Raw genomic sequence first — 72089 nt, 5'->3', positions numbered from 1 at the left:
GTCATTTTTGGAAAGTGGATAAGGTCTCCTACCGAGTATTCTCAGAGAATTACTCTCCATTAAAAGAGCTAGCATCGACAACGAGACGTGACAACATTACTGTGGAAAAATGGATAGCGATTCTTCAAAATCTCAAAGATGAAGATGTCGAGTGGAAGGCCCCTTGGATGGTGCCTGATGAGATATTATATCGATGTGGGGATTTCGACTGGGTCTCTTTACTCAGGATATGGGGAGCTGTTGGTTATGCACCGTTGTTAGTACTAAAACAGTATAGGTCGAGACAGTTCGTACCTGCAACCTAAGGATTATCCCAGAGTGAGTTTTCATATAAAGATGATGGTTACAAGAAAAAGATTCGAGAGGTGACCAATGCTTGGAAGCAAACCCACCGAATGAAAAGACTTACTGTCGGACCAATGGCGACCCCTGAATACAACGGGTGGTGGAGTAGGAGAGTCAAAGATAATATCCCCAGACTGAGAGAAGAAGATGTTCGGCCAATAGAAGAGCATTTGCAAGTGGTCCCCTCTGAGATGGAAATCATCAAACAAGATTTTGAAAAAAGGAGTTTGGAGTTAGAGAGGAAAATAGAGCAATTAGAAGAAGAAAAAATGCAACTAGGACTAGATGTTGATGTTCAAAAATTAGATGCTGACAAACTGAGAAAAGGAAAGAACAAGACAGAAGAAGATTTTGACAGCCTGAAGACAGATTACAAGAAGTTGCGTAGGTCAATGAGAACTGCCGGCTTGGGTAAAACGTCAGAGCAATGGCGACAGGAAATCCAGGAGGAAAGGACTAAAGTTGATCAATGGGAAAAGAAATTTCATGATACTCAGGCCCGAGAGATTACTTTGAAAGAGAGTCTACTAGTTTGCCAAAATGAGAAAGCGGCATTGAAAGTCCGAGTAGCTGAGCTAGAAAAGTCGCTTCACCAACACCGTAGTCGTAATTCTGCGATCGAATTAAAGGCAAGTTTAGGCAAAATTGAAGAATTGAAGGAACGGGTAGGAGAGCTCGAAGACGCGATACAAAACAGTGAACTCCGAATAGAACTTCTTGAAAGGGGTAATGAACAGTGGCAAGAGCAATTCCATCGATCGCAAAACCAGATTAGAGAAAGAGACTATATTATGGGTGAGGCGGTGGCATAAGTACGCGAAGTAGCCGAGCACCTACAGACCCTAGCAGTCCAAGCTGATGTGTTGAGTCTGAAGTATGAGTTAGAATCAGACAGAGGCTGAGAATTAGCTTGGCTTCTTAGGAAGGTCAAGGCTTTGTGTATAAGGGCAAAGCCGTATATGTAATCTATTTTATGTAAAGAAATTTCTTTTCTAGTAAAAGTTTTTCTAATGAAATTGAATTAGAGTCAATACCTCTTTTTGCATTCATTTCATTCATCCGCATCATATTATGCATTAAGTATAATAACAGGACCCTAATAAATTAAAATTATGACAGTTAACCTGGAGAATCGGCACTGTTATGGCACCCGTGCTAAGTCAAAAATTATGGATCAAAGGTTGGAAAAGCTAGAGCGACTGCAAAGTGAAATGCAAGACCAGTTGCAGGTGCAAATAAAAGAACATATGGAAAAGATCCAGCAAGACATGGTACAAAAGATGAAGGAGTCCCAAGATGACTTATTAACTAAGTTGACACAATTAGTAACCAAAGGTGATACAGCCACGCCTCAAGTCCAACCTAGCTCGAGCAAGGAGCCTTTGGAGCTGCCTCAAGGTCCAATCACCCGATCACGAGCTAAACAATTCAAGGAGGTGTTTTTGCCTTAGTAGATCAAGTTTGAAGCGAGACTTTGGTTGGACGCATTGATGAAGCTTGGACAAACTCGATGAGCCTTCCTTGCACTTTGTTACGAAATGAATTAAGCTCCATTTCAGCTCATTAAATTCGAACCACTCAAAATTAGCTCAAAATAACTTAGTCAATAATATAGTAGTGAAATAATTAATTGAGTTAGTTAAATTAGTTATTTACAAGCTTAATTAATTTTCGTTAGTAAATTGGTCTTAAATCTGGTCAAACTTAATTATGCATGATATTTTAGTTATTATGACATGTTATTAATTTTGTCTTAATTTATACTGACTTATAAATATGTTTTAAGCTTGTTTTTAATATGTTAACTTTATTACTTGTTTTAATTATGTCCTAAGGTTGCCGAATTTAATGTGCAGCATTTTAGTGTTAATTTAATGTGTCTAAACATGAATTTGAATTATTTGATGAATGTTGCTGCGGTACATCATCCATGAACGTTTTGGAGCATGAAAGGTATTAAAGAGGGTACATGAAGGGACGGCACATGCATGAATGGGAGAATGAAGTTGGTCATTGTTTGAAGTCTCCTAAGTGACCATTCAAATGATTTATTGCTTACACAATCGTTGAATACATCATGGCTGTTCGGATCAAGGTGTTCACATTCAAAGACTCTTCAAAACTTGGTTTTCACACTCAAAGTGACTACTCAACATCTTCTTAATTGCTGGTAATTTTTAGCAATAGTTGCCAATTAAATGAGCTCCTTTAAGCACATCAACCGAATGTAGTCTGCTGCCATTTACTCCCTCAAGCTCCAAGTTCAATTGTCCATCTAGAAGGTGACCATTGGAGCTCCAAGTTCAGCCGAATCTAGCTATCCCATTTAAGTAATTCATTTGCTTAATTTTTAAGGAATTTAAGTGACCATTCGGCTAGCCTAGTGGATTATTATAAATAGCTGAATTTTCACTTTGTAAGGGACTTTTTTTGACATTTTATTTAGCGAATTGCTGCCAAATTTGCGAGGCATTTTCTCTCAAATTTCGTTCGAGACCCGTAAGACTTATCTAAGCTTTTAGTGGCGTCTTTCCGAGTCTTTTTCGAACTTATCACTCCTTAAACCCGAGTGTGGCGTTCACCTTTGATACCTTTGGTTCATACTTTCCTAAGTATCGGGTCAAGGTCCTTTTCAACCATTTCCAAATCATTTAGGTCCTATAAGTTTCGGGTCAACACTCTTCTTCAGTGTTGGTTCACTCTTGACCTTTTTGAACCATTAACATTTCGTACCAAATCGTATTACCATTTCGAACCAAATCACCTTACCAATTCGTACCAAATCGTATTACCATTTTGAACCAAATCACATTACCATTTCGTAACAAACCCAAAACTGAACTCGACCAAATTCAAACCAATTCTTTCTCATCTAAACCAAAAAACCATACCAACTTTTTTCATCCGACTTGCTTTCTTTGAACCCAATTTCTCTTTACTTTCTTTTGAATCGATTTATTCAAACATACTTCTTCGTTTACGATCAGAAACTAAACGACTCGGATTCAACTACTAAACCGAGATCGTATCAAAAGGAGTAGATAAAGGGAAAGGTCCTGTGATTTGCGATGAAGAAGAAAACAATGAATCACTTTTTCCTCCAGGTTTTACGCCTCCGCATGCGCAAGTTCAGACTGAACCACATCCACGGAGACCTTCTATTTCGATTAGGCCTCAGTATTTTCAAGGTGATGTTTCAATGCCGAAGAACCTTCAGGTCGGATCTAGCTCTAATCCTGGTGATAATCCGATTAATTTTGCTGTCCCGGATTTCGATGAAGCAGCTGAGAAGGACAAGGTGAAGGAAGAGTTTCCAAAGCAATTTGAGGAAAAATGGAAATGGATTGAAGAGAAGTTTAGGGCGATAGAAAGCATTGACAGCTATCATGGAATAGATGCAAAAGATCTGAGCTTGGTTCCGGATTTGGTGCTTCCTTACAAATTTAAGATGCCGGAATTCGAGAAATATAATGGGACCAGTTGCCCAAAAGCCCATATCACTATGTTCTGTAGGAGAATGACGGGGTATATTAATAATGATCAATTATTAATACACTGCTTTCAGGATAGTCTTACATGAGCAGCGTTAAAATGGTACAATCAGCTAAGTCGAACCAAAATTGTTACTTGGAGGGACTTGGCGCAGGCATTTATGAAACAGTACAATCATGTCTCAGAAATGATGCCTGACAGGATAACTCTGCAGAATTTGGAGAAGAAATCAAACAAAAGCTTCAGACAGTATGTGCAGAGGTGGAGAGAAGTGGCGGTTCAGGTGCAACCACCTCTTTTGGAAAAAGAAATGATGACGCTTTTTATTAATACATTGAAAGCCCCGTTCATTACCCATATGTTGGGAAGCACTTCAAGGAGTTTTTCAGACATAGTGATGACTAGTGAAATGATCGAGAATGCGGTGAGAAGTGGTAAAATAGATGCAGGAGAAAACTCTAGAAGACCGACCTCAAGGAAGAAAGAAGGTGAGATAAATAATGTGAACACATACAATAAGGGATATTCAAAGTCAATCACTGTTGACTCGCCAAAGACGATAGCTACCAGTCATCAGGGTTCTCAGAGGCAGGAGACCAATTTAAGAACAGAAAAACTCCAGTTTACGCCTATCCCAATAACTTATAAAGAGTTGTACTAAAATTTATTTGATGCACGTGTGGTAGCTCCCTTTTATCTGAAACCCATGCAACCACCATTCCCTAAGTGGTATGACACGAACGCTCAATGCGAATATCATGCAGGGGTAGCGGGGCATTCAATTGAGAATTGTATTGCGTTCAAGAAAGTTGTTGAAAGACTCATTAAAATGGGTATTGTAAAGTTAGATGATCCCTCTGGACCAAATGTAGCAAGGAATCCGTTACCCGATCACACGGATAAAGGGGTAAATGCGATAGTTGAGGGTGGAAGTAAGAGAATTAAGATAGACGTGATGGAGGTAAGAACCCCAATGAAATGTGTTTGGGATCAGATGGTACATAGGGGTCTAATCACGCAAGATTCAGATGGAAGACCTAAGAGGGCAGGAGCATACTGTGAGTTCCATACCAAGGAGGGTCATAATATTCAGGAATGTATAGAGTTCAGGACCATGGTACAAAATCTGATGGACAATAAGGAGATAGAGTTTTATGAAGAAGTCAAGGAATTTGAAGAAAGAGAGGTCTGTGCCTCAGAGGAAGGACCCGTAGAAGGATATCAGAAGGTCAATCACCCAGTGGTGATTATTTCACGGTCGAGGAGCAGCGAAGCGGGGATACATGAACCATCGAAAGTCATAATCCAAAAGCCTACACCCTTCTCCTATAAGGATAGTAAAAAGGTTCTATGGAATTATGATTGTAACGTGACAATTTCGGAAGAAGGAAACCCGATAAACGCTTCAAAGGAGAGTAATGATGATGGCTTCTACACATGCAGTGGAAGGGAGTATGTCCCGGCAACGTCAAAAATAGAGCTTGTGAAAGGAAAAACCTCAGCGGTCGAACAGAAGAAAGAAGGAGCGGTTCGATCCGAATCACCTGTCAACAAGCCAGTAACGGAGAATGAAGCTAGAGAGTTTTTAAAATTTTTGAAACACAGCGAATACAGTGTTGTAGAGCAGTTGCATAAACAGCTGGCTCGTATTTCGGTACTAGCATTACTTCTAAGCTCGGAAGCGCATCGTAGCGCGCTGATGAAAGTATTAAATGAAACTTACGTTGCTGATGACATTTCTGTGAACAAGTTAGACCGTTTGGTTGGTAATATAGGCACTGATAATTTCATTTCCTTTAGCGACGATGAAATACCACCGGGGGGCATGGGATCGACCAAAGCCCTACATATTACAATCCACTGTAAGGGGTATATGTTGCCGGGGGTATTAATTGACAATGGATCAGCCCTAAACGTCTTACCCTTATCCACCTTAAATAGGCTGCCCGTAGACAGCTCGCGTATGAAAACGTGCCAGAATATGGTAAGGGCTTTCGATGGTATTGAGAGAAGAGTAATGGGAAGGATTGAAATTTCTTTTTTGATCGGCCCAAGCACGTACGAGGTGGATTTCCTGGTAATGGACATCAAGCCTTCTTACAATTGTCTGTTAGGAAGACCTTGGATTCATTCGGGAGGAGCAGTACCGTCATCGCTTCACCAAAAGCTGAAACTGGTAATAGACGGCCGGCTAGTGACAATCAATACAGAGGAGGATATCATTGCGGTTGTAACTAGTGATACACCGTACATAGAGCCAGAAGAAGAAGCAATTGAATGTTCATTCCAATCTTTGGAATTCGTAAATGCAACCTTTGTCGCTGAAGGGAACAAGTTCCCTACACCCAGAATATCTAAAACAACGAGGATGTGCTTACAAATGATGGCTGGAAAAGGGGCTATACCTGGAAAAGGACTTGGAAAATACCTCCAGGGGAGGGTAGATGTACCTAGATTAATGGACAAACAAGATCATTTTGGCTTAGGGTATGAGCCAGATGCGAAACAAAAGAGGAAAGAATTGGAGAAGAAGCGAGAAAGGAGAAAAACGCGTTTGGATGGAAAAGAGGTTAAATGGGAGCCCATGATAATCCCTCACATATCCATAACCTTCGTATCGAGGGGAACTATTCACTCTAAATGGATGACATCGAGAAAAGGAACCATAGAAGAAATATTGGAGAATCTGAACATCAATGCAATATGTGAGGAAGAGGTGACAGAAGGGAATTCATCAGGCATTCGCCCTTATGAGCCGGGAAGTGTTTTAAATAATTGGACTGTTGAGGAGCTCCCTGTAACTTTTAAAGTCAATTCAGAGTAATGTTTATAACACACTTGTTGCTCTAAGCTTGGGAGCAATAAGAATCTTTTGTAAAAGGCATATGTCTAAGAACTTTTCAATGAAATATATCATTCAGTCTCGTTTTGAGCAAATATTCTTTATTCTTTCCATTCCATTCATAAACATATTATGCATATAATTATTCTTAGATTCTTTTATTTGAATCCCTCTTCACCTCGATAATAGGTCCCCAGATATTAATGATATAAGCAACACTGCTACTAATCCAGAGTTCCCTTTTGAGCAAGACATGGGTATAGAAGATTCTCAGGATTTTGAAGACGATCAAGGTTGTAACTTATCTCCTGATTTGTTAAGGATGGTAGACCAAGAAGAAAAATAGATCCTACCTTATAAAGAGGCGATAGAAGTTGTGAGCTTAGGGGAAGGAAAAGAAGTGAAAATTGGAGCTTATATTAACATGAAGACGAAGCGAGACCTCATTGAGTTGCTCCAAGAATTCAAAGATGTCTTTGCATGGTCTTATCAAGATATGCCAGGGTTAAACACTGATATAGTAGCGCATCGACTCCCCATAAAGAAAGAATGTAAGCCAGTTCAACAAAAGCTCCGAAGGATGAGACCTGATGTCTTGTTACAAATAAAAGAAGAAGTTAAGAAGCAGTTTGATGCTGGGTTTCTACAAGTGGCCAAGTATTCAGAATGGGTAGCCAACATAGTCCTTATTCCTAAGAAAGATGGGAAAGTGCGAATGTGTGGGGACTACAGAGATCTGAACAAAGCCAGTCCCAAAGATAATTTCCCGTTGCCCCATATTGATACCTTAGTGGACAACACGGTGGTTACTCACTCTTTTCCTTCATGGATGGTTTCTCCGGGTATAACCAAATTAAGATGCATCCTAAGGACATGGAAAAGACTACCTTCATAACGATGTGGGGGACTTTCTGTTACAAAGTGATGCCGTTTGGACTAAAAAATACAGGTGCGACATATCGAGGGCTATGTCACCTTGTTCCATGACATGATGCATAAAGAGATAGAAGTCTATGTCGATGATATGATCGCCAAATCTAGAACAGAAGGAGAACATGTGCAAGTCCTCAGAAAATTATTCATAAGGTTAAGAGAGTTTCAACTAAAGCTAAATCCAGCGAAATGCACCTTCGGAGCCAGATCAGGAAAATTACTGGGATTTGTGGTCAGTGAGAGAGGAATTGAGATTGATCCAGACAAAGTAAAGGCTATACAAGAACTGCCTCCACCCCGTACTCAAAAAGAAGGTCGAGGTTTTTTAGGAAGACTAAACTATATCGCTCGGTTCATTTCACAGTTAACCGAGAAATGTGACTCCATATTTCGTCTCCTCAAGAAACACAATCCAGGTGTATGGGATGAGGAGTGTCAAAGAGTCAAACATTACTTGTCTAACGTCCCAGTGCTAATGCCACCTTGCCCCGACAAGCCACTGATACTGTATTTGGCAGTATTTGAAAATTCTATGGGATTTGTGCTCGGCCAACATGATGAGTCAGGACGAAAAGAAAGAGCTATCTACTATCTCAGTAAAAAGTTCACTGAATGCGAGATGAGATACTCGCCAATCGAGAAGTTATGTTGTACTTTGATTTGGACAACTCGGAGATTGAGACAATACATGTTGTACCATACAACCTGGTTAATCTCTAAACTGGACCCTCTGAAGTATCTAATGGAGTCGACTGCTCTGAATGGAAGAATGGCCCGATGGTAAATTCTACTGTCTGAATTTGATATAGTCTATGTAAACCAAAAGGCAGTAAAAGGGAGCGCAATAGCAGATTTTCTGGCAAGTAGAGCTCTAGAGGATTACAAGCCGCTAAACTTTGATTTTCCAAATGAAGATTTGATGTATGTTGCAATCGTAGATAAAGATTCTCGAGGAGACGGTCTTTGGAAGCTGAATTTTGACGGAGCCTCGAATGCCGTAGGCAATGGAATCGGGGCAATCTTGGTATCTCCCGACGGTGATCACTACCCATTTACTAGCAAATTAGATTTTGATTGCACCAATAACATGGCGGAGTATGAAGCGTGCATCATGGGAATTCGTGCAGCTACTCGAACGCAAGATTAAAGTGCTAGAAGTATATGGGGATTCTGCATTAGTAATTTATCAACTCAAGGGCGAATGGGAAACAAGAGACTCCAAATAGATTAGTTATCGAAAACTGGTCTTGGAATTAATCGAGGAGTTTGATGAAATTACCTTCTGTTATCTCCCTCGGGAGGAGAATTAGATGGCCGACGCATTGGCTACGTTAGCCTCTATGATCAAAGTAAATAAACAAGAGGATGTGAAGCCTATTCAAATGAGTGTTTATGAGGTTCCAGCCCATTGTTGCAACATCGACGATGAAGAGGAAAAGGATGATCACCCCTGGTATCATGACATATTGCAATATGTAAAAAGTCGTGAGTATCCTGACCAGGCAACTGAGAATGAAAAGAGGACATTGAGGAGGATGGCCAATGACTATGTTTTGGATGGAGAAATCTTATACGGAAGAGGGAAAGATCAGGTGCTGCTAAGGTTTGTGGACGCGGTAGAGGCCAAACAGATCTTGGAAGAGGTGCATGAAGGAGTTTGTGGAACACATGCCAATGGCTTCACAATGGCCAAACAAATCATGAGATTTGGATATTATTGGTCCACTATGGAAGGAGACTGCATCAAATACTCCAAGAAATGCCATAAGTGCCAGATTTATGGAGACAAGATTCATGTGCCCCCTGCACCTCTCCATGTCATGACTTCTCCATGGCCTTTCTCCATGTGGGGCATGGATGTCATAGGGCCGATCTCACCAAAAGCTTCAAATGGGCATCGGTTCATATTTGTGGTTATTGACTACTTTACTAAGTGGGTGGAAGCCACTTCCTATGCCAATGTTACAAAATCAGCAGTCAGCAGATTCTTAAAAAAGGAGATCATATGTCGGTACGGGGTGCCGGAAAGGATTATATCCGACAATGCATTAAATTTGAACAATAGTACGATAGCGGAGGTCTGTAATCAATTCAAAATCAAACACCACAACTCATCGCCATATCGTCCAAAAATGAATGGCGCGGTAGAAGCAGCCAATAAAAATATCAAGAAGATCGTGGGGAAAATGACTGAGACTTATAAGGATTGGCACGAGAAGCTACCATTTGCCCTTTTTTCTTATCGAACATCTGTCAGAACTTCTACCGGGGCAACGCCTTTCTCATTGGTTTATGGAATGGAGGCGATTTTGCCCATTGAAATAGAGATTCCTTCCCTCCGAGTTTTGTCAGAACTGAAGTTAGATGAGGCGGAATGGATTCAATCTCGATATGATTAACTGAATCTGATCGAAGAAAAGAGGCTTCGAGCTATACGTCATGGCCAAATGTACCAAAAGAGAATGATGCGAGCTTACAACAAAAGGGTTCGTCCCAGAGAATTCCATGAAGGAGACTTGGTACTGAAGAAAATCCTCCCCATACAAAAAGATTTTAGAGGAAAATGGATGCCAAATTGGGAAGGGCCTTATGTAGTAAAGAAAGCCTTTTCTGGAGGAGCGTTGATTTTGACCGAGATGGATGGTAAGAACTTACCTAATCCTGTGAATTCGGATTCAGTCAAGAAATATTTCATCTAAAAAGGAGAGGGGAGGCCAGGGTGAAAACCCTCGAAGGACGCTTTGAGTTTTAAAAAAAAATGGAGAGGCCAAGGTGAAAACCCGCAAAGGGCACCTTGAGACCAAAGGGGATTTGAGTTGAAAACCTAAAAAGGGCGGCTCAGATTTTGGGATCGGATTGGGGTATGTGGTGATCTTACTATACCTAAATTAACAAGAAAGGGTAAGCGAGATTTTGAGGCGTCGACAGAATACTGTAGATCTCCTAAACACATGTCCGACTCAAAATAGTCTACAGAAAGGTTGTACAGAGAAGCTCATACTACGATATCTGGGACACCTATTTCTATTTTTGTATTTTGATGAAATTCCCCATCTTGTTTAGTCTACCCTCCTTTTGTATTCTAGCAAATTTTGCTGTCTTGATTAATTCATTCATTTCAAACTTTGCTCTCTACAAAGTTTCATCTTACCCATTTCGATAATCTTATTTCAAGCATTTTTCATCGAAATATGATTAATGGACTGACAATATTCAAACAAAAGGAGTTCTGCATATTACTCTGAAAGCTTCTAAATAGTACAGGAACCTGAAACAGGACTATTATTTAGAACTAACCAAGCTTAGGGGTTGAACGCATTTGAGAAAAATAGTCTAAGTTGCGACTATTTTTGTCAAAGATACCGACTAAACAAGAAGGCATTAGTGATAAAACCTTGATGAACCATGAGGAATGACAACCCAAACATTAAAAATGGATCATTCTCATGACATTCTGCATTCATGCAAATATCATTCACACACACTCAATTAGGAGCATTTGATTCATTTTGACCATGTCATCCTAAACGCTAGGCATAATTAGGTCCATAAGATTGATTATGCAGGTCATGTTCCCTAGAGAACAGATCAGCGAGGTCATAAACCTTGTCTCTCTGAAGTTGTAGTAGAGCAGGTTGAAGTTACAAGTCTTATTTCCCTGAAGATGCAGTGGAGTAGACTAAAAACAACAAGTCATGTCTTCCTAAAGTTGTAGTGGAGCAAACAGTAGATAGCGGTTCTTACCATGTCGAATCTTATTTCCCTGAAGTTGCAGCGGATTAGGTTGAAGCATGGAGCAGATCGGCTACGAATCCTATTTCCCTGAAGTTGCAGTGTAGTAGGTCGAAGATACAAGTGTTATTTCCCTGAAGATGCAGTGGAGTAGACTAAAAACAACAAGTCATGTCTCCCTAAAGTTGTAGTGGAGCAAACAGTAGATAGCGGTTCTTATCATGTCGAATCTTATTTCCCTGAAGTTACAGCGGATTAGGTTGAAGCATGGAGCAGATCGGCTACGAATCATATTTATTTCCCTGAAGTTGTAGCGGAATAGGTTGAAGCATGGAGCGGATTAAAGTCACTAACCTTATCCCCTTGAAGTTGCAGTGGAACAGGTTCAATATACAAGTCTTACTTTCTTGAAGTTGCAATGGGACGAATTGAAGATATGAACGTCAAGTCTCATATCCCTGAAGTTGCAGAGGAGTAGACCAAAACCAGAAGCTTCATCCCTCTAAAGTCACTGCAAAGAAGATTGGGGTAACAAGTCAGATCTCTCCGAAGTGCAGTGGATTGGGTTGAAGCGATGAGACGCAGTTGACTAGCACGAAGTTATTTGAAAAAGATAAGCACCAGAAGAAATCAAGACTCGGCGAGACCGGGTAAAATTGGTCCTTTTGAAGTCTTTGCTCCGTTTTCGTTACACGACAACGAGCAAAGAGGGGCAGCTGTAGAGGCCCAATTTTACCCGGGCTTCAAAAACAAGGCATAAACAAATTAAAACTTCCTAAGCCCGATTCTGAAGCCCGGCCCAAGAGTTCAATCACCTAGGGTTTCAGTTTCAAACCCTAGGCGCCGCCTCTTGCACCTTTGGTCTCTCAAGCCTTGACATGCTTTGGACCTTGGTCCTCTACGCCACCGCCTCATCCCATCCGCTGGTGCCCATCGAATGCCTGCAAAAAGAAAGAAAATAGAAAAACAATAGGAAATAGATAGAAGCAAATCGGCTATAAAAGGGCCGAACCACATTCTGTACTTCTTCTTCTCTTTTTACAACATTTTGCATACAAAATAAGCAGATTAAAAGAACAAAAAGGTGGATACCGCTTTTATTTTGTTCTTGCATTTATCTTATTTCATTTTATTTTTACGTTTGTTTATTTATTTTATAACCCCATTTAATGTAAACGAAACAAATGAGGAAGAGAATACTGTCATAACGTAAATCGATTGTCGAGCCGTATTCGCCGTCACCGGAGCCGAACGGGAGTATCTCCTTTTTTTTTCCTCGGTTCCATGGTGAGAGGACTAGCCCTCGGGGACGTCATGGGAGAGGGCTTGAAAGGCTGCTTTACGCTACTCCTACCCACCGCCAAGAAAACGCCTGATGAAGGCCAAGAGCCAAGGGCCGGATACCTCTGAGGAGAAAGGAGGAAAATTTTTTAGGGTTTTAAAATTTTTGTACAAATGACAGTTTTAAATTTTTTGGGTTAAATATTATTTTCCGAAGGTGCCGTTTAAGCCCCGATCCGCCATGCGATCGACCCGCTCAAAGGGATCCGTGTTTTCATGAATTGGGTTATTTATGCAATAGGTCCCCGCCTTTGAAGTTTGTTTCAATGTGGTCTTTTGTTTTTTATTTCGCCTGTGGATTTTGCTTCATCCCGATTTGGTCCTTAGACCAAGTCTTGCCTGGTTGAAACGCAGCGTTTGAGATCGGGAAATATTTCCCATAAGTCCCTCACGCTTTAAGCGCGTTTCACTTTGGTCCTGCATTATTCCTTTTGTTTATTTACCTATTTAAACCCAAGTTCGTTTAAAGTTTTAATTTAGTCCTCTTGTATTTTGTTTAATTTCTTATTAAGTAATAAACTTGATGTTATACTATTATTAATTATTATTGATGTTATTGCTTATTTATACCTTTAAAATTATAAATTTTATCATATATATGTATATGTATATATTTATCTTTATGTTTTCATATTTTATAATTTGAATCTATATATCTACATGCATCTTTTTATAAATATATACAAGTACCCATATGCTTTACATTTTCATATAGTTTTTATAAACATACATACTCTTTTATATACACGTGTTCTTATAGTATGTGTACACACATAATTTTTAAAATTTATATACATGTACATAAATACCTACCTTTATATTTTATATATCTTATAACTTTATACGTATATATATATGTATACATATATACTCATTTTTTATAATTTATATATACATATATTTATATCTATATACATATTTGCTAAATTTTGTAAATATATATATATATGTACGTACTTTTATTTATTTATTTATTTTATACTTTCTAATTTGTATATATTTACACCCATATTTTTAATTTAATTTAAACATATATAAATTATAATCATTTACTTGTTTATATATCTTTAAAACTTTGATGCATACTTATGTATATTTTTATATTGTATAATTTTATATATATATATATATATATTTTTATTTTCATGAATACATGCACATATATATGTTTTTCATATTTTTATTATTTTATACATATTTATGTTTATATATCTTTTATATTTGTATCATTTCGTTAATTTTGTTCATTTATTTACATGTTCATTATTGTTTGTTTTCTTACTTTAGTTTCTAATTATTTGTTATTTTGCCCGTATGACTGTTTTTATTATTTATTGTTTTGCTTGTATCATTTTATTTACATTGTCATCATTATTATCATTTTACATTCATTTACTCGAATTTATTCAAAAAAACAGAAAATTTCAAGATAAAAAAATAACACTCGATATTTGAGATTTTCGAGAGAATCGAGCCCTAACGTATTGGGTTTCGATTTCTTTTGTTGAATCAAAAATAATGGAGATTATTCTTTTATAAAAAAGGACATAAATGAAAAAACTCATTATCGAGAATCTAATACGTCGTGTCCTAATGCATTGGACGTGATACGTTGGTGTCTCGAGACGAGGATTTTTTTAAATAAAATGCAATATTCAATGTTTAACATTTGAAGAAATTGTACCCTAACGTATTGGGTTGCAATTTTTTTCTCATATGACTTAAGCAATTAAACACTCTTTTAAACTTTTCTATGCGAGTTTAGACTTGCTCATTTCTGAAGAGGTAAGATATCGTACCCTAACGCATTGGGTGTGACATTTTCTCTTTCGGAAATGAAAAAGTCTTAATGAGCAGCTCGATTTTTATAAATTTTCTTTCAAAATAAGGATCGTGTTTTAAAATTCTTCAAAGTTCTCAATTTTCGACATCAAGACATTAGTTAATTAACTAGGTACCAACTTTTGGGCGTTACGAGGGTGTTAATCCTTCCTCGTACGTAACCGACTCTGGAACCCGTTTTCTAAATTTCGTGGACCAAACTCGTTGTTATAATAAAATTAAATCATTTATTAAAAACAACCACTTTTCAAGGTGATCCGATCACACCTTATCAGGAAAGGATTGGTGGCGACTCCCGTTTTCGTTTTCATTTTTCAAAACCCAAGTTGACCCCGTTTTCATCGAAAAATGGTGTCAACAATCATGTTTACAAACTTTAGAAAAATATTTACATAAACATAAAAGAACACTAAAGTCATTTTTTTAAATTTAGCTCGAACAAATATATTTGATTCAAATTCTATCTTACTGGATTCGATTAAAGAAATTTTCAAATTAAGTTAAGATGATAAAATATGATTCGTCAACTTGATTAACTCAATTTTTTATTTAATTCGATCGAACGCTCACCGTAAACTTTTAAACCTAGATAAAAGAAATTCAAATTCAACCGTTTAACTTATTCAAAACAATTTGGATATCAAATTACAAATTTGCACTTCATTTATATTTTTATATTTTATATATTTAAATTAAATTGTATAAATGATTTCTATTAATTATTTAAATTGGAACATATTATTAACAATGAGATACTATAAATTATTTTATTATACTAATATTATCGTCGAAACCCATTTTTGGAAATCGACTTATTATTTAAAACGAAAATGGAGTCGCCACCAATCTTTTTTAATTAGGTGTGATTAGTTCACCTCAAAGATTAGTCATTATAATAAAATGTTAGGTTTATTAAAACGGTGATTTTCGATCTACAAAATCCAAGAAATGGGTTTGAGAGTCTGTTACGTATGAGGAAGGATTAGCACCCTCATAAAGCCCAAAATTGGTACCTAGTTGATTACTTAATGTCTTGGCGTCGAATATTGAGAATTCGACGAGAATTTAAAATGTCAACCCTTTTTACATGATGCCATTTAATTAAAATATCACTAACTGAATTAAAACTTATGTAAAAGGCTTTCTTATCTCGAGGTAACCAAAACGAAAAGGTTATGTCCCGTAAGTTAGGGCACGATATCTCGAATCATCGAAAATAAGATTGCTCATTATTTAATTATTACTTAAATCTTATGTGTTTTTATTTTAAAAGGATATTCAATTATCTCGGTTCAAGGAGAAAGTCGTACCCCATAAGTTAGGGCATGATTTCTCGAATTCCCTAATTAAAGAACATCGTCTTGATTCTAATTATTTCCTATGCGTCGGGTAAAAATGAATATAATATTTAATGAGATGCGCAATTAATTTATTTGGACATTGTATGATTATGTGCAAGTGTAATAGAATACTTAGCAAAAATGGAATTTCAACATAAGTACAAATACAATAATATTATAAATAAATAATAAAGGAATAAAATAATAGTAGCAAAGGTAATGGTAATGATAGTACAATATTAATAATATAACTATAATGATAATAATAATAACATTGATCAATGGTAATAATAATAACAATAATAATCATAATACCATATTTAATAATAAAATAAACATGATAATTCAAAATAAAAATAAAAGATGCATAATTGAAAGGGATAAATGTGAATGACATAAAAGTGCCGGAAATAATAAAATAAATAATAAAATAATGATAATAAAAAATAAAATAAGTAGGCAAAGGACTACATTGAAACCTAATTGAAATTCAAAGTATAAATTAAAAAAACAAAAAAAGGTTAAATCAAAACATGCGAAAGTTGCCGGGGCCGAATGGGTAATTATCCCAGCCCCATGTCATTCCCTTAAGTCAACAGTGGGTCAAAGGATCAAAATGTAAAAAAATAAAATAAAAGGGTAAAAATGAAATAAGTAAAAAAGAGTATAGGATGAAATTAAAAAAAGAAAAAAAGCGGAAGGGTCTAGGAAGAAATTTTCCCAACCCTTCAAAAAACACGCGAATCCTTGGCCTATTTGGGTCAGATCTTCAGGTCAGTGTCAAAACGATGTCGTTTTGGGGCTTCTGAAGCCAGGCCAAAACGACGAGTTTCATTAAACCTATATAAGCCAAACCTTTTGGTTTCTCTTGTACGATGTGGTCGTCGATGAACCCTAAGGGGTTTGGAGACCTTTCAGAGCAGAGGAGGGCCTCCTAGTGCCAATGAACAGGTAAGATTTAAAATCTTACTTTATTTTGCTCTATTGCAACTTTAGAGAGATAAGATTCGCTTTGGTAGATTCTATTTGACCCACTACAACTTTAGAGGTATAGGATTTGTAACTTCAATCTGCTCCACCGCAACTTTAGGGAGATAACATTTGCTATGGTAGATTCAATCCAACCCACTGCAACTTCAGGGGTATAGGATTTGTAGCTTCAATCTTACTCCACTGTAACTTTAGGGAGATAAGACTCGCTATGGTAGATTCAATCCGACGCACTACAACTACAAAGGTATAGGATTTGTAGTTTCACCCATTTATTACACTGTTCTTTAGGGAACAGGACCTGTAGAATCCATTTCATAGACCTATATTTTATGCCAAGTGATCAGGATGTTATGATCAGAATGAATCAAATCCTTCTAACTAGATGTATATGAATAAAATTTGTATGAATGCAGAATGTAATTTTCAAGAATGTCCCCCTTTTATTACTTAGGTTGACATTGTTCGTTGTTCGTCAAGGTTCTATCAGTGATGTGTTACCATGCCTTCTTGTTCAGATCTGGTATTTTTAACAGGAAACCCAAAGAGGTAATCACAATTTGGACTATTCGTTCCAAGATATTTCCAACCCTTAAATTTGGTTAGTTCTAACTAGTGGTCCTATTTAATGTCCCTATACTATTTAGAAATGTTTCAGAGCGATATGCAGAAATCCTTTTACTTTAATATTGTTAGTCCATCAATCGCTATTTCAATGCAAAAATGCTTGAACAATGTTGTAACAATGGACAAGACTGAAATTTATTGGGGGAAAAGCTTTTAATGAAAAGATTAATTAAAGTGGCAAACATTGCTACAACATAAAGTGGGTAGAAATAAAGCCAAGTGCCCCAAATATCGCAATATGAGCTTCTCCGAGCAAACTTGCTAAGGATCAATCTGAGCTTAATATGTGTTTGGGAGACCTAGAGTACTCTGTCGATACCCCAAGATGTAAAGTGTCTCCTCTTTGTTGCCTTTGAGGGGAAACGACTATTACATGCCCATTCTTTGGTCAAAATTTGAGTTTCCTTTTTGGGTTTTCAACTCGAAACTTATTTGGTCTCAAGATGCCCTTTGCGGGTTTTCGTCTTAGCCTATCCTTTTTTTAGAGGAAATACCTATTTACTGAATCTAAATTCATAGGGTTGGGCAAATCTCTGCCATCCATCTTGGTCAAAATCAATACTCCTCCAGAAAAGACCTTTTTTACCACATAAGTTCCTTCCCAATTTGGCATCCATTTTTCTCTAACGTCCTTTTGTATGGAAAGGATCTTTTTCTACACCAGGTTCGCCCCATGTCCCCCTTATGGAATTCTTTGGGGCGAACCTTTGCATTATTCATTTTTGGTACATCTGACCATGACGGATAGCTTTTAGCCTCATCTAACTTCAACTCTGATAAAACTCAGAGAGAAGGACTCTCGACTTCAATGGGAAAAATTGTCTCCATTCCGTAAACCAATGAAAAAGGAGTTGCCTCAGTAAAGGTTCTGACAGAAGTTCGATAAACATAAAGGGCAAATGGTAATTTCTCATGCCAATATTTATAAGTCTTTGTCATTTTCCCCATGATCTTCTTAATGTTCTTATTTGTTGCCTCTACTGCACTATTCATTTTTGGGCGATATGGTGACGATTTATGATGTTTGATCTTGAATTGACTACAAACCTCCGCTATCGTGCCATTGTTTAAATTTAATGCATTATTAGATATCATCATTTCTGGCATTCCATATCGACATATGATCTATTTCTTTGAGAATTTGCTAACTGCCAACTTTGTGACATTGGCATAAGAAGCGGCTTTTATCCATTTGGTGAAGTAATCAATGACCATAAAGATGAATCGATGGCCATCGGAAGCTTTTGGCGAGATCGGCCTAATGACATCAATGCCCCCACGTAGAGAAAGGTCATGGAGAAGTCATAACATGAAGAGGTGAATGAGGCACATGAATTTTGTCTACATAAATTTGGCATTTATTACATCTCTTGGCATAATTGGTACAATCCCCTTTTATGGTGGACCAATAATATCTGAATCTCATGATTTGCCTGGCATTGTAAAACCATTAGCATATGCTCTACAAACACCATCACAAACTTCTTATAGGACTTTCTTGGCCTCAACAACATCTACACACCTTAGCAACATTTGGTCCTTTCTTCTTCCGTATAGGATCCCCCTATCTAGGGTGTACTCATTTGCCAGCCTTCTTATAGTCCTTTTATCATTCTCGGTTGTCTACTCAGGGTATTCATAGTCTTTACATATCACAATATGTCATGGTACAAAGGGCGATCATCTATTTCTTCTTCCTCGATGTTGTAGCAATGGGTCAGGGCCTCATAAATGCTCATCTGGATAGGTTTTACATCCTCTTGTTTATTCACTTTGACCATTGAAGCTAAGGTAGTCAAGGAAACGACCATCTAATTTTCATCTCGTAGGAGGTAGCAGAAGATGATGTCATCAAACTCTTTAATTAATGTGAGAAATACCTTTCGATAATCAATCAACTTGGGATCTCTTGTCTCCCATTCACCTTTGAGTTGATTGATTACTAGTGCAGAGTCCCTATATACCTCCAATACCTTGATCCTACGTTCTATAGCTCCATGGATACCTATGATGCATGCCTCGTATTCTACCATGTTATTTGTGCAATCAAAATCAAGTTTACTAGTGAAAGGATAATGATCTCTGTCTGGGGATACCCTTAATTCCGTTACCCATAACGTTTGAGGCACCGCCAAAATTTAATATTCAGGGATATTCTCTTGAAGTACCTTCTTCAGTGATTGCAACATACATCAGATCTTCATTTGGGAAATTGAAATTTAAAGGCTCGTAATCCTCTAGAGCTTTGCTAACTAGGAAATTCGTTATTGCACTCCCATTTACTGTATTCTAGTTTCAATAGATTATATCAAATTTGAAAAGTAGAATTTACTATCGAGCCATTCTTCCATTCAACGCGGTTGACTCTATTATGTACTTTGATGGATCCATCTTCTAGATGAGCCAAGTTGTATGGTACAACATGTATTGTCTCAACCTCTAGGTAGTCCAAATTAAGGCGCAGCACAGCTTCTCAATTGGCGAATATCTTGTCTCGCATTCAGTAAACTTATTGCTGAGATGATAGATTGCTCTTTCTTTCCTCCCTGACTCATCATGTTGGCCAAGTTCACATCCCATGGAATTTTTAAATACTACCAAGTACAGTATAAGTGGTTTATCTGGCCTAGGTGTCATTAGCACTAGGGCATTGGACAAGTAATGTTTGACCTTATTGAAGGTCTTTGGCATTCCTCATCCCATACACCTAGGTCATGTTTCTTAAGGAGACAGAATATGGGGTCACACTTCTCAGTTAGTTGTGAAATGAACCGGGCAATGTAATTTAATCTTCCTAAGAAACCCCGAACCTCCTTTTGGGTACGCGACGGTGGTAACTCCTATATAGCCTTGACTTTATCCAGGTCAATCTCGATCCCTTTCTTGTTGATTACAGATCCCAGCAATTTACCCAACGTAGCCCCGAAAGTGCATTTTGCTAGATTCAGATTTAACTGAAGTTTTCTTAACCTCAAAAATAATTTCCTCAAGACTTACACATTCTCTTTTTCTGTTTGGGATTTTGCGATCATATCATCGACATAAACTTCAATTTCTTTGTGCATCGTATCATGAAACAAAGTTATCATGACTCTTTGATATGTTGTTCCTACATTTTTTAGTCCAAATGGCATCACTTTATAACAAAATGTTCCCCACATTGTTACAAATGTGGTCTTCTCCATATCTTTAGGATGCATCTTTATCTGGTTGTATCCGAAGAAATCATCCATGAAAGAAAATAGTGAATAACCTGTCGTGTTGTCCACTAGGGTATCAATGTGAGGCAACGGGAAATTATCATTCAGGCTAGCCTAGTTTAAATCTTTGTAGTCTATGCACATTCGCACTTTCCTATCTTAGAGACAAAGACTATATTTGGCTACCCACTATGAATATTTAACCACTTGTAGGAAACCAGCGTCAAATTGTTTCTTGGCCTCTTCTTTTATTTTCAACAGTACATCTCGCCTCATCCTTTTTCTGCTAAACTGGCTTGTATTCTTCCTTAATGGGAAGATTGTGTACCACGATACTAGTACTTAGATCGGGCATGTCCTGATATGACCATGCAAAGACTTCTTTGAATTCTTGGAGCAACACAACGAGGTCTCACCTTGTCTTTGCAATGATGCAAGTTTCGATTTTCACCTCTTTCTTTTCCATTTCATCCCCCAAGCTCACAATTTCCACTGACTCTTTGTAAGGTAGGATCTTTTTCTCATCTTGTTCTACCATCCTTATCAAATCAGAAGACAAATTACAATATCAATCATCTTCAAAGTCCTAAGATTCCTTCAGACATATATCCTGCTTGAAAGGAGACTCTGAGTTAACAGCAGCGTCGCTCACATTATTGATATCTGGAGACCTATTATAAGAATAAAAAGAAACCCAAGGAACAAATGAATTTAAGAATGATTAAATGTATGGTATGAGTATGAGAAAAAAAGTATAATATTTTCCAAGTTGAACATAAAGATGCATTGTTTTCATTAAAATAAAAATAGTGGACATGTGCCTTTTCACAAAAAGATCTCTATTTCTCCAAGGCTTAGAGCAACAGGTGTGTTCTGAACATTACTCTAAAATAGTCCTAAATACTACAGGGATCTCCCCTACAGTTCAATTGTTCAGAAGACTTTTGGGGATATAGGAACAGATTTTTTATAGGTTCATTTCCTCAGTTCCCTCTTCGGAGCCACAAACATCTTCCCCTTCCAAATCTTCAAAGTTTTCAAAGAATTCTGTACTAGAGTTCTGAACTTGACGCACTTTCGAATTTCATGAAATTTATGGCATGTAATGAAATGTAGTGTTAATGAATGGAAAAGATGCAAGCAAAAAGGTGTTGATTCTAGTTCAATTCTATTAGAAAAACTTTAGTAGAAAACAAGTTTCTTTACATAAAGCGGATACATATACGACCTCACTTTAACACTCCAAACCATAACTTTCCAAGAAGCCAAGCTAATTCCCGGCCTCGATCTAACTCTGATTCATATTTCAAGATTTGAACAGCTGGGGTCTACAAGTGGTTAGCCACTTCTTGTACTCGAGCCAAAGCTTCGCTCATAATGTGGTCTATATCTCTGACATGCCCCTCTTACAGGCTGTCACCTTTCTCTTATTGCCTTTTCTTAGACCATATTGGCACGACCACATTGTCTTCCACTTTATCAAAAAAACCCCTTTTCCATGACAAGCTCTCTATTTAGCAACTGAACATGAATTAACAACCTTTTTCTAAGATGAAAATGCAATGTAATCACAACCAAAACAAAAAGAAACAAGTCAGTACATTTTATATAAAGATAGAATACAAAGCAAAGAATAATGAATAAAGAATATATTTGAGTGACTGCTAAAGGTTTGACATTGTCCTTCTTGGGGCTGGCTCTCAAGGTTTATTACATGCGGTTTGGTTCTAAAGTAAAGTACCTAAACCAACATATTCCTCGATCCTCACCCATTATAGGTTCATATGGATAGAGTTCAGTTTAGGGATACATTTCCCTATGTATGTGTGGAGGTGAAGACCTCACGAAGATATAGGTACAGATGTATCCCGAAAGCGGCCCACTATCCTATGCGGAGGTGAAGACCTCACGAAGAAATAACTTCTCACTCCCACCTAAGAAGATAAAATGGAATGATTATGCCATGCAATATGTGAAAATAGAAAGAGAAACTCTCGAACCAATAAAACAGATGTATTAGATCGCTATATAACCCGAGATAACAGACATTATTTACCACTAACATGAAGGATAAAATGCAAGGAAAGGATCGTCAATTTAAACTAAATTCTCAATTTTTGATAAAAAGACCAAAAAGTAATCAACTTGTAGCTTGACTCTATTATTAGTCCCCAGTGGAGTCGCCAAGCTATCAAAACCCCATTTTGGAAATCGACTTTTTATTTTAAAATAATAAAGGAGTTGCCACTAATCCTTTTTAATTAGGTGTGATTAGATCACCTCAAAACTTATTCATCTTAATAAAATCTTAGGTTTATTAAAAATTGATTTTCGTTCTAAAAAATCTAAGAAATGGGCCTGCGTGTAATACCCCAAACCCGGCCTAGAAGTTAGGCCCAAATTTGGCGTGCCACATTGGAGTGTCTTTCGAAAACCATGTTTTCATTGAAAACCCTTCTTAATTAAAAAATTGAGTAAAATCCCAGTTGCGTTGTTTTATTCCCAAAATTTCTTTACAGTGTCGGAAGCTAAGCTTAAAAGTAACCGATTTACGAAAACGTGATGTTTCAAGATTAAGTTGTGAAAGTGTAGTGTTTTGAAAACAGTTATTAACTTGGAAAACCATGATCTACTTTTAAGACAGATAGAAAACGTAATAAATCGACGATCCCAATTTAAAATCCAGAAATTAACAAAGGCCTTATTACAACCCAAATCAAAATATAAGCACTTATAAGTAGATAACTTAAAAGAAAATCGGAATCAATAGCAGTTGTGTGGCCATCTCCGAGTCCCTCACAGCACCGATCCTTCCAATACTGGGGATTACCTGCACAGTTAATAAACGGGATGAGTTTATGAAAACTCAATGTGTAATCGCCCTTACTAAAGTAACAGTCAATATACAGAAATAGAAAAAAAACGGAAACAGTCATGGCCAGGGCCCTTTTACAGTAGCGGTACAGTCTAATTCAGAGCATACGAGGGCCAAAACCCACTACAATATCATTTGGGTCACAACCCATAACAAAATCAATTGGGCCTAGCCCATTCTTAATATTAGTAATAGTTGGGCCTAGCTCAAATCAGTAACAGAACAGAACAATTTAGGCTTTAGCCCAATATAGAAAGAAGGTTGGCCTTAGCCCAATACAGAAACAATATGTAGTATGGTGCAAGTATGCAAACCCATCCCAATCTAGCCAGCACACCACCTGTACCAACCCAATACACTATATGGGGACAAAGTCGACCCACCCAGCCCACACACCAATATTGCAGCATAGCTGCCAGAAATAATAATAACACAGCAGAGTTCCCAGTAAAGTATATGTGGTAAAGCCACCAGTAACAGTAATTGTGCCAGAGCTACCCTTAACAGTACTTCCTCCATAACAGAATCCCAACCCCATGCAATATGTTGTGTATGTCATGCTCAATCATCACACGTGTATGCAAAATGGCTATGCACAATAACAGTCATTTACACACATTAAAAGCATACCAATCATACGACCACAGTCAAGTCAGTCAAATTCAAAGACCAAGCCAGTTATCTACCCACAAGGGTAAAACGATCATTTTACCCTATATGGGTATGTCGGTAATTCTACAAATTAAGGGTATTTTGATAATTTCACAAATTAAGGGTATTTCGATAATTTTTACATATTGGGGGTATTTTGGTAATTTTGAAAATTAAAGGTATTTCAATAATTTTTGTAAATCGAGGGTATTTTGATAATTTTTCAAATTGAGGGTATTTCAGTAATTTTACAAACCAGGGGTTTTTAGTAATTTTTGTAAATTGGGGGTATTTCAGTAATTTTTGTAAATTGAGGGACTTGGCGACCCAACAGAAGGTCCACCGTTGCCTCAAGCGACTTAAGTAACCTAAATAGTCACAACGGTGTAAATGGGCCTAAGGCCCATAATTCGACCTAAGTGGGCCCACACGCTTGTGTGGCCCAATTAGCCTAGAAATAGCCACAGCTATGCGAGTGTTATAATCCGAACAACACTTACCACATCACACACATTTTATCCGTGTGGGCCTTCAAGCCCATTGGGCCCATTTCGGCCCAACGAGGCCCAAAATAGCCCAAAACCACGAGAGCGCTCGTGATTTTCTCTACAGACTAACGCCATGTTCGTGGGCTCAGTTCCCCACACGTACGATTACACGCTCGTATGGTATCATTCGCCACATTTCTGGCTTTTCGGCATTTTGCCGATCTATAGTCATAGTAGTGTAAACAACTCATACTTTTCGGCTTTTCAGCCGATTAACAAACATAGCATACAATTACACACCTGTTTGCGAAACTAGCTAAGATCCATGCTCTCCGAATCCTATAATCAACCAAAATATCGTATCAGATTTACAACCAATAAGGTTAATAACTGTCCAAGCCCAAATCGACAATCCATACTTACCTTAATTGATCACTAATCAATTTATTTCCCTTAGACCACAGGCTAGAGTTGATCACACTCCTCTTTGACGATTAATTGCATTACAAATACAACCTATCAACTACGATGGTCTAAAACCATGGTTTAGCACACATTAGTCTAGAAGAATTACACGCAACCCTTTCCCTCAAAAAGGGGAAAGTAACATTCAGCCAACCACTTGAGAAATTACAAGCCTTCTACTTTACCTTTAATGCGAGATGGGCGAACGGTTGCACTCCTCGTGGAACTCTATGAACCGAAGGCACTACCAATCATAAGGGGGAAGAGAATCGACCAACAGAGAACATAAAAGAAAAGAAAGAAGTTTGAACATATCAAAGGAATTGAGAAAAAAAAAAGAAGAAATCTAGTAACTCACCATTTGCTAAAGCCACTCCCAAACTGGAACTGATCAAAGAAGAAGATAGAAATCGGTAACAGAATCAAGACACTGGATGAGAGGAGAGATCAAAAACAACCGATCAAGAAAATCATTAACTAAAAGCCGACAGACAAAATGGAGAGATGAGAGAAACAGAAAAGGTTCGACAAGAAGGGAAAAAGAAGATCAACATACCAAAACCGCAAAAGAAGAGGGGAAAAGAGAATGATATATTTGACAGTAAAGGACAATTCCCCAAATGGTCAATTACCCCAACCCCAAAATAGTGCACTCAAACTCCCAATCCCGAAATTCTGAGTAGTCCCCACTCAAATTCGGCACAATACACCCATTACACACCAAATTCCTTCTTTTTCTCCCCAAAATCCCCAACCAACAACCCCCTTATCCAAATCCCCCAAAACCCTCCTAAAAACACTCCATAAATCCCTCAAAGACCAATTCAAACTCCCCAACAACTTCATCCAAGACCATGTCAACCATCACCCCAGGAGAGTTTTAATCCAACTCTACCTCTCTCTCACCTCATGGAAATAAAATAAAATCCCTTTGCATCCCATATGATTCGAACTTAAGATCCCCTTGCCACCATAATGATGCCACTACCATTGGATCATCAACCCTTCTTGTGTCATAATTTCCACAACAATATTCTTAAAGCCTACTTACTTACATCCAGGGTTTTATCCACTTAAAACCAAAATTTTTGCTAAAGCCCAGGTTTGAACCCAGGACTTTTCCAACTCCTCTCAGGACCCTTAACCACTAAAATAGACATCCTTTTGTGTCATTTCCTAGCACACATAAACTTTTATGCATAGTTTCCTAATCGTTCCCTTGCTCAAGGCCCAATATTTCTAGGCCTAAATTTTGGGGAGTTACATCGCTAGTCGATTACGTATGAGTAAGGATTAGCACCCTCATAATGCCAAAAATTGGTACCTAGTTGATTACTTAATGTCTTGGCGTCAAATATTGAGAATCCGAAGAGAATTTAAAATGTGATACCTTTTCACATGATGTTGTTTAATTAAAATATCACTAATTGAATTAAAACTTATGTAAAATGCCTTCTTATCTTGAGGCAACCAAAATGAAAAGGTCATGTCCCGTAAGTTAGGGCACGACATCTCGAATCCTCGAAAATAAGATTGCTCATTATTTAATTATTACTTAAATCTTATTTGTTTTTATTTTAAAAGGATGTTCAATTGTCTTAGTTCAAAGAGAAAGTTGTACCCTGTAAGTTAGGGCACGATTTGTCGAATTCCCTAATTAAAGAGCATTGTATTGGTTCTAATTATTTTCTATGCGTCGGGTAAAAATGAATATAATATTTAATGTGATGTGCAATTAATTTATTTGGATATTGTATGATTATGTGCAAGCGTAATAGAATACCTAACAAAAATGGAATTGCTACATAAGTACAAATAAAATAATATTATAAATAAATCATCAATGAATAAAATAATAATAGCAAAGGTAATGATAATGATAGTACAATATTAATAATATAACTATAATGATAATAATAATATTGATCAATGGTAATAATAATAACAATAATCATAATATCATATTCAATAATAAAATAAACATGATAAATAAAAATAAAAATAAAAAATGCATAATTGAAAGGGATAAATGTGAATGACATAAAAGTGCCAGAAATAATAAAATAAATAAAAAAATAATGATAATAAAAATAAAAAAAATAAGTAGGCAAAGGACTAAATTGAAACCTAAATGAAATTCAAAGTATAAATTTTAAAAAATAAAGGGTTAAATCAAAACATGCGAAAGATGTAAGGGCCAAATGGGTAATTATCCCAACTCCATGTCATTCCCTTAAGTCAACAGTTGGTCAAAGGACCAAAGTGTAAGAAAATAAAATAAAAGGGTAAAAATGAAATAAGTAAAAATGAGTATAAGATTAAATTAAAAAACTAAAAAATGCGGAAGGGTCTAGGAAGAAATTTTCCCAACCCTTCAAAAAATACGCAAATCCTTGGGCTATTTGGGTCAAATCTTCAGGTCAGTGTCAAAATGACATCGTTTTTGGGCGCCTGAAGGCAGACCAAAAGGATGTAGTTTCATTAAACCTATATAAGTTAAAAAAATTTTAAAAATCATTTTAAAACCTATTTCAGAAAAAAAATTTCTTCGTTTCTTTTTCTTTTTTTTTCGCTCAAGACCACTCCTCTCCGGTCACAGGACCGACGATTCTCCACCATGGCCACTGGTCATCAACGACGGCGACTGTCACCTCCAATGGTCAAAAAATCAAAAAAGTTCCCCCCGAACCCCTCTTCTTGTGTAGATCTTAGATCTGGTGATAAATCCACTGAAAACCTAGTCAAAGTTCGATTGGAAGCCGAAAGAACTTTCAGTTTCTCTTCTCCGATGTGGCCGTCGGTGAACCCTAAGGGGTTAGGAGACCTTTCAAAGCGGAGAAGGGCCTCCTAGTGGCGATGAACTGGTAAGATTTAAAATCTTATTTTATTTACTTATATTTTTTGAAATAAAAAGCATAAAAAAAAGAGATGAACAACTTAGTTTTCTTTGCTAACTTTGTTTTTTTTTTTTTACTTTTTGTATTCAATTTTTTCCTCTTTTCCAATCTCCCTTACAAATTTTTTTTCTTTCGACTTTTATAACCGAAATATACTACATTATATTACTAGTTATTTCGTTTTTTATTTTTCTATTCTACTATTCTCTGCTTCTATGTCTCTATTTTTTTCTCTCTCTTTTTTTTGCAGGTATGTGTCGCGATCAACGACGATTGGAAGCCACGCTTTGCCATTTCGGTGAAATGGTGGCAGAACAGGCGTGCTTGCTGACGCGGCAGAGGCGGCGGCTGAAAGGGCTAAGGGGAAATTAGGGTTTCTGATGTGTTTAGGATAGTGGGCTTTGGGCTGAGGTTTTTTTTTTGGATTTTAGGGTTTTCAGATTGATTTGGTAATTGGGCTTGTAATTTGGACTGTTAATGGACTTTTATTAGTTTTTGTTTTTTTTTTTTGGTTTTTGTTTTATTTGTTTTGGGGGGAGCAAAATTGGGCTTTTACAATTATAATCTACCTTGAATATTTGTTATTATCAAAATAATAATAATAATAATAATAATAATAATAATAATAATAATAATAATAATAATAATAATAATAATAATAATATGGTATCATTGTGTTGCATCTGAGCATGTAACATCAGTTGTGCAACAATCAGGTCGGTAATAATCAAGAACATACTATCGCTTTAGATGATATCTAATATATATAAATCAATTGCACATTCTAAAGAGAATGTGGCTCCAAAAGTGAGCGTGAGCATGAGCTTGAAGTGGCTCACTAAGCAAAATTTGATTTAATTCGAAAAAGTAAAAAAATAAAAAATTTTGAATTTTGAATTATTCGAATTGAATTAATTGAGTTAATCAAATCAACTCAATTACTTTGTTTGGATTTCAAGTATGAATCAAATTAAATTTTTGAATTTAAATAACTCGAATAATTCGAATAAACCAAATGCCAAACCCTTTTACTTCCCTCCTCCCCACCCCTTTCTCAAACCCTTTTACTTTCCCCAAAAAACTTTTACTTCCCCAAACCCCCAAAACAATTTTCCTTTTACGTTCTCCCAAATCCTAAAACCTTTTTTTTCTTTCTAAAATTATGTCTACTATTTATATTATTAAATTAAATTTCACATTTTGTACTATTTATATTATTTAATCCTATAAATATGATTCCTCATTGTTTACACACACACAAAAAAAAAAAAAAACCAGAGCCTCTATCACTCTTCTCGCTCCCTTATCTTTCTTTGTTATTCTTCTAAAAATTACATTAGAGTAAGTTATGTTTAGGAGTTTGGGTCTTAAGCGGGACTGTCTATGACCCCTCCAAACTTTCATGGGAATTGATCCTAGAGTGGTTTTTTCGGCCCAATTTCCTAACTTCCTTAAAAATTATTTTTTATCTTATTTCCCATAAACTTAAGAAGAGCAGTACCAATTGTGTTCTATCTTCCTCATTCGGGTGTACAAATTTTGAAGCATTGTGTTAACTTTGGGGGGCGACGTCCATTTTCAAATACATCGATCAGGGCGAAATTGCTTCTAAGGTAGTGGTTCTTCACAATGCAATATTTATTCATTTATTTATTTTTCCCTTATCATTTGTACTTCTCAGTGTTAGCGTATTTCATTTTACAGTAGTAATTTTCAAACAATTTAGAAGCGAATTTACCTACTATTGTAGAAACAATGTCTATCAATGTTAACAAGTACAACTCTGATCTGTTCAAACTCAAACCATTGTATAGAAAGAACTACCGGAATCTTCTAAATCATAAGAAATGAGACATGTTCTTTGAAGAACTAATCTACCACATGAAAATCGAGGAAGACAACTGTAACAGCTTGATTTTTAGTGGTGTTGGAAATAGAAGTTTCGAGATCATAATTCTGACATAAATATTTCATAAATATTATTCAATTAATATTTACTAGGAATATAAAGTCGTATTAAATTTTGTTTAGGAAATTTTATCGTTTGGATAGGTTAATGAGTAAACGGGACTAAATTGTAAAAGCTGCAAAGTTCAGTAATTAAATTAAAGGGGCTAAATGAATAGTTTAGCTAGTGGATTAGATGGTATTATGTATAGTAGATGGTTTAATGAAGCTTAAACTTGATTAATTAAAGTTAATTATGAAGGTTGTAAAAATTACAAAATTGCCATGGTATATATATTAAGTTAAAGTAAAATTAAGAGAAAAATTTTGAAATTCTCTCATCTTCTCCACGGGAAAACCAAGAAAAGTTAAGGTTTTTTTATTTTTATTCAAAGCTTTGATTGCTAAGTGATTCAGTGCCTGTTTTAAGTAATTATTACGTTTTTGAACTTGTATTAGCTTGATCTAGCTATTCCGAGAACTAATTTGCAAAACTGTTAAACATTATAAATGTTGCCAAAATAAGCTAAAAAAAATATGCAAGGGAAGGTGATTGAATTTGGGACTCAATAACAATTTCACTAACTCTTTACCACTAGGTCAATTACTCAATATTTGATATAAACATGCAAACATAAGCTTAAAAGTCAAGGAGTGACAACCCTCAGTTCACTAACCCAATTTTTGGGATGTGACACATCAAACATACACAAACCTTCCTTGTTACCAAAAGTCATTTTAGCTAAACCATCCACCACTTGATTATTTTCTCTAGGAGTATGCCTCAAAAACCACTGACCTTCTTAAGATAATATCTGTTGAATTCTCCTGATCAGTGAATAGTTTGAGCCGACTGACTTACTATCACAGATAGCTCTCATTGCCTCCAAATTATCAGATTGGATGAACACTTTATCATGACCTCGTTTCTTAATTATCAATGGTCCTTCAAGAATGCCCCTCAATTCGACATCAATACAAATGGACTCGGCTATTTTGAATAGTATGTTGGGTATCTATGTCGCTTCTTTAAGCTCAATACAAATGGACTTGGGTAAAATTAAAAAGATTAAAATAAAAAAAAACTTCTCAGCCTCATAAATATGTATATTTTCTTAACGTACTAATTTAAGTTTTTTTTTAATTTTAACTTTTCAATTCTTGTATTTAATGTAAAATAGTATTGTTGATTACAATTAAAATATGATAACTATTTCAGTAATTAAAATATTACAATTATTTTAATAATTAAATTATTTTTCTAATATTCAAAAAGTTGAGGGTAAATTACACAAATAATCACCCAACTATAAAAAATTTCATTTTAAGCATCCAAAATAAAAATTTTGCAATTTAAGCACCCATATTACATAGTTCAGTCATTTTGCTCACTCCCGTTAAAATCACAAACCACAAGCTGACGTGGCAGATAACAAATTTAGCCCTCAAATTTTACATATTATATCAATTTAGTCATAAATTTTTTAAAAATAACCCTTAAAATGTACAAAGGCTCTCAGTTTGATCCTAATTCTAAAATATTCATAATATACATAGAAATATATAAAAGTACATAAATATTTTCAAAAAATATATAATAATAAATTTAAATTTTATATTAATTTTAATATTTATAAAAATATTAAATAATTTTAATTATATTAATATTAAAAAAATCCCCCACCCACTTTACCCCATCCCTCTCCCTCTCTGTTGTTGCAAATTCATATTAGGTTTCACCATTGTTGCTTTTGAATCTTCATTTGTTACAAATAATTAAAATTTTACTTTAAATAGAAGAACATAAGCATAAACATAATCAAACATATACAAACTTGTACATAATAAAGAAACACCGGCCTGATGTAGGAACATCATAATCAATGATGAATTGATCAAAAACAAGAACAGAAACTGGGCTCGAATCTTTTGAGCTGCATTCAGGCACTACATTTTGAGTCAATAGATGTTGTAATTTCTTTTTTTTCTTCCTCAATTTCACGCCATCAAGTTTTGGTAGTTTCTTTTCCAAACATTTAGAGCTCTCTAGACCTTTTGAGGCAACAATTGGTTTCTCCAAGCACAAATCATTAACATCCCTATAATTGGCTAGTTCTTGATTAAGCTTCTCAACAAGTCTTCTATTCAGCTTTTTCTCATCCTAGGTGAACTTGTAGCAGCAATAGCAGAGAAAGAGAGGGAGGGAAATAGGGAAAGGGATGGTGTGGATCCTCCTTATTAGAGTCTGCTTAAGAGAATCATTAACTGCTTCATTTGCTGGAATCACCACTCTTTCAAACTCCACCTGCTTATGAGTATTATCTGACTACTCCTTTTGCACCTCTAAAAACATGGTAGATTCATCAAAGGTGACATCCCTGCTGAAGATAATTTTCTTTGTTTCTGGACATTCTAGAAGAAAACCTTTTATGCCAGAAGTGATCCTTACGAACACTAATTTCTTAGCTTTTGGATCCAACTTTGATACCTTAACAAGATAGTATACAGTGGAACCAAACACATGTAAGGAATCATAATTTATAGTAGACTTTCCACTTCATTTCTCCAATGGTGTTTTTCCTTCAATTGTTGTAGATAGTAGGCGATTAATGAAAAGACAAGTATATGTTATAGCCTTAGCCCAAAACTCTCTACCCAATCCAACATTAAATAGCACAATGCCTTAACTAGTCACTTGCCAACATTAACATTCAAAGAGGTTAGACATACTTGTACATCATGAGTAACATTACTTAAGACCAAAGTAATTTGATGTCACATAATAAGTTATAAACATATATCATTTCATATTCAATACATTTTCAAGCTCTTCCATTTCAATTATGATAAATATCACCTGATGGAACTATAGTAAAATAGACTCGGATACACGAGTGAACTATGTAGCGCACACAAGTTGAAATTGCATCAGGGTTGCTCATACAAGTTGAAATTAGATCAGGTTACCCTTTCGGGCTAAACCTATGTTACATATAACCCGAGAATTTGAAATAAATTCTAGATATCATTATATCATGTAAAATCTCTAATCAAGTGCACGTATAACTCTATTGGCATGTCAATCGTACTCTAAGCTTTTACTAAGTTCACACGGGCATCATTTACGCATATATATCATTACTAATCCCTATAATCTTCCATAATTCATATCATACCCTGTACATGGTCACATATTTACATGCCTTGTAATCAATCAACTTTCACATTTGTACTCTGTCTTATTACATAAGAGCCAACGACTACATAACATTTCAATTCAGTCGATTACTAGCCATACATGCTAATTTCACTAGTGTTTTAACTATATCCAAACAGATATAGGAAATCAAACACAAAATTACACATAAATTGTGGAAATCGAATTAGAGGATGAACAAAATAAGAAATTAAAGCTTATTGAGTCTAGTTTCTCATAGAAGAAATAGTGTAAGTAATGGAATTGTAAATCGTGAGGTATAATAAACTTTGTGTGACAAGGTCAGAATGAATTCGGGTTCCCCTGTTCTGACTTTGGAAAATTATCAAAAATTGGAGAAAAATAATTAGGGATTAAAATTTACATGTTTAAATTATTAATAAGTCTATTTTCAATAGCAACAAATGGAAACATCATCCAAATTTGTACTAAGAGATAATTAATTTTTAGCAAAGAAGGGTCGAAGCTGCCAGACAGCAGAACAGGGGTAAGTTTGAAGATTTTACTGTACTTATTGGCAGAACCAAAAATCCTGAAAATTTTATGGTAAAAAGGTATTTGAGTCTAGTTTGAAAGCCATGAAGCGGATCTTAATTTTGAATTCTCTAGCTTAAGATATAAATAATTTAGTAAACATGACTCAAGTAGACAGCTTTAAAGGAACATATAAGTAAATAACGGAAACATATATGAATAATTAATTAGCACAGATTACATTAAAAATGGATCACGAGGCCAAGGCCAATTCGGGCCGAGTGCCCACATGGGCGTGTGAGCCCATTTTTTTGAAAAGTTCTGTAAGGTTGCACGGGTCGTCCAAGTCGAATATGAACCTACTGTAGGGTCGGTAAGCTTTATTTAAACCCCTATATGTGTGATTTGTCTGTCTGATTTCTATATCGAGCATGACTTATGAAATCTAAATGTATGTACTATTAATTGCATAATGGCATGACATATTTGGTATGTTGCATTGCATCGGGTGGGTTAATGATATTTGGAAGAACTGTCTGAAAGGCTATTAAGTCTTTTATCTGGCAGCTTAGCTACAACCTTTTGATTATGTGTCGCATTTCGGTACAATATGGTGTGTAGGGATGGGTGGGTTGATTTAATCCCTACATGATGTGTAAGATTGGACGGGGATGGTGTGTAAAGGCTAGTGGGTAGGATTCTGATTTACTGTATCTGCATTCTGTATCTGATATGGGCCAAGGCCCTAATGCATTTATGAGACTGTATCTGAACGGGCTAAGGATGGGCACAGGCCCCAGACTGTATCTAACTAAATTCAGTTGATTATTGGTATGCATGTTTTCTGTGGGGATTACACACTGAGTTTGGAAAAACTCAACCTTTTTTTGTTTAATCTGTACAGGTAATCCCCAGACTTGACGGGTCGGTGTAGCGGAGGACTCGATGGCCACACGTAAATTTTAGACTGTTTTCCGTTAATACCTAGAATTTATTACTTGTTTGGGGTTTTTGATGTATCTTCTGGACTATGGAATGGTTGGCTATAATTTTAGGACTTTATACTATTTTTAAGGATTTTTTTAAAAACAGCAACTCCACAAAACACAATTTTTTTCTAAAAACTAAGGTTTTTCATAAATAGAAACGATTTTCCCTAAATTAATTTGTTACAAAAGTTTCTGCTAAGAGACAAGTTTTAAAGCAAATCAACTAGTTTTTTTTTTGAATTAAATAAAAGCTAACTTACTGTAACGGTTTTTAAACTCGATATGTTTAGGATAGTGGGCTTTGGGCTGAGTTTTTTTTTTTGGATTTTAGGGTTTTCAGATGGATTTGGTCATTGGGCTTGAAATTTAGATTGTTAATGGACTTTTTTTTTTTTGGTTTTTGTTTTATTTGGTTGGGGGCAAAATTGGGCTTTTACAATTATAATCTACTTTGAATATTTATTAATATAATAATAATAATAATAATAATAATAATAATAATAATAATATGGTATCATTGTGTTGCATCTGAGCATGTAACACCGGTTGTGCAGCAATCAGCTCGATATTAATCAAGAACATACTATCGCTTTAAATGATATCTAATATATATAAATCGATTGCACATTCTAAAGAGAATGTGGCTCCAAAAGTCAGCGTGAGCATGAGCTTAAAGTGGCTCACTAAGCAAAATTTGATTTAATTCGAAAAAATAAAAAAAATTTTGAATTATTCGAATCGAATTTATCGAGTTAATCGAATCAACTCAATTATTTTGTTTGAATTTCATGTATGAATCAAATTAAATTTTTGAATTCGAATAACCCGAATAATTCGAATAAACCAAATGCCAAACCCTTTTACTTCCCTCCTCCCCACCCCTTTCTCAAACCCTTTTACTTTCCCCAAAAAACTTTTACTTTCCCAAACCCTTAATTTTTTTCTTCTACTTTTCCTCCAAAACATTTACTTCTCTCAAACCCCCAAAACGTTTTTCCTTTTGCTTTCTCCTAAATCCTAAAAACTTTTTTTTCTGAATTTGTGTCTACTATTTATATTATTGAATTAAATTTCACATTTTGTACTATTTATATTATTTAATCCTATAAATATGATTCCTCATTTTTTACACACAAAAAAACCAGAGCCTCTATCACTCTTCTCGCTCCCTTATCTTTCTTTGTTATTCTACTAAAAATTACATTAGAGCAAGTTATGTTTAGAAGTTTGGGTTTTAAGCGGGACCATCTGTGACCCCTCCAAACTTTCATGGGAATTGATCTTAGAGTGGTTTTTTCGGTTAAATTTCCTAACTACCTTTAAAATTATTTTTTATCTTATTTCCCGTAAACTTAAGAAGAGCAGTACCAATTGTGTTCTATCTTCCTCATTCGGGTGTACAAATTTTGAAGCATTGTGTTAACTTTGGGGGGCGACGTCCATTTTCAAATACATCGATCAGGGCGAAATTGCTTCTAAGGTAGTGGTTCTTAACGATGCAATATTTATTTATTTATTTATTTTTTCCCTTATCATTTGTACTTCTCAGTGTTAGCGTATTTCATTTTGCAGTAGTAAGTTTGATAAGACGGTTAATGGACTTTTATTTGGTTTTTTTTGGTTTTTGTTTTATTTGGTTGGGGGTAAAATTGGGCTCTTACAATTATAATCTACCTTGAATATTTCTTAATATCAAAATAATAATAATAATAATAATAATAATATGGTATCATTGTGTTGCATCTGAGCATGTAACATCAGTTGTGCAACAATCAGCTCGGTAATAATCAAGAACATACTATCGCTTTAGATGATCAACTTACAATAGGAGTAATTTTGTAGGACCTAAAACCAGCTGCAGAAAACAGCTTAGCCCATTCTTCTTGCTGCCTCTCCTTTCCAGCCACCAACACCAACATCAACATGTCGAAAAAGAGCTGTGTTTTAGTTAAGGTTGAGGCTTCATCATTCACTTTCTCATTCTCCCTCACAACCATGTCAATTATGATCAACTTTCTTCCTACCTTGTCTTGGCTTGAAACGGCCTCTTTACATCGCTTCAAAATTTTCAAGCATCCTTCATCATCCCAATCGTGCAACGCTTTCTGTTCAATTATCATTCATAATTAGCTCAAAAACATAAATGGAATTTTTGTGCATTATTATAAGAGTAAAAATACCATAAAAAATAATGAGAATAAATTTAGGAAAACTTAACCTTTAATAAAATTGCGTCTCCAGTTGGAAATGCCTCAAACATGTTGCCTCCAACATATTTCAAGTTCTTACTGCCTTGCAGGCCAGCAACGATATTAGGAAGATCAAACACAGTGCTCACCATGTCCGGAAATGTATCAGCAATGGCCTTGGCCGTAGTTCCTGTGCCACCCCCAACATCTACAAGGGAGATCAATCCCTCAAACGCCTCTTTACACTTGTCGATAAAAACATTAGTAACCAATTGAGAATCACTAGCTAAGCCATCATTTATCAAATCTTGTAGCTGTGGATCATGGGCAAAATAGTCCCACAATGTCTCCTCATATGTGGTAGCAAATGGAGTGTGATCATCATTTTGGAACCAGGTGCTTAGAAAACTCCAAGGCTTTGTTATAACGGGATCCATCGTAGCGTTCAAAGTAGGTGTTATGCAAAAGGGATTATCCTTGAGCAAAATACGAGAAGAGTTGGTGAGAACATATCCTTCTTCTTGAGCATCATTGTATAGCTTTTGGCGTGCAAAGATGCCCGAGTGAACTAGAATGCGCATGATCCGATAGATGTCACATGCTTTAGTAGGGTTAAGCATCGGTAGCGCAACAACTAGCTCGGTAATAGTCATGGGCTTGCCATGATTTTGAATGATATCTAGAATACCTAAATCAAGTGCACATTTTAGAGACATGAAGCTTACAAAGTTGAAAGCATGTCTCCAAATGTGAGCTTGTCTTAATTGGCATTGCCCATATTCGTCTTAGCTGGCATCTTATTCTTTTCCTTTCCTGTTTTGAGGTTTCTTTTTTAGGAAATAATCTATGATACATTTTAAAAAATATATATATATATGCTGGTGTGAATTGGCATATCATTACATATGATAATTATAGGCTATAATACTCTTTTTTTTTCTTTTAAGAAATAGTCTATGATAATCATGTTTGATCGGACAATGGTCCCGTAAGCATATGGGAGCCGATCTCTTACTCAATTTATTTTGTTTGATGGGTAAGTCTTTTTTGGTGGCCTCAAAATGGCATGGGACATATGAAAAAGGATAATTTTGCTGATATATATATATATATATATATATATATATATATATATATATTATGTGAATCAAGTTTATGAGGTTTTAGAAAAGATTATTAACCGTATATGTATTCATTTTAAAAGAAGTTACTCTGCGATAGGGTAAGTAAATTTAATTGAAAATTTCGATAAAAATTTAAAATTTGAATTAAATAGTTCGAGTTATTTAAGTTAATCGAGTTATTCGGATAAACTCGAATAAAAAATCAAAATTTTCGGTTTAACTCGAATATGAATTATACAATTCAAGTTATCCAAAATCAAAACTACACCGTTTTGATAAATGTTTACCTTTTTAAAGGTAAAAGTCAAAACTATCAAGTTATCAGGCAAAACTACGTTATTTTGATAATTGTTTACCCATTAAGTTAAAAGACAAAAGCATTATATTATGTATGAAGTTAATTAATCGATCCATGTAAACGTAATATTGTGTATAAATAATAGTGTCGAAACCAATTTTTTTGAAAAAAATAGGTGTCGACTTTAATTTTGAAAACGAAAACGAAAATGGGAGTCGCCACCAATCTTTTATTATTTAGGTGTGATTAGATCACCTTATAATTTAAAAAGTTTTAAGTTCACTAAAACGATAATTTTTGGTCTACAAAATTCAGAAAAGGGGTTCGGGAGTCGATTACGCACGAGGAAGGGTTAGCACCCTCGATACGCTCAAAATTTGTACCTAGTTGATTACTTAGTGTCTTAACGTCGAAAGTTGAAATTTTGAACGAAAAATTAAAATACGAATCCTTTTTGTATTAATATTAATTTTACTTAAACTTTGCTTGAATAAATCGAAATAAACGTTAAAGACCCTCTTGTCTTGAGACCGTAAAATGTCACACCCCGTACGTTGGGACACGACACATTGAACCTTCGAGAATAAGCTTGCCTTTATTTTTATTGGAATTTCATAAATTTTGAAATTTAAAAGGATATCTGGATACTTAGGTTTAATGAGAAAATTGAAACCCTGTAAGTTAGGGTACAATTTCTCGAATTTCCAAAACGCGAAATATTGTCTTATTTTAAAACTCTTCTTTCTTTTGAATAATGGGTGAAAGTCAATGGAATATCTAAAAATAATACACGCGTAGTTTAATATTAGATTGTGTTTTAAAAGAAATCGTTTGAAAACTTTGAAAGGATCATACGCGACTAATAACGATATTGCAACATAAATTTGAAGTAACAATGAAATAATTTACATAATAAAATATAATGGACATGACATTAATATTAATGAATCGTAAAGTTAATACGCATGAACGATAACACTCATGATAATGCAAATGATAATATAACAATAAATAAATAAATAGTACATAAATAATAAATAAATAAATGATGAGAAATAAAAATTATAGGGAGGCAACATAAAATAGACGAGCCAATTCAAAAGAATGAATAATACCAAAATAATTTAAAATAAGAAAAATATAAAACATTATTCTTTTCTTTATTAAAATAATATATAAAAATTTTAAAAGATATTATATACAAGATATTTTAAAACAAATAATGTAAATAAAAATTTCAAGAAATATTAAGTAAAACATTTTAAAATAAATAATATGTTTAAAACTTAAAATAACTAATAATAATAATAATAAGAGAGCTTTTTTTTAAAAAAAGGGAAAAATAAAAATGGACTAAGGATTAGATTGAAATCGGATCCAAAATTCGGGGTTTAGATTGCAAACAAATAAAAAAAGGTCGCCAGGGACCAAAATGGGACGCGCTCAGAGAACGAGGTGCTAATTGGGAAAATATTCCCAGCCTTATGCGCCGCGTTTCAGCACGGGCTAAAATGAAACAAGCAGAAAATTATGTGGCTAAAATTAAAGAAACCCATGGGACCAGATTGCACTACGGCGCAAAAGCGGAGGGACCTCACGTGCAAATATCCCCTTCACCGCAAAAACATGCGGATCCTGAGGGCGGATGGGTCAGGTCGTGGGTCAAGGCCAAAACGATGTCATTTTGGCACCTGCACCCCCACCTGCAAAACGGCACCGTTTCTTAATGCTATAAAAGCCAATTTTTTTCTAAAATTCTTCATTTTCCCCCTTTCCTCCTAAAAACAACAGAATTCTCTCAAGCCCTTCCCCTCCCCAAAATCTGGCCTAGGTCTCCGGCCATGGGCCGCCGTAACGCCACCGTGGGCGGTGGTTGGAGCCACTCAAAAGTCGAGTTTTTTACCCCGTTTGAAAAGTCGTTTGAAGGCCGAGCCTTCTTGGCCCAAAGGTCAAAGGAAAAAGACCTCCCACGCCCTCTATTGGTCTGATTTCGGCCACCATAAAAGGATTTTTGGCGACAGGACTTGCGGGGGGATTCCAGGTATTTCCCCTCCTTTTCTTTACTCGAATATATAAAATAAATAAATAAATAAATATACAAAAATAGAGCTAAATAGGTATTTAAATCGAAAATAAAAGTACAAATTCACCTTAAGTGTTGTTTTTTTTTCTTTTTATTTTCTAAATGTTCGTAAAAAATTACAAATGGTGAAATCTAGGCTTTTATAGCCGATCTAAACAACTCTTAATGTCTATTTTTTTTCTTTTCCGATTTGTTTTTTGCTTGTTGTATTCTTCTTTTGCGTGTTGCAGGTGGTGTCAGAGAAACGTCAGACACGTGGAGAGGCAGTGGCGTGCGGTAGAGGCTAATAACTAAAGACGGTTAGGGAGGCAGTGGCTAAAGACTTAGAGGCTAGGGTTTTTTTGCTGAAATGTTTTAGGCTTAGTTGGGCTAGGGTTTGGTTAGATTTTGGGCTGTTGGGTTTGGATTTAGTTATGTTTGGGTTTTAATTTTTGTATTTGGTTTTGTTTGGGTTTTATTGGACCTCGGGCAAAATTTGGGTTTTACAGCTGCCCCTCTTTGCTCATTGTCGTGCAACGTGAATGGAGCAAAGATTTTAAAAAGGGCCAATTATGCCCGGTCTTGCCGAGTCTTGACTTTTTTTAATACTAATCTTCTTCAAGTAGCCTCGTTCTAATCTACTGCGTCTTGTTGCTTCAATCCACTCCACTGTAACTTCAGAGAGATACGACTTGTATCTTCAATCTGCTCCACTGCAATTTCAGGGAGATATGATTCGTAACTTTAACCTATTCCACTGCAACTTTAGGGAGATAAGGTTTGATGTGATCTGCTCTTCTGCAACTTCAAAGAGATAAGATTTACTATCTTCAGTCTGCCTCACTGCAACTTCAGGGAGATAAGACTAGTGGCTTCAATATGCTCCACTGCAACTTCAGAAAGATAAGATTCGCAATAATTTGTAGCTTTAATCTGTTCCACTGCAACGTCAGGGAAATAAGATTCGCTGTCTTCAGTCTACTCTGCTACAACTTTAGGGAGATAAGGCTGGTGGCTTCAATCTGCTCCACTGCAACTTCAGGAAGATAAGATCTGACATAATTTGTAGCTTTAATCTATTCCACTGCAACGCCAGGAAAATAAGATTCGCTGTCTTCAGTCTGCTCCACTACAACTTTAGGGAGATAAGGCTGGTGGCTTCAATCTGCTCCACTGCAACTTCAGGAAGATAAGATCCACCATAAATTGTAGCTTTAATCTGTTCCACTGCAACGCCAGAGAAATAAGATTCACTGTCTTCAGTCTGCTCAGCTGCAACTTCAGGGGGATAAGGCTGGTGGCTTCAATCTGCTCCACTGCAACTTCAGGGAGATAAGATCTGCCATAATTTGTAGCTTTAATCTATTCCACTACAACGCCGGGGAAATAAGATTCGTTGTTTTCAGTCTGCTCTGCTGCAACTTCAGAAAGATAAGGCTGGTGGCTTTAATCTGCTCCGCTGCAACTTCAGGAAGAGAAGATTCGCCATAATGACTTCAATCCATCCCACTACAATTTTAGGGATATAAGATTTATGGTTTTGCTGATTTGTTCTTTAGAGAACATGACCTGTAGAATCCATTTCATAGACCTATTTATGCCTAGTGATTAGGATGTCATGATCAGAATGAATCAAATGCTCCTAACCAGATGTGTATGAATGATATTTGCATACATGAAGATTATCATTTTTTTGAGAATGATCATTTATTTAATGCTTGGGTTGACATTGCTCGTTGTTCATCGAGGTTTTATCACTGACGCATTACCCTGCCTTCTTGTTCAGCTGGTATCTTTAACAGAAAATCCAAATAAATAGTCACAATTTAGACTATTCTTTCTCAAATGTTTCCAACCCTTAACTTTGGTGAGTTATAAATAATAGCTCTGTTTCAGGTTCTCGTACTATTTAGAAGCTTTCAGAGTAATATGTAGAACTTCTTTTGCTTGAATATTATCAGTCCATTAATCATTATTTCAATGAAAGATGCTCGAAAAAAATTATCATAATGGACAAGATGGAATTTTATTGAGAGCAAAGCTCGAAATGAATAAATTAATCAAGATAGCAAATTTTTATAAGATACGAAATGAATAAGATGAAAACAGGTGCCCCAGATATCGTAGCATGAGCTTCTCTGCACAAATTTCTTAAGGACCCTTTGAACTTGATATGTGTTTAGAAGTCTTAGAAGACTTTTTTGATGCCCCAAGATGTAGCATCCTTCCTTCTTGTTAATTCGGATAGGACAAGACTACCACATGCCCCACCTTTGATCAAAAAATTGAATTGCCCATTCTTAGGTTTTCAATTCAAAACCCATTTGGTTTCAAGGTGCCCTTTGCGGGTTTTCACCTTGGCCTCTCCTTCTTCTTTTTTTCCTTTACTTTTCTTTTTTATTTTTGTTTTTTTCATTTTTTTAAGTGAAGTATTTCTTGCTTGAATCAGAATTCACAAGATTAGACAGGTTCTTACCATCTATCTTGGTCAATATCGATGTTTTTCCAGATAAGGCCTTCCACATAAGGTCTTTCCTAGTTTGGCATCCTCTTTCTCCTGAAGTCCTTTTGTATGGGAATGATATTCTTTGATACCAGGTCCCTTTCATGGAATTCTCTAGGGCAAACCTTTTTTGGTGAGCTCGCATAATTTGTTTTTGGTACATTTGACCATGACGGATAACTTTGAACCTCTTTTCTTCAATCAAGTTCACTTGATCATATCAAGATTTGATCCATTTTGCTTCATCCATCTTCAGCTTAGCTGACACTCGGTGAGAAGGAATTTTGACTTTAATGGGCACAACCACCTCTATTCTGTAAATCACTAAGAAAGGCGTTGCCCTTGTGGGGGTCCTGACAGACGTTTGATAAGCATAGACGGTAATTTCTCATGCTAATCTTTATGAGTCTTAATTATTTTCTCCATGATCTTCTTCTTCTTTTTTGGTTGCCTCTACTACACCGTTCATCTTGGGGTGATATGGCGTTTAATCTTAACAGACTGTAAATTTCTGATATCATGCTATTATTCAAATTTAGTGCATTGTCAGATATGATCCTTTTTGGTATTCCATACTGACATATGATTTCTTTTTTTCAAGAATTTACTGACTTTTGGCTTTGTTACATTAGCATATGAAGCAGCTTCCACCCACTTAGTGAAGTAATCGATGGCCACAAAGATAAATTGATGACCGCCAGAAGCTTTTGGCGAGATCAGCCCAATGATATCCATGCCCCACATAGAGAAGAGCCATGGATTCCATTGATTCTTTGTAAGGTAGGATCTATTTCTCATCTTGTTCTACCATCCTTAACAAATTAGGAGATAAGTTACAGTCTCGGTCATCTTCAAAGTCCTGTGGTTCCTCTGGACACATATCTTGCTCAAAAGGAGGTTCTGAGTCAATAACAGTGTCACTCATATCATTGATATTTGGAGACCTATTATAGGGACGAAGGAAGATCCAAAGAACAAAAGAATCTAAGAATATTTATCTGTATAGTATGATTATGAATGAAATGGAAACAATAAAAGAATATTTGCTCGAAGTGAGAAACAAAGATGCATTTTATTAAAATAAAGATGTTGGACATAAGCCTATCTCACAAAATGATTCTTATTGGCCCTAGGCTTAGAGTAATAAGCGTGTTTTGGACATTACTCTAGATCAGCTCTAAAAAATATAGGGATCTCTTCCACAGTCCAATTATTCAAAACACTTCCAGGTGTGTAAGGACAGATGCCTCGTAAATTCTCTTCCCCGACTTTATCTTCGGATACCGCGTTAACGTTCAAATTCCCTAACATTCTTTCTGGGCCTTTGACCTCTTCAAGGAATTCCAACTCTTTATTATCCATTAGGCTCTGCACCAAAGTTTTGAATTCAGCGCACTCCCAGATTTCATGGCCTCCTTTAGCATGGAGCTCACAGTAGCTCCTCATTCCTTTTGGTCTCTCCTCCGAATTCTGAATAATTAATCCCATGTTTATCATTTGTTTCAAAACTCATTTCAATGGGGTTTTTTACTTCTACAACATTGGTTTTGGTTCTCTTTCCTCCATTCTCAATTATCGCGTTTATCCTTGGGTCTGGATGACTGGGTAACGGATTTCCTACCACATTAGGTCCTGATGGATCGTCAAATTTCACGATACCCATCTTGATGAACCTTTCGACTAACTTTTTAAATGTAGTGCAGTTTTCAATTGAGTGCCATGTTATTCCGACATGGTATTCGCATAATACCATTTTGGGAACAGAGGTTGCACGGGTTCTGAGTAGAACGGAGATACCATATGCGCATCAAACAGATTCTGATACAGCTCTCTATATGTCATCGAGATGGGTGTGAACTGGAGTCTTTCTGTGTTTGGCCTCGAGTTAGATTCTTGCCTTAAGGTGCCTTGATAGCTAGTGGTTATGGCTCTCAGCTGGTCTACAGTGACCGATTTAGAATACCCCTTATTATATATGCTCAGGTTATTCCCTTCAATTTCCTTATTCTTTGAGGTTGATCTTTTGATGCTTTCTCTCGCATCTATCTTCTCATTTCTTATCGCGTTTTCAATCATCTCGCCAGATATTACCATATCTGAGAAGCTAATGGTAGTATTTCCCAATATGTGGTTAATGAATGAGACTTTCAGAGTGTTGATGAAAAGGATCGTGGTTTCTTTCTCCAAAAGAGGTGGTTGGACTTGTGTCCCTACTTCTCTCCATCTTTGGGCATATTGCCTGAAGCTTTCACTTTGCTTCTTTTCCATGTTTTGTAGTGTAATTCTATCGGGCGTCTGTCACGTGGCCGTATTATTTCATGAAAGCCTATGTCAAGTCCTTCTATGAGTGAATTTTGGCACGGCTCAATTGGTTGTACCATTTGGTTGCAGACCCGATCAGACTGTCCTAGAAGCAGTGGATTAACAATTGATCATTATTGACGTATCATGTCATCGTTCGATAGAACATAGTAATGTGAGCTTCAAGACATTTAGTCCCGTTATACATTTCAAATTCTAGAGTCTTGAACTTCGGTGGGAGTACTAGATCTGGGACCAAACTCAGATTCTTGGCGTCAACCCTACAATGATAATCAGCAATCTCTATTGCTTTGAGTTTTTCTTCCAACCACCTGTACTGATCTTCAAGTTGCTTTGGCAATCCTACCCTTACTTTTTCTATTTCTGCCATTTTGTCTAGATCAAGAATTATAGGATTGGTTGGATTGTCCCCTGGATTGGAACCAGAGCCTGTCGGGTAGTTCATTGGTGTCGAGGTACCGGTCTGATGTGGTTGAAGTCTGTTAGTAGTGGGTGCCCCTTGTAGATGCACGTCGGGTTGGGCCTGGACACTTATTGGGGTAAAACCTGGGGGATAGATAGGGGTTTCATTATCGTCCCTACTGTCGACCACTGGACTCTTCCTTTTACATGACCCCAGCCATTAACTGCGTTAATTGGCTCGATAAATTTCTTTGGGACTCTCGCATGTCTCGTTGAATTTTAGCCAGTTGCTCCTACATTTGATTTTGCATCTCTTTTTGCAATTGTTCTAACATTTCCAATCTTTGATCCATTGCTTTCGTCTTTGCGGCTGGTACTGCAGTAATATTTGGTTGGTGGATTTTCGTTGGTTTCTAGATTAACTGAAATAATCTCATTTAATTAGGGTCTTTTGTGAAATTTAATGCACATGATGCAATGAAATGTAATGCAGATGAATAGAATGAATGCAAAAAGAGGCGTTGATTTTGATTCAATTATATTAGAACAACTTTACTAGAAAACAAATTTCTTTACATAAAACGGATATTTACATATACGGTCTTGCCCTAATACTCAAAGTGGAGACATTGATCCTTTTCCTCATATCCAAATGTTAAGATCGAATCTTGCAAACTCTCCAAAAGGGTGCCTCTTTTATCTCTTTTTTTGCTTGATCCGAGCCGCGATCCATTGCTCACTCATCCTCGTGATGCTCATTAGCTTCTTTAAAAGGGTCGGGACGTTGATGACTCTTGAATAATCTTTGTCAACTTGAATCCTCAGGAAATGAAGCAAAGTTGTGTACTCCGTTAGACTATCACGTTTCTTTTGTTGTGTTTTCTCGAAACATATTTGGACAGCCGTATTATCTTCCACTTTATCGAGAAATTCATTTTCCATGACAAGCTCTCTATTTAAGAACTGAACGTGAATCAACTCCTCTCTTCTATGATGAAAATGCAATGCAATCGTAACCAAAACAGAACGAAACAGGTTAGTACAATGTAAAAGCAAGGAAGAAAAAATAAATAGAGCACCTATTCAGGTGATCACTAGGGTTTGGTATGGTTCTACCGAAGATAGGTTCTTAGGGTTCACTATATGTGGTTCGTCCTAAAGTAAAGGTACCTGAACTAGCAGATTTCTCGATCCTCACCCATTATAGGCTCATATGGACCGAGTTCAATTCAGGGGAATACATTTCCCTATGGCTGCACGGAGATGAAAATCTCACGAAGACATAGATGCGGATGTATCCCGAAAGCAATCCACTATCCTGTACGGAGGTGAAAACCTCACGAAGGAATAGTTTCTTACTCCTACTTAAAAGGATATAATCGAGCGGTTATGTAATGCAATTTGCAGAAACATATCAAAATTCAAACCAGTAAAGTGATTATAGACCAAAATGATGAAAATCGTAACAAAACGAATGAAATGCAACAAAATGATCGTAAATTTAAACCAAGTTTTCAATTTTCGACAAAAAGACAAAAAGTAATCAACTCGTGGCTCAACTCTCTTATTTTGTCCCCAGTGGAGTCGTCAAGCTGTCGAAACCAATTTTTTTGAAAAAAAAAGGTGTCGACTTTAATTTTGAAAATGAAAATAGGAGCTGTCACCAATCTTTTATTATTTAGGTGTGATTGGATCACCTTATAATTTAAAAAGTTTTAAATTCACTAAAATGATAATTTTTTGTCTACAAAATCCAGAAAACGGGTTCGGGAGTCGATTATGCACGAGGAAGGATTAGCACCCTCGATACGCCCAAAATTGGTACCTAGTTGATTACTTAGTGTCTTAACGTCGAAAGTTAAAATTTTGAATGAAAATCTAAAATATGAATCCCTTTTGTATTAATGTAATTTTACTTAAAATTTGTTTGAATAAATCGAAATAAACGTAAAAGACCATCTTGTCTCGAGACCGTAAAATGTCACACCCCGTATGTTGGGACACGACACATTGAACCTTTGAGAATAAGCTTGCCTTTATTTTTATTGGAATTTCGTAAATTTTGAAATTTAAAAGGATATCTGGCTACTTAGGTTTAAAGAGAAAATTGAAACCCCGTAAGTTAAGGTACAATTTCTCGAATTTCCAAAACGCGAAATATTGCTTATTTTAAAACTGTTCTTTCTTTTGAATAATGGGTGAAAGTCGATGGAATATCTAAAAATAATACACGCGTAGTTTATTAGATTATGCTTTAAAAGAAATCGTTTGAAAATTTTGAAAGGATCATACTCGACTAATAACGATATTGCAATATAAATTTGAAGTAACAATGAAATAATTTACATAATAAAATATAATGGACATGGCATTAACATTAATGAATCGTAAAGTTAATACGCATGAACGATAACACTCATGATAATGCAAATGATAACAATGACAATAAATAATAAAACTAAATTTTGAAAGTACATAAAAATAGTAAATAAATAAATGATGAGAAATAAAAATTATAGGAGGAGGCAACATAAAATAGACGAGCCAATTAAAAAGAATGAATAATACCAAATAAGAAAAAATAAAAAATAACCAAATCAAAAAATAAAAAAATAACCAAATCAATCAAAATCTTAATATATATATATATAAACAACATAATCTATACTATAATCAATCCGTCAATTTCGTTAGCAGCCTTTTTCTACCAATAACTTTTCATTTCTCCATGGTATGGGCAAGAAAGATTCTATAAAATTAAAATAGTTTTATATTATTTTATATAATTAATATTTTAACAATTTAACAGTTAAATTTATTTATATAATTAAAATTTTCATTTATGTAAAATTCCAAACAAATATGATATTTTAATTATATTAATTTAAAATATTATATACAATAATATTTATTGAACGATTTAAAATTTTTACATAGCCCACATAGTTAGGAATTTGAAATTTATCAAATTTGATATATATGATTTATATGAATGAACTATAAAATATAAAATATAAATTTATCAAATTTATCAATCTCACTAGTAGCCTATTTGGCTGTGAAACATATTCTTCATTTTTATGTTAGGGTCTGATTTGATTTCAACTTGAAAAGTATTTTCAAATGAAAATATTTTGAATTTTGAATTTTTCGAATCGAGTTAATTAAGTCAATTCGATTTCTTTTTTTAAATTTCAAGTTTAAGTCAAGTTAAAATTTTGAATTCAAATAAATCTAATAATTCGAATAAAACGAATACCAAACTACCCCACCCCCAACCCCTTTTGCTCCACCAACACTTTACCCCCTTTTTTCTTTAATTTTTTTTAATTTTCCTCCCTCCTTTTACACCCAAATACCAAAACCGCCACAAATTTTTTATTCTCCCTTAACCCCAAAAATCTTTACTTTCCCTCTTCCTTTACCCTTAAAAGTATTTTTCCTCTTCTTTTACCCCCAAATATCAAAACCCCCACAATTTTTCCCCCCAATCTTCTTCATCAGTTGCTTTTATTTATTCAATTGTTTATTTTAATGGTTTGTATCCTCTCTTTTTGTAAGTTTATATTGCTTTCTCGTGCAAGTTAGGTAAGTTTAGTAATACGAAATCCTCGTTCTAAGTGGTTCGGTAAATCTTTTAGGTGATGGTTGTGGAGTGGCTAAGTCTCTAGTGATCTAGGTGTTGTTATGCCGCTGTTGTTTTGGGTAAGTGATCGTATGTCGTTGTTAAGGGCTGATTTTGTTTTCGGAGGTCGAGTGCCAACGCTTGTGGTTGAATAATTGATTTGGGTTTGATGTTTTGTTACTAATCAGTTTGATTTTGTGTTGATTTTAGGATCAGGAAGTATTTTGTGGGGTCGACATATCGAAAAATAGCTAAGTGTGTAACGTTAATCCCAAAAATCAGTGAACAGTGTCAAGCCAAAAATCTTAATGTCGGCACCACACGGTCGTGTGCTAGACCGTGTGAGCCACACGACTGTGTGGGCCCATTTTCAATAAAATTTTGTTAGGGCCATGTTTTGAAGTGCGTTTTGAGGTCAGTGATTTTATAGGTCTGTTAAGTGATATGCTTGTTATTTTGTTGTGATCATTGCATGAATTTGGGAGGTAAGCCTACCTTACAAAATGTGTTTCTGATATGTAAATCTATGAGTATCATTAGCATTTTTTGGATTAGTTAAGTATATACGAGCATGATTATTCTAAATACGTCTAAATATATGTTATGTTGTTCATGTGCATTTGAGGTGGAATATGATATGCGACGGAGGAAGTTCTGGCAGACACGTTCTGCATATTACTGTATCTGGTAGTTAAACACTACATATTTCTGTACAGTGACATACGATCAGTAATTTGGTGTGTAGGGTTGAATGAGTATTAATTACCCCATTTGATGTGTTGGGTGAAATGGAGATGGTGTGTAGCGAATGGGGGTAGGATCTATTTTTTATATATGAAAAATGTTGCATCGTATAAATGTCATGCCATTTGTATCTGTTCTATTGCTATGTTGCATCACATGATGTGTGTTGCCATTCATGTTTGTTCGATACTGATTTCTGTATGATTATCCGTTTTCTGTTTGGTATTCGGGCTAAGTTACACACTGAGCTTTGTTAGCTCACCCAATAAATTGATTTCTCAAGTAATCAACTAATTAAGGATCAAGCGGCGCGCAGGAGCTCGCATTAGAATATTCTCATTAATATAAAGACAGTTTATAACTTTAAACGGAATTTTTTGACTGTATAAACGTTTTGGAATTTGTTTTTTGATTTTGGTTTATTCGGTTGGATTTTTTATATACAGTATCATTATAATGCAAAATTGTGCATTTTCACAAACTAGAATCATGGTTTTCAAAACTAATAACTTTGAAATTACTACTGCAAAAATTAAGTGACCAATTAAGTGGTTTCTATAAAATAAATAACTTCAATGAGTATCTTTCTAAAAACTTGAAAGAGATTTGCTAAAATTTAATATTTTTGAAACACAGACTTTTCTAGTTTAAAATTTGAAATTCTTTTAAAGGAGATTATGTAACTCCTCAAGATCCGGCCATAACGTCTAAGTCGAGTGTGGGGTATTACATAAAATTATATGTGATTTTTTTGTAGTGCTTGTATAAAATCTTAGCAATTCCAAAAGAATTCCAATAATAGAAAATTTAAACCAAGAATCTTGTAAGAGTTGCAAGACGACGATAACTTCAAGAGTAAGAGAATTATTATTAGTGAAACAAAAATACAAACCTCTAAGTGTTAGAACAACAAGAAAAGGTCTATAAGAGTAAGATCATGACCACAACAACAATAAAAATACTTAAGATAGGAATTGGTAACACAAACTTCAAATCTTAGTAAACAACTTTGGCGAAAGTTGTCTACAAATAACAACATTACCCCTTCAACTATGGCTTTGACGCCATTATTATTACACTAATAAAGCAGTAACTAAAGGCTCTTAGGGATAAACCTCAATAAGAGATGTAAAACCTACAATAGGAGTAATTTTGTAGGACCTAAAACCAGCTGCAGAAAACAGCTTAGCCCATTCACTACACCAAAACAGGCTTTTAGTGGCGTTTTTAGTGGCGGTTGGATAAAAAACGTCACTACAGATCGATCATTAGCGGCGCTCTATGTCAAACGCCGCTGAAAATAAGCATTAGCGGCGTTTTCGAGAAAGCACCGCAAAACACCTAATCCCAACGACGCCGTTTTCTGAGCTTTCGGGGAATTAGCGGCGTTTTTTTTGAAGCGACGCTAATACCCAGGACTTAGCGGAGTTTTCAGCAAAGCGCCACAAAAAAAACTGAGCCCAACGATGTCGTTTTCGAGCTTTCGGGGATTTAGCGGCGTTTTTCAAGTAAGCGCCGCTAATATCTAGGGCTTTAGCGGCGTTTTAGATAAAGCGCCACAAATAACCTAAGCACAACGACGCCGTTTTCTGAGCTTTCAGGATTTAGTGGCGTTTTTTTGTAAAGCGCCGCTAATGCTCAGTAATTTAAAATATTTGTTAAAAATAGAAAAATTAAAATATTATTATTAAAAATAATTTTAAAGTTTTTTGGATACATTACTGATTTTTTTAGTTTATATATTAAATAATTTGTTATATAATCGTAAAAGAGATAGTATTAATTTTAAAATATTGCATTAATTACCATTTAATTTTTTTATTTATATTAAATAAAATTCAATTTAATTTTAAATGAATATTTGTTAAGAATGGATTAATTTGAAATAATGACACGTATAAATAAATTGAAATAAAAACATAGAAAAATATTTGTTAAAATAGAAAAATTAAAATACTATTATTAAGCCATAATTTTAAAATTATTTGGGTACATGATTGATTGATTTTAATTTATATACTAAATAAATTCAAATAGTAAGAGATAAGATAGTATTAATTTTAAAATATTTAATTTAATTATCATTATAGTTTAGGGTTTAATAAATATGGTTTAGGATATATATATGGTTAATTTAGGATTTAAGACCGGTTTAGGAGTTATAATTTTAAGTTTTATAGATTATAGAATTAAGGATTATGGATTAGGGATTCTGGTTTAAGGGTTAATGTGATTTAAGGTTTATGGGTTAAGGGTTAGGGGTTAGGGGTTAGGTTAGGGGTTAGATGTTAAGAGTTAAGGATTTAGGGTTTAAGGATTTAGTGTTGGGTTAAAGTTTAGGGTTTAGATTAATTAGTGTGTTTTAATTATATATTAAATAAGGTTTAGGGGTTAAGGGTTAGGGATTCAGGATCGGGTTTAGGGGTAATGGATTTGAGGTTTAGGGTTTAGGGGTAATAGATTTGGGGTTTAGGGTTTAGGGTTTCAAAGGTCATGTTAGGGTTTAAGTTTAGATTAATTAGTTTGATTACTTTTTATGGTAAATATGTTCTTATATATTTGTAAAATAGATAATAATAAATTTAGTATATTGAAATTTTGAGTATAGTTTATATTATTTACAAGATATATAATAGATAGTGATCGGTTTATGCATGTAGATTGATTGGTTAATTTAAGGTTTAAGGTTTATAAATTGAGATTTGTTAAATGAAACAATTAATTAATACTTGTATATTTAAAACATTTATTCCTAAGTACCATTTGATATTTTTATACGGATCATATAATATATATATAGTTAATTAATTATTTAATTTGTATATATAGGAAGAAAAATAAATAAACAAATAAATAAATAGGTAATTAATTATTTAAATTAATTTGTAGGTAATTAATTGTTTAAATAGATAGGTAATTAATTATTTAAATGAATGATACAAAAAATAAATAAATAAATAATGTAAGCTTTAGCGGCGTTTTGCTAAAAAACGCCACAAAAATTTATTGCATTTACCGATACGGCGTCGTTTTGGATTAGGGAATAAGTTTTAGTTGTGGCGTTTTACCGAAAAGCACTGTAAATAACTTTTAAACTTTGCCAAAACGGCGCCGTTTAAGTTGAAGGATGGAATATTTTAGTGGCATTTTATTATAAACGCCGCAGGGATGTATAAAATTTAATGAAAACGGCGTCGGTTTGATAATATATTAATTGTGGCGTTTTTGGGAAAACACCAGAACGTTTCCTTATATTTTTATAAAAGCAGCGCGCTTTCTTTACGTACTTGAAATTTTAGTGGCGTTTCCAATTAAACGCCGCAAAAAGTTTGACATTACCGGCGTTTTTATAAAAAGCGCCACAAATATTTATTGCATTTACCGATACATCGTCGTTTCGACTGAGGGGATAAATTTATCTTGTGGCGTTTTTCCTTAAAGCGCCGTAAAGATATGAAGTACTCTGCGAAAACGACGCTGTTTTAGTTGAAGGATAGAATCTTTTAGTGGCGTTTTATTAAAAACGCCGCAAATATGTATAAAATTTTGTGAAAACAACGCTGGTTCGATAATATATTGATTGTGGCGTGTTTGGGAAAACGCCAGGTTTTCTTGTATTTTTATAAAACGGCGCCGTTTCCATTAATGACTTGAAATTTTAGTGGCGTTTTTAACTAAAACGCCGCAACTCTGACTTAAAATTACTTTAAACGGCGCCATTTCTTTCTGTACTTGAAATTTTAGTGGCATTTCCAATTAAACACCGTAAAAAGTTTGACATTACCGGCGTTTTTATAAAAAGCGCCACAAATATTTATTGCATTTACCGATACGTCGTCGTTTCGACTGAGGGGATAAATTTATCTTGTGGCATTTTTCCTTAAAGCGCCGTAAAGATATGAAGTACTCTGCGAAAACGACGCTGTTTTAGTTGAAGGATGGAATCTTTTAGTGGCGTTTTATTAAAAACGTCGCAAATATGTATAAAATTTTGTGAAAACGACGCCGATTCGATAATATATTGATTGTGGCGTGTTTGGGAAAACACCAGGTTTTCTTGTATTTTTATAAAACGGCGCCGTTTCCATTAATGACTTGAAATTTTAGTGGCGTTTTTAACTAAAACGCCACAACTCTGACTTAAAATTACGTTAAACGGCGCCGTTTCTTAGGAGGACATTGACTTAATTCTCTGGTGTCGTCCTCCAAATTCAGAAAGAGGGAAATTAAAGAGAGTTTAGCAGAGAAAGAACTATCGAAAGGGAAGAAAATTTCAAAGAAAAATTCGAAGGATTTAGTGGCATTGGAGTCGATCTTCAAACAAGGTGGGCAAAGCTGCGAGATTTGTCGATTAAATAGGTAAGGCGTTTTTGGTATTTGTCGTGGAATTTTTAGGGTTTTGTTTCAGTCATAGCTATTTGGGGTTTAGGGTTTCGATTCAACTATTTCAACAATGTACTGCAGCAATTTTGAAGTTATTTTGAATCTGTATGTTGAAATGGCTTGAGTTTGAGTTTGACCTTTTAAATAAAAAAGCTTGAGTTTGACAATGGCAAATGAATGTTGAAATGTCGTCCAGTGCAGAGGCAACAAAGTGGCCTCCTTGTTGACCATTTGAAACCACACCCCCCATTAAATAATTGAATGCCAACTCCTAACATAATCCCATGTGCCATTGACACTTTGTTTTAGTTAGCTGCTTCTCTATTTTATGAGTATTATATATTCAAATTGGGTGGATCTTATTCTTCCTCCAACACATCTGATCTTACATATATAGATAGATTATCCTTGTTTGGCTTCCTGTATGCCAACAGTCTTCCTGATCTTAAAATTGTCAATTTTATATAAACTGTTTGTTAGTTAGTCGAGAGTTGAGACATTTGCAGGAAATATATGTTACCAATTCTTCGGTAATGTAAGTTACTTTACATGTTAATAATAACTAGTATAGTTTAGGTTACATATATTAATTAACAATTTAATTTATGTAAGTTACTTAGGTCTAGTTTTGGACCAAATCATAAGCTGCTGGTTGGACTTTGAACTTTCATTTTCTGGTCTCAAATGTAATCTCTACTTTCAGAAGTAGCGATTAGAAAATAAACTAAGCTTGTGAACTCTATGGTTTCTGGGGAAATAAAAGGTTTGTGAAATTCGAGCTTACTTTAATTGATTTGTGATATTCAGAAATTTGAATTTCTGTATTTTCGATTAAAAAAATAGTTTAGATTTTCTCAGAAAAGTCACTTGAAAGGTGAGTGTGGAGTTTACTGCCCATAATTATAAATATTGGAATTGATGTTAAGATTAGTGGTAGAACTAAGATATTATTAATATTATATATAGATATTTAAATGTATTTATTCGAATCGAATCATGGGTTTCAAATTTTGTTCTTATTTTTATAAATATATATTTGATATTTAGTAATTGTATGTATATACATTTTATTATTATCATTATATTTTTATTGAAAATTTAAATATAAAAATTTAGCTTAATATTTATATTATAATGTAAATTATATAATATACAAAATAAAAACTTTTAACATAATTTTTTAGGGTAACAAAGAATTAACATATGATGATTTTTTAGTATGATTCTAAGACTAGCTCTATTAGGGTAAGTAATATTTAGGTAAAGTACTCTTCATAATAATAACTTTAAGATTCGTAATATATAACTTACGTAAAGTAAATTAAATAATTTACATAAACTTGCATAAATTAAATAACTTACAAAAACTTGCATAAATTAAATAACTTACATAACTTACATAACCTACATAAATTAAATAACTTACATAACTTACATAAATTAAGTAACTTACATAACTTACATAAACTTGCATAAATTAAATAACTTACATAACTTACATAACCTACATAAATTTCAATGGGTTACATAACTTACATAACCTACATAAATTAAATAACTTACATAACTTACATAAATTAAGTAACTTACCCGTGCAAATTCTTGTCAACGTCAGACTTCAAGAATTAAGAAATGGACCGGTCTTGGATGAATTTGTCAAGGGTTAGCAACGATTATCGAAATGGAGTACAGTATTTTCTAAATTTTGCATTTCAATATGCAAGCCAAGAGAACATGATTCTTTGCCCCTGTAAGAAGTGTGTCAACATAAACTGGCATTATCGTGAGGTTGTATACGAGCATCTAATTGTTGATGGGTTTATTCAGGGTTATAAACAATGGTTATTTCATGGAGAATGCCTGCCTAGTACTTCCTCTTCAAGAATGGATGTATCTTATTATGGTACTGCTTACCATCAGTCTGATAGAGGGGATGACATGGAAGGTATGTTGCGAGATGCATTTAATATGCACAATCATGGTGTCCAATCGTTCCTAACGGACTTTGTGGCTTCCGATGATTGTAATATTGGGAGAAATTCTTTTACCGAACCGGGAAGTAGTGTACCTCATGAAGAGCCGAATGAAGAAGCGGCGAAGTTCTACGCGCTACTTAATGACATGAACGAAGAACTGTATGAGGGATCAAAATTTTCAAAAATGTCTTTCTCTGTTCGTCTTTTTCAGTTAAAATGTTTGGGAGGGTGGACCGGAAACTCGTTGACAATGCTGTTAGAGTTTTTACGAGAAATGTTTCCGTTTGCAAAAATCCCTCAGTCATGCAAAGATATGAAGAAAATGATAAAAGATTTAGGCCTTGGGTACAACAAAATCCATAGTTGCCAAAATGACTGTATGTTGTATTGGGGCGAGAGAAATGACCAACAGTGTTTTCATGTATGCGGCCAATCCCGTTGGATTAGTAGAAACACAGAAGATGGGAAGGACGATGAAAATGGTGCACAGTCGAGAAAGAAGCCAGTCAAGATTTTGCGGTATTTTCCCCTGATACCAAGGCTTCAAAGGCTATTCATGTCGTCCAAGACAGCGGAGTCAATGACGTGGCACCATGATGGACGAACCGATGATGGATTACTAAGGCATCCGGTAGATTCTTTAGCTTGGAAATCATTTGACAATAAATTTCCAGACTTTGCAAGCGATCCTAGGAGTGTGAGGCTTGGGCTAGCATCTGATGGATTTAATCCTTTCAAGATCATGAGCACTACGTACAGTACTTGGCCAGTAGTGCTTGTTCCTTATAATCTGCCTCCGTGGATTTGCATGAAGCAATCTTCCCTTATCTTATCTTATCTATGATTATCCCTGGTGAGAAAGGGCCCGGGAATGATATCGACATTTATTTACAGCCACTTATTGAAGAGTTATAACAATTATGGGCTGGTGTCGAGACATATGATGTGGTGAGAAAGGAGAACTTTAATTTACGTGCGGCTTTGATGTGGACCATTAATGACTTTCCCACTTATGCCAATTTATCTGGTTGGAGTACCAAGGGTCGTTATGTTTGTCCTTGTTGTGCTGCACAAACATGTTCGCAATGGTTGTACAATGGGAAGAAGTTTTCTTACATGGGGCATCGTCGGTGGTTACCGAAAAATCATAGATTTAGATTTGAGTTCAGATTTGACCTTTGAAGAGTTCGAGAAGCTCCTTCCTGCACCGTGGCTCAAATCTTGTTCATGTTGGAAGATATGAATTTCATTTATGGGAAGATGAATCAACCGCCAAACACACAGAGAAACAGAAGATCAAATGATGAAGCTGATGAAAGCTCCGACGAAGAGGACGATCTCAATGAGGCGGACTTGTGGAAAAAAAGAAGTATTTTTTTTGAGTTGCCTTATTGGGAGGTTCACCTTTTACGACACAATCTTGATGTTATGCACATTGAGAAAAATGTCTGCGAGAACATTGTGGGTACAATTTTGAACGTCGACGGAAAATCAAAAGACAATCTTCAGAGTCGACTTGATTTAGTCCAAATGAGAATCCGACCTGATCTTCATCCCAATCCACTCCCGAATGGGAAATATCGGTTGCCGCCTTCTATTTTTTCAATGTCAAAGACGAAAAAAGAAGTGTTTTGCACGGTTTTGAAGGATATAAAGGTTCCAGATGCGTATGCATCAAATATATCTCGATGTGTTAGTGTTAAAGATCGAAGATTATATTCGCTAAAATCACATGACTATCACATCTTGATGCAAGATTTACTGCCAATGGCTCTATGATGTTGTATGTCCAAGAAGGTGGCGTCTTGTATAATTGAACTATCCACATAATGAAAGCCATTTGTGGCAAAGTTTTGGATGTTCAAGAACTTCAGAAGGTACAGGATCGAGCTGCTTTGACTTTATGCAACATGGAGAAAATCTTCCCACCTTCCTTCTTCACCATTATGGTTCACTTGATAATCCATCTCCCGCACGAAGCAATTCTTGGCGGACCTGTTTTCTATCGATGGATGTATCCCATAGAAAGGTGTTAATTAAAATTTTTAAAATTTTCCTTCATTCACCTCTATGCCTTTAGTTTCAATAATTAAGAAATGTTGTATACTATGTTTAGGTTCCTATCCAAATTAAAGTCTTACTACCGTAACAAGCGATATCCAGAAGGATCGATTGCTGAAGGCTACTTGGCAGAGGAATGTATGACCTTCTGCTCAAGATATTTGGAAGATGTTAAAACAAGGTTAAACAGACCAAATAGGAATGCTGGACTCATGGACCATAACTTAGCCGATACTTATTTGTTCCAAAGTTTTGGAGAACCAATCGGCAAAGTTGAAATTACAGAATTAGATCATTTATCGTGGGTACAAGCACATCGATATGTTCTGTTTCACCACGAATCATTAGATCCTTTACGGAAGTAAGTTCTACAAATTTGATAAATATTTATCAAACTAATAACTGTTTATCTTCTAACAAGGTGAACATTTTCTTAACATAGTGAATACAAACAAATATTGAGATCTCGTTCGCGCTCCCGAAGAACACAACATCGAGATATCAATAAGATGTTTACAGAATCTTTTTATGAATGGTTAAGCCAAACGGTATGCAGTTGGAGCTTCCGCTTACAAATAATAATGTTTTCTCATAACATTTTTAATTACTCAGTTTACTTTCCGTTCAATAGGTTTTGAGTGGGAAGAGCGTAAATGACGAAGTTAAATTGCTCTCCCAAGGTCCAAATCGAGTGGTTAAAAGATATAGTGCGTTCCTCATCAACGGATTCAGATTTCATACAAAATATCGCGAGAGGTTGAGGAGAACGCAAAATTGTGGAATAGTTGTCAATTCTGCAATTACAAGTTATGCTAGTGCTAGGGACAATAATCCTGTCGAGGGAAATGTGGAATATTTCGGACATCTTACTGACATAATTGAGTTGGATTACTATGGCAAATGGAAAGTTGTCTTATTTCGAGGTGATTGGGCCAATGTTAATACAGCTCGTGGAATTAAGCAAGATCAATTTGGTTTTACAATGGTGAACTTTGACCGATTGATTCACACAGGACAACAACTGATAGATGAGCCGTATGTATTCTCATCTCAAGTCAAACAAGTCTTTTACTCAAAAGATCCAACTGATGAGGGTTGGTACGTTGTACTCCGTAACATCCCTAGAGACTTGTTTGACATGGGCAGTGGAAATAGAGATAACATCGACGACAGATCAGAAACTTTGCCCTTTCCAGAACAAAACTTACATGACAATATCCCTAGTACTAGTGCACAATTTCAATGGGTTCGTCAGGATACCGATGAAGATATTTACGAATAATGATGTAGTAAGATTTTACGATTGTTTAATTATATGTAATATCATAATTTAAATCTTGGTCTTATTATATATTTCAACTGTTTTTATATGTCTTGATATTGTTGTAATTAGTTATTAAGTTGTCAACTATTTTATGTGTATTGCGATAAAATGCCTAGAAGAAAAATTCTAAGGGAAGCATTGTTCAAAATGATCCTAACTCGATGAAAACAAATAATCTTGAGCAATGAGACAGCAATTGGATCTTGAATGTTCCGATTACAATGAGGATCCTCTGAAGTTCAAAGTAATTTTACATTTAATTTACATGCGTGTTTCTGTTATAGTTGATTTATTTTTCAAATTCTTATATTATAATATACCATTTGTAGCTGAAAATGGTGGGACGTGCAGAGGTCGAGGACGTATGCTACTTAGAGAGTTATACGAGTTAGATCCAGTCGAGCGTGTCAAGGTATGCAGAAATAGTTTTGGTCAGCCTGTTGGATCAGAAGCTCGACTTTTAGTAGGATACATGGGCATTTTAGCACGAAATGCGAATATGTTGCCTATCAACTACGAGTCATGGCGTCAAATGCCCGATAGCAACAAAAACCAAGCCCTCGATAATATTAAGGTAACAAAATGTTAATGTCATTTGTAATGCTTGGGAAATAGTTTCATTTATATTTACTTTATTAACTTGTGTTTTTTGTTTTTTGTAGGCGAGGTTTGCTTTAGAGGTCTCGGATGCTTACGTAAAGAAGGCATTGGGAAAAAGATGGAGAGACAATAAAAGTACTTTGAAGAAAAATTATTATAAAACAAAAACAACCCTCGATGAGAAATTGCAAAATGTCCCGCCGGGTATGTTGAGGTACCAATGGGAAGATGCGGTTAGATTTTGGCATTCAAGAAAGGCGAGGTATGACGACTTCAAACTATTGTAATTATTTTGGTTTATAGTATTTTCTATTTACGTACTAAAATGTCATATCGTAGGATCGTGAACAAGTTGGAAAAAGCAAAGAGTGAAACAAAAATTCACCCACACAAAGGGTCGAGAAGTTTTGCATGTGTAGGCTGCGGAGGTATTTTAATTTTTTAATATTGTCGAATATGTATAACTTTCGCTAAATAATATTTATACTACCATATTGTAGGAATCGTAAATGCGGTCAAAAAGTTGGACGCCTTCAACTTTTGAAATTACATAGGAAGAAAGATGAATCTCCATGACTCAAGTCGGTGAAATAATGGTACGTTTACTTAATATGATTTGACTTGTTTTTGTTATTTTTAGTGTTTATTTTCTAATGGTTTAATTCATTGCTTGTAATGCGACTATTGTTATGTTGCATATGTTTTTAATATATAATATTATGTTCCTAACTATGTGATTTATTTATTAGGAAAACTAAAGGATAAAAAGCGATCTGAAGCGATTGCTTCTAGTGATAGTTCTGTTCATCTTGAAGACATTGATAACCGATTATTCTTGAAGTTTTGGGTCCCGAAAGGTATGGTCGAGTTCGATTTCAAGGATCTTTTGTTAGCCCAACCCAATATTTTGGATCCACTCCCACCAATACATGGCTTGAGTCGGGCTCAAGTGAAGTTCGAGAGGTTGAAAGCCTAGATGGTGAGATGCAAGCGACTACTGATTGAGGTTCAAAGGAAATATGAAGAACTCGGCTACAACTTAAAGCAGAGGCGAAGCGAGGAAGCAGAGAGCACCAAAAAGTACTGACGAACTCCAAAGAATGACTTGAGATGTGATGAAGATGTTTCATCATAACTTCCGCCTTCATAGTGTATGACATAAATATTTTTATCATTTTAACATTTAACATTTTGCAAAAATACTATGAATTCACTTTTATTTATTGATATTAATATTATTTTATTCGTTTAATTTGAAATATTATATAAATTTATTGCTTTTGGCTGGTGTAAATCTGGTTGCTTTTGATTTGTTGCTACAGGAGGGCTGAAAAAATGAAAAATTAAATATAAAAAAATTCCCAAAAATAGTGGCGTTTTTGTATAAAAGCGCCGCTAAAGAACATGGTCTTTAGAGGCGTTTTTTTTTTTAAGCGCCACTGAAGAACATGATCTTTAGCGGCTTTTTCTTCTAAGCGCCGCTAAAGAACATGGTCTTTAGAGGCGTTTTTTTCTAAGCGCCGCTAAAGAACATGATCTTTAGCGGCGTTTTTTTCTAAGCGCCGCTAAAGAACATGGTCTTTAGCGGCGTTTTTGTTTGTAAACGCTGCAAAAGTTTGCGACTTTTTCGTTAGCGGCCTTTTTTGCGGCGCTTATGGAAGCACCACAAATACCTTTAGTGGCGTTAAAAAGCGCCGCTAAAGGCCTAAAAAAACGCCACTAAAGACCTATTTTGGTGTAGTGATTCTTCTTGCTGCCTCTCCTTTCCAGCCACCAACACCAACATCAACATGTCGAAAAAGAGTTGTGTTTTAGTTAAGTTTGAGGCTTCATCATTCACTTTCTCATTCTCCCTCACAACCATGTCAATTATGATCAACTTTCTTCCTACCTTATCTTGGCTTGAAATGGCCTCTTTACATTGCTTCAAAATTTTCAAGCATCCTTCATCATCCCAATCGTGCAACACTTTCTGTTCAATTATCATTCATAATTAGCTCAAAAACATAAATGGAATTTTTGTGCATTATTATAAAAGTAAAAATACCATAAAAATAATGAGAATAAATTTAGGAAAACTTAACCTTTAATAAAATTGCGTCTCCAGTTGGAAATGCCTCAAACATGTTGCCTCCAACATATTTCAAGTTCTTACTGCCTTGCAGGCCAGCAACGATATTTGGAAGATCAAACACAGTGCACTCCATGTGCGGAAATGTATCAGCAATGGCCTTGGCCGTAGTTCCTGTGTGACCCCCAACATCTACAAGGAAGTTCAATCCCTCAAACGCCTCTTTACTTGTCGACAAGAACATTGGTAACCAATTGAGAATCACTAGCTAAGCCATCATTTATCAAATCTTTTAGCTGTGTGGATCATGGGCAAAATAGTCCCACAATGTCTCCCCATATGTGGTAGCAAATGGAGTGTGATCATCATTTTGGAACCAGGTGCTTAGAAAACTCCAAGGCTTTGTTATAACGGGATCCATCATACCGTTTAAAGTAGGTGTTATGCAAAAGGGATTATCCTTGAGCAAAATACGAGAAGAGTTGGTGAGAACATATCCTTCTTCTTGAGCATCATTGTATAGCTTTTGGCGTGCAAAGATGCCCGAGTGAACTAGAATGCGCATGATCCGATAGATGTCACATGCTTTAGTAGGGTTAAGCATCGGTAGCGCAACAACTAGCTCGGTAATAGTCATGGGCTTGCCATGATTTTGAATGATTTCTAGGATACCTAAATCAAGTGCACATTTTAGAGACATGAAGCTTACAAAGTTGAAAGCATGGCTCCAAATGTGAGCTTGTGCTTGGAATGCCTCATTAGCATCCTCCACATTGGCATTGCCCATATTCTTCTTATGATACTTTTTTAAAATATATATATGCTAGTGTGAATTGGCATATCATTACATATGATATTTATAGGCTATAATACTCTTTTTTTTTTTTTTAAGAAATAGCCTATGATACTCCTGTTTGATCGGACAATGGTCCCGTATGTATATGGGAGCCGGTCTCTTACTCAATTTATTTTTTTTGATGGGTAAGTCTTTTTTGGTGGCCTCAAAATGGCATGGGACATATGAAAAAGGATAATTTTGCTGATATATATATTACGTGAATCAAGTTTATGAGTTTTTAGAAAAGATTATTAACAGTATATGTTTTCATTTTTAAAAGAAGTTGCTCTGGATAGGGGTAAATATAATCTAATTCAAAAATTTCGATAAAAATTTAAATTTTGAATTAAATAGTTCGAGTTATTTAAGTTAATTGAGTTATTCGGATAAATTTGAATAAAAAATCAAATTTTTCGGTTTAACTCGAATATGAATTTCACAATTCAAGTTATCCAAAACTCCAAATAAGAAAAGTCAAAACTACGTCGTTTTGATAAATTTTACCTTTTTAAAGGTAAAAGCCAAAACTATTAAGTTATAAGGCAAAACTACGTTATATTCATAATTGGTTACCCATTAAGTTAAAAGACAAAACCATTATATTGTTTATGTAATTAAATAATCTTGTACTTTGTCTACTAGTTAAATAATCGATCCATGTAAACGTAATGTTGTGTATAAATAATAGGATTTTTTAAAAAATTAAAAAACATGGTACAAAACCAATCTAATACAAAAAAAACGAAATTGAATAAGTTTTACAAAATATCAATCCGTCAATTTCGTTAGCAGTCTTTTTCTACCAATAACATTTTCATTTCTCCATGGTATGGGCAAGAAAGATTCTATAAAATTAAAATAGTTTTATATTATTTTATATATAATTAATAATTTAACAATTCAAACGGTTAAATTTATTTATATAATTAAATATGTCATTTATGTAAAATTCGAACAAATATGATATTTTGGTCATATCAATTTATTTTTCCCTCATGGGTTAGATATTTTATTTTCCATGCAAAAATCAATAGTATTTTATTTATATATGATAAACTACATTAATTAATTATCTAATTTTTAAAATTTTTCATTTTGATCACTAAAAGTAAAAAGAAATATCAAATATAGCAGTTTTTCATTTTGTTCATTAATTTGGCTAACAACAATGTTTTTAAACATTCATTGATCAATTTTATGTTAGTCATTCATTTCCTTTTCTTATAATTAATTTTAACCAAAAAAACATTTAATAAGGATTAATTCACAAATGACAGTGCTATATTTTAAATTTTTTATTGTCAATGATTTGAATAAAAATTACTAAAATTCGGTAATTTGATGTAGTTTACTCATTTAATATTATCGAATGATATCAATAAAAAGTAAATTCATTTTTTTAAAACATTTAATAAGGTTTAATTCAATAACATTATATATATAATAATTATAAACTCCTGTTTATATTTATTAAAAAATAAAGAAAAGTTGATTGAGTCTTAGCTTGATTAGTATGGGCATTGTTGCCAATGTAGGAGGACGTAGGTTCGAGTGCGCTAAAACATATTATCCTCCTATTTATGGGTTGAGGAGAGGCTATGAATAGTTCTAGACATTGTGTCAAAAATAACATATATAATTACATCCTATAAAAAAAATTATTGTAGATATAAAAAATAATATTCTTCTAAGAATCCTATGGAAACACAATTAAAATTTGACAAGCAATATACAGATACCAATCCTTTGTCTCGTATTATATTGATTCATTCAATTCAAGATAAATGAAGAATAATTGATGGGGTGGACTCTTTTTTGCAGTTCCTTCTTATTCTATTTACACATTTAATACATGAGTGAGAGAGATTTGGTCCAAGTCAAAGAGTTAGTGACATCCACCTAACTCTACATTATTTTATAATATAAAGCAATCATGTAGCAAAAAGAATTTTTTATATTTAAAAAATATTATAAATTCATAAAATATTTAAAATAAATGAAATTACATCAATTGGTTCAACAATTTTTTTGGTTCGGTTTAATTGATTTGTATTGGTTTACTAGTTAATTGATTCAACACTTATCTATGAACTGATTCTCGATCCAATTAACTACTCTGATCTGATTTTGAAAAAAATTGATTTTGATCAATGAAAGAACATTTTCGATCTTGTCAGGTCGAGCAAGTAGATGGTGAAGTTCAAAAACAAAATTAATCGCTAGCATTTTGACTTAGGTGAGCCAATTTAGAACATTGCTTGTATTGCCAAACATTATAAAGGAATAAGAAAGAACCCATGAGTTGGAAAATATCTAACCCAAAGTCATTTTTTTAATTAAAATTGAACAAATATATTTGATTCAATTCAAATTCCATCTCACTTGACTCGATTCGAAAAATTTTCAAATCGGCTTTGGATGATAAAATAGGATTTGTTAACTCGATTAACTCGAATTTTTTTCATTCGATTTGATCGAACCCTTAAATTTTTAAACCTATATAACAAAAAAAAAATTCAAACTTCTATCCTTTGACTTATTCAAAATCCAATATGGATATCAAATTATAAATTTACACTTCATTTATATTTAAATTAAATTTATAAATAATTTCTATTAATTATTTAAATTATATCATATTATTAACAATGAGATACTATGAATTATTCTATTATAGTAATATTATAATCTAAGTTGTATATTGATTAATATCAAAATAATAATAATATGGTATCATTGTGTTGCATCAGAGCATGTTACATCCTTTTGTAGGGTTGGGCACCGGTTGTGCAACAATCAGCTCGGTAATAATCATGAACATGTTATTATCAATCACACATTTTAAAGAGAATGTGGTTCCAAAAGTGAGCATGAGCTTGAAGTAGCTCAGTAATATGCTCCCCATGACATCGGCCATAATTATATTAGTCAATGTCTACGGTTTTGTGTACCCATAGCTTTTTCTTATCATTATAATACTTTGGGAACTTGGATTTGTATTCTATTTTCTATATAAATAGTAAGAATAAAATGTATATGAGATGTAATTTAATTAAAAAGCATGAATTCGTTAAATTTAGGATAAATTATATTATTATTCAATTATTTGCGTATTTTGTTTTAGTCATTAAATTATAAAATTTTTAATTTCATCACTAACGTTTTCTTTCGATTCTATTTTGATCATCCTCTATTAAATCATTAACAAAAATGATGTGGTGACATTTTTAATTGGTATATTAACACATTTAGTCTTATACATTTAACCATTCTATCAATTTGGTCCTAATTCTTAATAATTTAATAGCTTTAATTATTTATATTTATAAATTCTATCAATTTGGTCCTCAAATACGTCTTCATCATAAATCGAAATTATAATCGAAATTATAAATATTTTAATTTTGAAAAATAATATACTTAAAATTTATTTTACTTAATTTTTTCTTAAAAAAGTTGTTTTCACAGTTAAAGAAATATAGAACAATTATTTATGTAAATTTTATATGTAAAAATTATAGTCAGAAGTTGGATACAAATAAATATGTGAGAAAACCTTTCAATTAAAGTACCTTGAACTTTGAATTTTTATTGTGGAAAAAGTCAGTAAAGAGTCAATGAATCATAATTGATATCGCAGATTAAATTACTTTTCACATTTTAAGAGCTTGAACACAAACATTTTAGTTAAGCTTTAATTACGTTTTCACAATTTTAATTACATCTAATATTCATCTTAGTTGACATCTTATTCTTTCCTTTCCTTTTTTAGGTTTTTTAAGAAATATGTTGAAAAATATAGACACCACATATATAATAGCGGTAATTACATATTATTATTTACTATCATAATAGGTTAGCCTAAATTAAAAGTGATCTAATTTGGTTATGGTCAAATATGTGTAGATACTCTAGTAACTAATTTCTAATTGAAGAAGCGCCGCTAATGCTCGGGGCTTTAGCGGCGTTTTTGAAGAAGCGCCGCTAATGCTCGGGGCTTTAGCGGCGTTTTTGAAGAAGCGCCGCTAATGCTCGGGGCTTTACTGGCGTTTTTGAAGCAGCGCTGCTAATGCTCAGGGCTTTAGCGGCATTTTTGAAGAACCGCCGCTAATGCTCGGGGCTTTAGCGACGTTTTTGAAGAAGCGCCGCTAATGGTCGGGGCTTTAGTGGCGTTTTTGAAGAAGCGCCGCTAATGCTCGGGGCTTTAGCGGCATTTTTTAAGAAGCGTCACTTTTAGCGACGTTTATCGAAAAGCGCCGCTAATGCTCAAATTTATCATATTAAATAATTTTTTGGGTTTTTTAAAAGTTTTTTGGGTACATTACTGAGTGTTTTTTAATTTACATATTAAATAATTTCTTATATAATCGTAAAAGAGATTTATCACTATAGTTTAAGGTTTTTGGTTTTTGGTTTAGGGTATATGGTTTATAGTTTAAGGTATAGGGGTTACTATTTTAAGGTTTTTACTGATTTTTGTTGGTGGTTTAGATCCTAGTGTTTCTGGATATTTTGTTGTTGGTTTTTGGTTTAGGGATTTTTGTTGCTTGATAGAAATGTGTTTAACTCTGGATATTTTCATCATTTCAGGCAAGAATCATTGATTTTTATTATGGTCTGATTATGGTTTTAGTCCCTCTGTTATCATTTGATTTTAATTTAGTATAATTTGGTTTCTTTAACTTTATAATAATTATGTGAATTTTTTTAAAAAATGGTAGGTATGTGAATTTATTATTCGTTAGGATTGATTGGAATTTTAGGTGTTCATTTGAAAAAGTTTCATAACTTGTTTGTTCTGTTGTTTCAGAAACTGAATATGACCCATGGTTTTGCTTGGCACTTTTCCATTTTAAATTATTTGTAACACCTTACTATTTTCTTCTTCCTATGGATACCATTATCGCTTGCTTGAATGTTTCTTTTAGGTATTTCGCCTCCAATTAGCCTTACATTTGTTGATTGAATTTTTTAAGTTATTAGGTTTGGACATTGGTGCGAGGGAGAAGCAAGGAAATCCTAAAGTTGATGATGGATTCAAGGTTCCAAAAGAAAAAATCACCTGCATTGCGGCATCTGTTGATGTGGATGAGGAGTTTGAATCTTTTGGAGTTGAAGAAACTAGGAGTACCGTTACAACTAGGAGTTTGAATCTTTTGAAATATCTTTAAGATTAAGGAACTATACTAAATGCGGTCACAAAACTTATAGAGGACAGTTATAAGGGTTGGGGTTTAAGGGTTAGGGGTTAGAGGTTAAGGGTTTACGGTTTATGTTTTACGATTTAGGATTTAGGGGATAGGGGTTAGGGGTTTAGGGTTTACATTAATTAGTGTTTTTTAATTTATATATTAAATAATTTCTTATATAATTGTAAAAGAGATAATATTAATTTTAATATATTAAAATTATGATTATAGTTTAAATTATTTAAGAGCTTAATAGATAAACTTTATATATATTAACTGGTTTAGGACTTAAGGTTTACTTGAGATTTGTTAAATGATAAAAATTATATAATCAATTAATGCTTTTATATTTAAAAATGTTTAATCTAAACCATTTGATATATTTAAATATTAGTAGACAAAATAAATTAAATTTTACAAAGTACAATAATTAATAACAAATTTAATCAATTTATATGTTCAAATTTAATTTTACAAATAATTTATATTAATTATTTAAAAGCATTTAAAATTTACTACCATGAATTAATTTATTATGTTTATACCGGTTTGAATATTTGATAATATCAAAATAATAATAATTTGGCATCGAGCCATCAATTAAAATTTTATTATAAATTTTATATTTCAGTATATCATAATATTAATGAATTCCATATATTCTATATATAATAATATTAATTACTTAATGGATTAGCCCTCATAATATTATAAATTTGTTTGTTGAGAAGTTTTTCTCTTGAGTTAATTTTTGTTCGATAATTACGTTTATTTTCTTTAAATTAAGAGTTATTTTTAAAATTTAATGTATTATTTATTTATTTCATTACTCTTCACATGTAATTATCTTATTGGGTTATCTAAGTAATAAATTACCTCTCATTAAAAATATTTCACACATGAATGTATTTGGGACATTCCAGAGGATGAATGTATTTGGTGTTGAGAACAGAGATACTTTGACACACAAAGCCACAGGAGTAATATTGCTTCCTCTTCTCTGATTCATTGTACTTCATTGTACTTCATTGTACTTCATTGAACTGTTTATACAAAACTTAAATATGTGTTACCTTGGTCAGTATTCAGCTCGGCTATTGAAGAAGGCTGATCAGTGCAGAGCTGTTTATGCATTTTCCTATCTATTTTGGGTTGACGATCAGGATGGCATAAAGGACGGGGAGAGGTCTGGCCTCAGAACTTGTCCTTTGGTTTAGATTTTTTCATGTAAACATTAAATTCATTCTAACAATAAGAAACTGAAAAATTTGCGAGAGAGGTTGCGGGGTCCTCTAACAATAAGCAATTCACCGATTCGCAATCCAAGGGTGATAGAATTAATTAATACTTGAGATGCAAAGTGATTCCACAAACCACGATAGTGTGGCGGATGCTTTCCTTGCCAGCACCTTGCGTTACATTCAGTTCCAAAAACAAAAAGGCGGTGTAGCGGGTGAGAAATTGATTCGTTAAACCGTAAATTGTTGAGTCATGTAAAGAAGTAATGCATGGCGATTAGAGATGTAAATAGGCGTTTATTCGGATTTGGATTTCATATTTGCTTGATTATATCTTTTATTAAACTGTAAATTATTGAGTCATGTAAATTGTATTATATCTTTTATTACCAAGATTTACTTGATTAAGAAAATGCATTGTATTTTTATTACCTTGCAATGTCTATAATCATAGGCTTGTTCAACTAGTCAGTTTGTTGCTCATATGTATTATTTATTTTAGTTTTGATTCTAAATTTTATTTTTACTTTAATATTTACGATAACTTGAGTTCTAACTTTTGGATTTTAATTGTATTATTAATTTATTATTTTAAATTCTAAAACTAAATTCATTAATTTTTATATTTAATTTTAAAGTTAAAATTTTCATAGAAAATTTAATTTAAATAATATTTTTATCCTTAAAAGTATATTTAAAGTTCAAATTTAAAAATAAAATATTTATCATAAAAATAAATATTATTTGATTAAAATATATATTTTTAAAGGTTATGTTTTTAGCGGTGTTTTTGCAATAAGCACCGCTAAAGGTTTATTCTTTAGCGGCGTTTGTGATAAAAGCGCCGCTAAAGGTCATGTTCTTTAGCGGCCTTTGTGGGAAAAGCGCCGCTAAAGGTCAGGGTCTTTAGCGGCGTTTGTGGGAAAAGCACCGCTAAAGGTCAGGGTCCTGTTAAAGGTCAGGGTCCTGTTAAAGGTCATGGTCTATAGTGGCGTTTGTTGGAGAAGCGCCGCTAAAGGTTGTGGTCTTTAGCGGCGTTTTTGGAAAAGCGCCGCTAAAGGTCATGACCTTTAGCGGCGTTTATTTCTAGAAACGCCGCTAAAGTTAGCGACGCTGTCATTAGTGGCATTTTTTGCAGCGCTTTAGCTGTGCTAAAAAGCACCGCAAAAGGCCTAAAAAAGTGCCGCTAAAATTCTGTTTTGGTGTAGTGCCTATTTGGTTGTGAAATGGATTCTTCATTTTTATTTTAGGGCATGATTTGCTTTTAACTTGAAAAGTAATTTTCAAAATGAAAAGTAATAATAAAGATACAATTTTTCAAATCAATTTAGCTATTGTGGTGAGCAAAATTTGATTCTACTCGAAAAAATTGAATTTCAAATTATTCAAATCGAATTAATCAAGTCAACCTAATTTTTTTTTAATTTCGAGTGTAAGTGAACTGAATTTTTGAATTCAAATTTTGAGTAATTCTAATAAAACGAATATCACACTACTCCCACCTCCCAACCACTGTTACCCTTCCAACATTTTACCCCCTCTTCTCTTCAAAATTTTCTACTTTTTCCTCCCTCCTTTTACCCCAAAATTTTTAAACCTAGATAAAAGAAATTCAAATTCAACCGTTTCACTTATTCAAAACAACTTGGATATCAAGTTACAAATTTGCACTTCATTTATAATTTTATATTTTATATATTTAAATTAAATTGTATAAATGATTTCTATTAATTATTTAAATTAGAACATATTATTAACAATGAGATACTATAAATTATTTTATTATACTAATATTATTGTTGAAACCCTTTTTTTGGAAATCGATTTTTTATTTAAAACGAAAATGGAGTCGCTACCAATCCTTTTTCATTAGGTGTGATTAGATCACCTCAAAACTTAGTCAATTTTATAAAATGTTAGGTTTATTAAAACGGTGATTTTCGATCTACAAAACCTAGGAAATGGGTTCGGGAGTCAGTTACGTATGAGGAATGATTAGCACCCTCATAACGCCCAAAATTGATACCTAGTTGATTACTTAATGTCTTGGCGTCGAATATTGGGAATCTGAAAAGAATTTAAAAATGCGATTCCTTTTTACATGATGTTATTTAATTAAAATATCACTAACTTAATTAAAACTTATGTGAAAGGCCTTCTTATCTCGAGGTAACCAAAACGAAAAGGTCATGTCCCGTAAGTTAGGGCACGACATCTCGAATCCTCGAAAATAAGATTGCTCATTATTTAATTATTACTTAAATTTTATGTGTTTTTATTTTAAAAGGATGTTCGATTATCTCGGTTCAAGGAGAAAGTCGTACCCCGTAAGTTAGGGCATGATTTCTCGAATTCCCTAATTAAATAACATCGTCTTCGTTCTAATTATTTCCTGTGCATCGGTTAAAAATGAATATAATATTTAATGCGATGTGCAATTAATTTAATTTGGA

The 72089-nt window shown here is 34.4% G+C and overlaps 3 protein-coding genes and 1 pseudogene across 3 annotated transcripts; 2 read left to right on the top strand and 2 right to left on the bottom strand.

Moving 5' to 3' along the window:
* Nucleotides 1-419: 419 nt before the first annotated feature.
* Nucleotides 420-1157, top strand: LOC105775605 (WEB family protein At1g12150-like). Its single transcript, XM_012598107.1, has one exon. The coding sequence runs from the start codon at nt 420-422 to the stop codon at nt 1155-1157; it is 738 nt and encodes a 245-aa protein (XP_012453561.1).
* Nucleotides 1158-4666: 3509 nt separating this feature from the next.
* Nucleotides 4667-7025, top strand: LOC105775604 (uncharacterized). The gene is made up of 2 exons (XM_012598106.2): nt 4667-6657; nt 6869-7025. Exons 1-2 carry the CDS (start codon nt 4667-4669, stop codon nt 7023-7025), a joined length of 2148 nt encoding a protein of 715 aa, XP_012453560.2.
* Nucleotides 7026-36482: 29457 nt separating this feature from the next.
* Nucleotides 36483-45131, bottom strand: LOC105775602 (trans-resveratrol di-O-methyltransferase). The gene is made up of 5 exons (XM_012598105.2): nt 44661-45131; nt 44029-44333; nt 43682-43807; nt 36906-37635; nt 36483-36792 (listed from the first exon to the last, which is right to left on the bottom strand). Exons 1-5 carry the CDS (start codon nt 45129-45131, stop codon nt 36502-36504), a joined length of 1923 nt encoding a protein of 640 aa, XP_012453559.1. The 3' UTR covers nt 36483-36501.
* Nucleotides 45132-51059: 5928 nt separating this feature from the next.
* LOC105777393 (probable O-methyltransferase 3) lies at nt 51060-63158 on the bottom strand (annotated as a pseudogene).
* Between the last annotated feature and the right edge of the window lie 8931 nt (nt 63159-72089).

This window comes from Gossypium raimondii, chromosome 10 (genome assembly GCF_025698545.1).
Source record: "Gossypium raimondii isolate GPD5lz chromosome 10, ASM2569854v1, whole genome shotgun sequence".
Lineage (NCBI taxonomy): Eukaryota > Viridiplantae > Streptophyta > Magnoliopsida > Malvales > Malvaceae > Gossypium > Gossypium raimondii.
The sequence above is the reverse complement of the archived record's forward strand: the minus strand, read 5'-3'. Positions and strand labels throughout refer to the sequence as shown.

Bases quoted from the DNA above. Each gene is read 5' to 3' on its own strand.
- LOC105775602 (XM_012598105.2), bottom strand. From the start codon at position 45,131: ATGGAAAAGAAGCAAAGTGAAAGCTTCAGGCAATATGCCCAAAGATGG. The intron at 43,808-44,028 runs GTAATGTCCAAA...TCCCTATAATAG, and splicing joins TTTTTTAGAGCTGATCTAGA to GTCTCCAAATATCAATGATA. The intron at 37,636-43,681 runs GTTAAGGATGGT...ATGCCAATTAAG, and splicing joins TGTAACTTATCTCCTAATTT to ACAAGCTCACATTTGGAGAC.
- LOC105775605 (XM_012598107.1), top strand. From the start codon at position 420: ATGGCGACCCCTGAATACAACGGGTGGTGGAGTAGGAGAGTCAAAGAT.
- LOC105775604 (XM_012598106.2), top strand. From the start codon at position 4,667: ATGGGTATTGTAAAGTTAGATGATCCCTCTGGACCAAATGTAGCAAGG. The intron at 6,658-6,868 runs GTAATGTTTATA...CCTCGATAATAG, and splicing joins ACTTTTAAAGTCAATTCAGA to GTCCCCAGATATTAATGATA.